Source organism: Medicago sativa, chromosome 6 (assembly GCF_051527215.1).
Source record: "Medicago sativa cultivar Bolivia chromosome 6, Bolivia_mono, whole genome shotgun sequence".
Classification (NCBI taxonomy): domain Eukaryota; kingdom Viridiplantae; phylum Streptophyta; class Magnoliopsida; order Fabales; family Fabaceae; genus Medicago; species Medicago sativa.
In genome coordinates this window covers 12,015,518-12,087,606 of record NC_140754.1, presented here as the reverse complement: position 1 = coordinate 12,087,606, position 72,089 = coordinate 12,015,518, and the positions used below count along the sequence as shown (strand labels likewise).

At 34.7% G+C, this 72,089-nt stretch overlaps 5 protein-coding genes, 3 long non-coding RNA genes and 2 pseudogenes across 8 annotated transcripts; 2 read left to right on the top strand and 8 right to left on the bottom strand.

Moving 5' to 3' along the window:
• Positions 1–10,523: 10,523 nt before the first annotated feature.
• Positions 10,524–11,210, bottom strand: LOC146912859 (uncharacterized). The gene has a single exon (XM_085720788.1). The coding sequence runs from the start codon at positions 11,208–11,210 to the stop codon at positions 10,524–10,526; it is 687 nt and encodes a 228-aa protein (XP_085576914.1).
• Positions 11,211–17,447: 6,237 nt separating this feature from the next.
• On the top strand, positions 17,448–19,074 carry LOC146912858 (uncharacterized). The gene is made up of 2 exons (XR_015013174.1): positions 17,448–18,402; positions 18,639–19,074. It is a non-coding gene; the product is annotated as an uncharacterized LOC146912858 (long non-coding RNA).
• A 336-nt stretch (positions 19,075–19,410) lies between these two features.
• On the bottom strand, positions 19,411–21,186 carry LOC146912857 (protein FAR-RED IMPAIRED RESPONSE 1-like). Its single transcript, XM_085718150.1, has 4 exons — positions 20,255–21,186; positions 20,025–20,174; positions 19,881–19,937; positions 19,411–19,796 (listed from the first exon to the last, which is right to left on the bottom strand). Exons 1-4 carry the CDS (start codon positions 21,161–21,163, stop codon positions 19,761–19,763), a joined length of 1,152 nt encoding a protein of 383 aa, XP_085574276.1. The 5' UTR covers positions 21,164–21,186; the 3' UTR covers positions 19,411–19,760.
• Positions 21,187–21,199: 13 nt separating this feature from the next.
• Positions 21,200–22,779, bottom strand: LOC146912856 (protein FAR1-RELATED SEQUENCE 5-like). Its single transcript, XM_085720787.1, has 2 exons — positions 22,533–22,779; positions 21,200–22,422 (listed from the first exon to the last, which is right to left on the bottom strand). The coding sequence occupies exons 1-2, from the start codon at positions 22,777–22,779 to the stop codon at positions 21,200–21,202; spliced, it is 1,470 nt and encodes a 489-aa protein (XP_085576913.1).
• A 126-nt stretch (positions 22,780–22,905) lies between these two features.
• On the top strand, positions 22,906–24,502 carry LOC146912855 (uncharacterized). Its single transcript, XR_015013173.1, has 2 exons — positions 22,906–23,830; positions 24,067–24,502. It is a non-coding gene; the product is annotated as an uncharacterized LOC146912855 (long non-coding RNA).
• A 336-nt stretch (positions 24,503–24,838) lies between these two features.
• LOC146912854 (protein FAR-RED IMPAIRED RESPONSE 1-like) lies at positions 24,839–26,626 on the bottom strand. The gene is made up of 4 exons (XM_085718149.1): positions 25,683–26,626; positions 25,453–25,602; positions 25,309–25,365; positions 24,839–25,224 (listed from the first exon to the last, which is right to left on the bottom strand). The coding sequence occupies exons 1-4, from the start codon at positions 26,589–26,591 to the stop codon at positions 25,189–25,191; spliced, it is 1,152 nt and encodes a 383-aa protein (XP_085574275.1). The 5' UTR covers positions 26,592–26,626; the 3' UTR covers positions 24,839–25,188.
• A 1-nt stretch (position 26,627) lies between these two features.
• LOC146912853 (protein FAR1-RELATED SEQUENCE 5-like) lies at positions 26,628–28,207 on the bottom strand. The gene is made up of 2 exons (XM_085720786.1): positions 27,961–28,207; positions 26,628–27,850 (listed from the first exon to the last, which is right to left on the bottom strand). Exons 1-2 carry the CDS (start codon positions 28,205–28,207, stop codon positions 26,628–26,630), a joined length of 1,470 nt encoding a protein of 489 aa, XP_085576912.1.
• A 4,507-nt stretch (positions 28,208–32,714) lies between these two features.
• LOC146912852 (uncharacterized) lies at positions 32,715–34,733 on the bottom strand. Its single transcript, XR_015013181.1, has 2 exons — positions 34,625–34,733; positions 32,715–32,949 (listed from the first exon to the last, which is right to left on the bottom strand). It is a non-coding gene; the product is annotated as an uncharacterized LOC146912852 (long non-coding RNA).
• A 5,866-nt stretch (positions 34,734–40,599) lies between these two features.
• LOC146912851 (PKS-NRPS hybrid synthetase cheA-like) lies at positions 40,600–43,775 on the bottom strand (annotated as a pseudogene).
• A 5,172-nt stretch (positions 43,776–48,947) lies between these two features.
• LOC146912850 (protein GLUTAMINE DUMPER 5 pseudogene) lies at positions 48,948–49,826 on the bottom strand (annotated as a pseudogene).
• Positions 49,827–72,089: the final 22,263 nt, after the last annotated feature.

Here is a 72,089-nt window from a genome sequence, read left to right as displayed (position 1 = left end):
AGAAACAATACGGTGCTCAGAAAACGGGATCGGAGGTGCGCACGAGACTTGTTGCGATCCGAACAATAATGAAAAACAGAAATGTAATGACTTCTTTTATTTTTTTTCTTTCCTTCTTTTCTACAAATTTAATCTTAAGCTTATTTGGTTTGTTTTATTCTATCAGCTTAATATACCTGCTGTTGACTGGGCATCTTTGAAAGAGGCAAAAAAAAGTTGTTTGAAACAAAATTCGCTATCCCGAAATTAGTTCATGCTCTTCCAAGGACCAGCATGGCTACTAGCACCAATTTTGCTTCTATTTAACACTTTGCACACGTTCCACACTTTCCAGCTGTTGATCCGCCCATGATGGGCCAAGGGTGGATGATATGGCCCTTTTAAGTGAAGTTGACAAGATTTACAAAGATTTGAATCTTGGAAAGGAAGAAGAACATATCATTTACACCCGAGCTGGAAAACGGGATTTAATGGTAGTAACTACACAAGACAAGCGTGTGGTTGTTGCTAAATTGTTGCTTAACTTGAAAAAGAGAGGTATTTTTTTTGGAATAATTTCTATTAAAATATACCTTATGATATAAGAACAAAACTGTATTGATTTATTTTCTCTTTTATTGTTCGTATTAGAAAAATATTTATATACCTTTATTATTTAAGAAACCAAAAACTATGTTGATTTCTTTTTTTAGAAGTGTGTTGATTAATTTTGATTTTGAAAGGTATTTTTTTTCTTTCTAATTTGTTCTGATACTTGCTTTTGGTTGTTGTTTTCAAGGATATCTTAGTGCTGGTGTTGCTGAGAGGAAGAGAGGAAGAGATTGGGGGCAGCAATGCAGATGAAACTCCAAGGGACCATGTTGATGACTAGTATTTCGACATTAGATATAGATTACCTGTGTTTGTGGAACATACTGAAGATTAGTGTATGTGGTTATTTAGTGTAGGAACATGAGTATGATCTCGAACTTTTTGAGTTTTCTTGTGCTTGTTCATTGTCTCCATTATTTGTATCTCTCTGCAGTTGTTGATTTCTTTGAATGTGTGTACAAAGCTATCTGCTTGTGTGGTTTGTAGTTTGTACGCTATCGTTTGCAATACAATTGTGTAGTAGTACTCAATATTTTTGTCTATGCATGAACTATATCATTTTGACAGACCAAAATCTTTGGTAGATGCAAGAATGCTCATGGTTAATTATTCTCTCTCTTTAGTTCATTTTTTTTCTTTGGTGTTTTAGACTTTAGGTGAGCATGTCAACAAAGTATGGTTTTTATAATATCACAATGTTGGAATATCAACTCAAAAATGTGTGTGATCAGTTGCTTAATAAGGACTTGTTTTTTCTTTCTCTAATGGAGGGTCCTTAATAGGGAGTGGTCCTTGTTAAGTAAGAACTCCCCATTGGAGATGCTCTTATAAAACGATTGCGTCTTTAGCATCGGTTAACCAATCGAAACAAATATTTTTTTAGGAAAAATGTTATAATTATTATTTAATTAAAAGTCAACTTATATTTTTAAGATAATTTTTCTATGTATGCCTTAACCATTATCCTAAAAGAACTTGTTAGCAAGACTTTATTTATAAGCAGAAATTAATTTTTAAGTTCATTCATTATTTAATTTAATTTATTTAATCTATATTATAAATGTGATTGAGAGAGTACTTTTTCAACACCACGTCATGTGAGGTAAAATGTATTTTGACCAAAAGTGTGTATATTGAATTAAAGTGATTTACTATTTTTTTAACTAATATGATATATATTTAAAACAAAATTAGTTAAAAAAAAAACTCAAAATTTACTATTTTTTAACATATCCCTAAAAACAACAACAAAAGGCAAGGTATCAGAACAAATTAGAACGAAAAAAAAATATCCTTCAAAATTAAAATTAATCAACACGCTTCTAAAAACAATCAACATAGATTTTTGTTTCTTAAATCATAAAGGTATATAAATATTTTTCTAATGCGATCAATAAAAGAGAAAATAAATCAACATAATATTTTGTTCTTGAATCATAATGATATATTTTAATAGAAATTATTCAAGAAAATATATATATATATATATATATATATATATATATATATATATATATATATCTCTTTTTCAACTCAACCAACAATTCATCCACAGCCTCACGTTTATCAACTTGTTCATCTGATACCAAATGCATTAAATCACGTTTCTCAGCTAAGTTGCAAATTATACGTTTTGTGTCCTTTTCAAATTTCAAATCGCTGCAAACCTTTAAAAAATAAATAAATTAAACCCCAGACGAGGATTATAGGTAAATCATGTTGGCCTCTGCAAATAGTATAGTAAATTTTAAGTATAAGCTAAAGAAGGTATGATATGATTAAAAAATGAACAAGAGATCTATTGTATTGTTGTGTTGTGTTACCTACCTCTGTTCCAGCGTGAGTTGATTCAGATAAATATATAGTAAATTTTTAGTATAAGTAAAGGAAGGTTATGATTAAAAAATCAATAAAAATACAAGAGAGTTTGCAACTTGATATTTGGTTGGTGAGACAAGTAAACAAAGTAAGAGCATCTCCAATGGGGGGTCCTTGCTTAACAAGGACCACTCCCCGTTAAGGACCCTCCATTGGAGGAAGAAAAATTGGGTCCCCGTTAAGGAACGGGCAACTATATAAGGACCCTCTCTCTCCTGAGTAACTAACGGGTCCCACGTTTAAAAAAGTAATAAAATGTGTACTACTTGGTCCCACTTGCATAAAGAAGTAATAAAATGTGTACTACTTGATCCCACTTGCATAAAGAAGTAATAAAATGTGTACTACTTGGTCCCACTTGTAAAAATGAGTAATAGATAAATTATTTTTGTTTAATATGTAAAGATAGTGGGACATATTTAAGTACTTTTCATTGGAGTCCTTATTAGTGTATTGTCATTGGAGTCATTGAGTCCTTAATAGGTACCTTTATTAAAAGATTATAAATAAGTGATGTGTCACGTGGGATCCATTTAAAGAGTCCTTGTTAGGGAACTACCATTGTGGATGCTCTAAAAGCAATTTGGAATCTATCTATTTACCCATCACACATAGAGGGAAAGAGTAAATCGGTTACACTAAATAAAATCATCTATTTCAATTTCATTGATTATTACTTTTGACAATCATAGAGGGAGAAATTTAGGAAATAAGTTCATAAATAAATCAATACATGTATCACTCACCTTGCAATTTGATATGTGTATCTCCACCACCGAAAGCTACCCCATTTATTAGTGATTATTATCACTTTTTCCTTCTTCTTTTAAAGACAATTAGAGAAGATATAACCTGAATAATAATAATAATTAACAAATTACAGTCCCTCACAAAACCTTATAACCTGAAGATATAACCTGAATAATAAAATAACACACCCTTAACAAAACTATCCCTGAACCAAGACAGCAGTTCAGAACCAACACTTCACAAATGTATGTGTGTGAGAAAGAGAGAGAGGTGTATATACCTGCAAGAGTAAGGAATACATACAACTGTGATGGAAGCAAGGAGAGATTGGTAGAAGTAGGGTAGCACTTTGGTGCCATTAATGGCACCGTGCCATTAAATCTGGGCCACACAAACACATTGTCATTACATCTGGGGCCATACAACACATCTATCTTGGTGCCATTAATGGCCCAGATTTAATGGCACGGTGCCATTAATGGCACCAAAGTGCTAACCGTAGAAGTAGAAGTGGAAGTGAAACTGTGTTACTTCACAAATAATTAAAAAAATTGCAAAAGTTATTCCTTAAAAAAAAAGTGTTATTCCTTAAAAAATAACAAATATCCATAAAATCTTATCAATTTATTTCAAAATAATTTATGAATACATATTCAATAACGTTTCTTTTTTTTTGTTCCCTCAAAAAAAAAAAGCAAATTTATTAAAAATAAGTCAAAGCCAAGACTTATATGATGCATAGCCACAACTTTAAAATACCAACAAGCAAGCCAATCTACTAATAGTATAGGCAAAAGGGAGATGCTGAGCAGACCATGAGTGATATGCAGAAAAAAATACACCACTGCCACACCAAAATGGAATTAGATAGTAATAGTATCCCTTCTGATGAAGAAGGGGCTCTAAAAGAGGCTGGAATCAATCTTAAACACAAAATGATACCAACCTCTTCGAGACACACTGACAAACTAAAATGTGCCCACAGATGCAAGTAAAACAGACTAGAACTAGTTTCCAATCAGCCCCTAGTATATAATGGTTTATACTTATATTAGTCATAAATATAAAAATATGGAGGTTTTCCAACAACAAACCTGACAGTACTCTATCTCCCAATTATTTGCAGTGTTACCCAATTCTTTTTTCAAGTCTTCATATTGCTGCATAGAATCAAATGATAATTCCTCCATGTGATGGAAGCAAGGAGAGATTTGTACGTAGAAGGAGAAGTGGAAGTGAAACTGTTGTGAGTTATTGTATGTATTATTTATAGGAAGTGTTGAAATTGTTTGTTGGTTGGGGGAAAGATATGTGAAGCAAAGAAAGTTTTTACATATTTGTGCTTTGATTTGAAAAGAAACAGTATAGATCAAATTGATATTTTTTTTTTTTTGAAGGAGATCAAATTGATATTTATTACATAATATATAATTTTTATCGATACATATCTATTTATAATTTTTTTTTTTGGTATAAAATAGACTAATACAGGATAATTTATTTATTATAACTAACCTACCTACATTAAGGAAAAAATGACCACACAAATCAATAGAACCGTAAAAAATAGGCCGGGTTTATTTTTGGGCCGGACTGGGGTTAAAAAACCAGCCCATTATTACCATTTTATTTTATTTTTGTTAAATAAAAGTATATTTTTGAAAAAAAAAAATTATCAACTATTTTAAAATTTATTGATAAAAAACATTTAAATAAATAAACTTAATAAAAATGAATGAATTCAGTTTAGAATTTTAAAGTTTATAAATTATTAATTTGATTTAATTGAATGAATATTCTAGAGTTTCATTAATATTCAATGTTAAAGTAAAAATTATTTACACTTTTATGTCCATCCAATTCCAATCATATTTTATCAAAAAAAATAGTTGTGAGTGATTAATATATAAAAAATTCATAAAAAAGAATGAATAAATTTTAAAAGTAAAAAATAAACGGGCCCAGCTGGGCTGACCCATGGTCCACAAAGATCGGGTGAGGCTTTAAAATTTGCTGCCCAATTAAAATTGGGTTGGGCTGAGCTGACCCATTTATGTAGCCGGGCCAACCCATTTGACACCCTCTACAAATCAACTACTCCTACTATTGTTTTTAATTCTGAGCAAAGTAAATATAAAGTGTGATAAGACAAATTAAACAAAATCGAATCAAATCATAAATAAGGGTACACGCATTAAAATTCAAAAGAAGAATGAGCCTCTCAATAACAGTCCATACATCAATGTAAACACTGTGTTAAAGTTAAGATTCCTGAAACAATGTCTGTGTCAATGTTTTAATTCAATATGGTTTTTTCTTTCCCATATTATTTTTTTCAACTATTTGCTCAAATTAATATTAATTTGTACTTTCTTCCGATCACATTTATATGCAACTAGGGTGTTATTTTCATACTTTATCCGATCACATTTATAAACAACAAACAACTTTTTAGATTCATTAAATAATTAATATATCTGATCACATTTATATGTTAGATATATTTGTTATTCAAAATATTTAAACATTTTTTTTTCTTCTTATAAATGTGACCGGAGTAATATCTTATCTAATAAAAATAACCAATTTAAAGTTGATTATAAATGTCACCTAGGGTTTATAATACAAGCTACTATTGAGTATTGAGTGCCTGTTTGGTTTGGGTTCTGAGAAGCAATTCTAGCCCAAAATCAATTCTCTACAGTGCCAAAAGCAATTCTAGCCAAAAACAACGTGTTTGGTTCAGCTTTTCAGAATTGCTTATATCCTTCAAAAGCAATTCTCCATGAAGCTACAAATCCTAGCTTCTAGCTTTTCTAGAATCAATTCTCCTTGAACAACGTGTATAGATTTGTATATTTTATTATTACAACATGTTATTTTACTTTATTGCCCTTTATCAATTCTCATTCTTTATCAATTCTCCTTTAGCTATGTCTATTTTAGTAATTATACATTCAAAAGCAATTCTACATAATTGCATCCAAACATAAATCATTTTGTTTAATCAATTCTACATAATTGTATCCAAACATAAATCAATTCTCTCAAAATCAATTCTGTCAGAATCAATTCTATCAGAATCAATTCTCTCAGAATCAATTATATTCAAAGCTGAACCAATCGGACACTGAATAACAACCGCATAGTATAATGCTTATTACTGCTCATTCCCATGCGCGAGCCTGCCAACATATCCTTTCTTTGAATTGCTCTCAATGCATGATCAGCTTTAATTTTGTCTTTTTTCATTGCACACTGCCATTTGTTGAAAATTCCAGTCCATGCAAGTCTATGCACAAATCATTTCAACACTATAGTTAATTATTCAACCAAATCATAATATACCATTCAGTCATTAATATAAGCAAAAGTTTGATTTTTAGATTCATTCATTAAATGAAGTATGTAGCCTATAATAAAGACTACATACGTCATTTAATGAATGAATCTAAAAATCAAACTTTTGCTTATATTAGTGACCGGAGGGTGTATATTTGTATACTTTCAATTCAACCAATTAATCTAATTTCATTTATTGCTTTATCCTTGCAGAAGTATAATACTCTTTCCGTCCTTTTCTTAAAAAAAAAAGTCTTTGTTACTCAGTACCCAGAGGCATCGGTTAAGGAATCTAAAAGTAGAAAAATTATTTTGGAAATATAAACTGTTATTTTTCACTAATTAATTAGTACACTACTTTTTAATAAAATCTTACATCTTTTAGCTACTTAACCAATGCCTCAAGACATTGGTTAACATTCTCCAAAAAAAAAAACACTCTTTCCATCCTATCATAACTGAGTCATTTATAAAAAAATGTGTCTCAAAATAACTAAGTCATTTCACTTTTCGATATAATATTAATTACTTTTTTCCTTTTATAACTCTAATTAATACTACTTTTATCACTCTTTTTTTTGGTCGAAACTTTTATCACTCTTAAATCAATATATTTTACTTTGTATTTATGATACTCCCTCCGTCCCAAAATATAAGCAAAAATTGATCAATAAAAGTTAATGTATTTAGTTCAAAATTTGTACCAAGTACAATAACTTATGTTGACTCATTTTTGCTTATATTTTGGGACAGAGGGAGTAGTACAGATTGCAGCAATACTTAACAAGATCACTTAAAACCATATTATTAACTTACCATATTTATTAATTTTGTTAAGTCTGCAGCAACTTAACCTAATTTTTTTCCCTCCACTAATCGCTTATTAGGTTTGCAACAACTCTATCCTAAAATTTTGGCTCTAAATTTGCATCATATATGTTTTTCATTTCTCTCTCTAATAACCGTGAATATTTTTCAAAGCAAAAATTTAATAGATATCTTAATCCTTATCCATATTATTTATTAATTTTATTAGGTCTGCAACAACTTAACCTATTGTTTATGTAGATTTTTTTTAATCTAATAGATATCTTAATCCTTATCCTTATTATTTATTAATTTTATTAGGTCTGCACTTAACCTATTGTTTATGTAGATTTTTTTTGACAAGTTGTTGTACAATTATTTAATACGTTTACAAATAGAATACCCTAATTTTCTTGCAAACTCGGCTACCTTAAATAATTTGTTAGGAACCATGAACTGCATTAATTTTGATGTTTAACTATAAAAGTAATAAATAAAATTGACACGTGCAACAATATAATTTTGTATTCTTTTTATCTTTTTTCTTTATAATTTTTTTATTATCATTTGACTGTAATATTGTATCTCTAATAATCTAATTTGTGATTATTGATCGACCCATGATCTTACGGGTCAAAAGTCTAGTTCATATTTAAATCCAGCTAAGCATAACTCTTTAATGAACAATTCGGACAAAAATTATTTCTACATATCTTATATTTGAAATTAATACTCCCTCCGTTTCAAAATACATGTCCAATTTTTGCAATGTGCACTATTCACTTGACTTACTTTGACCATACTTTTTAACTAATGTATAAATACAAATATTAGCATGTAAGATGTTGTTTGATTTGTCTCGACAAATATTTTCAAAATATTAAATTTTTATAATTTTTTACTTTAGATAATTAAAGATATTAACGGTCAAAATTGTGCATTGACATATGTGAAGTGGTTGACTTAGATATGTATTTTGAAACGGAGGGAGTACATGATTATCTCAAATTCCCATGCAATAGTTAAATATTAATATCTTACTGTTACAAGTTTTGACTAAAAGTGTATGTATTGAATTAAAGTGATTTACAATTTTTTTTAACAAATGTGATATATATTTAAAACAAAATTAATATTTTTAGTCTCTTAACTTAACTTCGAGTAATAGTTTGGTTATTTTTTTTTTCATTTCAATTTTGTCCTTCTGTGTCATTTGAATATGAATTTTCAAGTTTCAAATTCATGTTTTTATTTTCTTATGATCTTTCAATTTTTCTCAGATCTATGGTCTTTCATCCATGTTTACATATGAATATTAGATTTGAAGTTTGAAAATTCATATGTAAATTGATTTAAAAGACAAAATTGAAATGAAAAAAAGATAAAAGAATAAACTGTTACTCCAAATTAAGTCAAGGGATTCAAAGTGTAATTTTACCTATATTTAATTACGTAAAACCAAAATGAGTTAAACGATAAATTTGAAGGTAAAAGTTGATTCTAAAATTAAAAGCTTCAAATTATAGGATCAAATTATAATTAATTTTTGAGACAAAATACATTTATAAGTAAAATCTTAGCTTGCCTTTTCATCTCTTTCTCTATTTTAGTCCCCAAAACTTAAAAACAATATACGGTTTTTAAACAGTTTTACAAAATTGGATGAAGTGAAGTTGAAGATGAAAATAAAATAGTTAAATGGTGTAAAAGATTGAAGAGCATATTGGTGATAACTTTCCAACAGTTCCCTTTTATCAATTCTTCTTTATTTTTGCTATCTCTCATCAATTCTGAATTGACCAATGTCCCTTCATCAACCACTTTCCTTTCTAATTTTTGCCTTGTATTTATTTAATTATGTGAACCAAATTTGATTAGAAAATTGATCATCATTCCTCACCTCATCGATAACAATAATAACTTAATTATGTTTTGGGAAATGTTAACTTGTGCCTTTAAAACACTAGTTTAGAAGCTAAATGTAAAAATAATGTATTGAAATGTGTGCATTAAACTTAATCTTTAATGCTTTAATGAATTAAATGCATAAAATTTAAGAGAATATTATTTTTTTATTTCTTAACATGTGCTCTAATGGCACAAGTTAACACTACCTTATGTTTTTGATCCTTATCAAAACATAAGTTATTGTTGCAAAAATTTATAATTTTGTAGGGATTAAAAACATATTTAACCTTAAAAATTAAAGTGCAATTGAGTGAGTACTAAAATATCATTACAAAACTAATTTAAAGTGTAATATAGTATTAAAATATTGTTGCAATACTAATAGGTGCAATACTTTTTTTTTTGACAAAATTTAAGGTGCAGTACTAGTTATTTTGCCTCTAATAAATATAATTGACCAAAAATAAATGATATATGTGGTTTATACATCATTAATTGAATGAATGGTGTATGTTAAATCAATATTGGAGTAGTTAATTTTTATTCTTTGGCACAATAATGGCACGCCCTGCAAGTAAGATACCCAACTACATGTTAATTGCAATCTTATTTAAGGCCGGAGGAATATACCCCTACACATGTTAACTCACGCCAGTGCAAATGACTACGTAAGTTAACATACGTTGCGTAAGTTAACATGCGCTAGTGTTATTTGTAGAGAATTTAGCGTATGTTAATGCGCTAGTGTAATGTGTAACGTGAATTAACTCACGTTGCCATTTGAACTAGCGTGAGTTAACTCACGTTCATAGCAGAGAACATAAACTGCATTAATGTAGTGCAGTAACAGAATAGACTTTTGAAAAGTCTAGAAAGACCCGTAATCACGCCACATTCATAACTTAACCGAATTACACCAGTTTAAGAAGATTATTGGATAATACGACATAATCGATCAAAATTACTTAAAAACATTGTTTTTCTCACAATCACGTAATCACACATAAACGATCCAAACAGTCCAAATTTCACAAATTCGCCGGTAATGACCCGTAATAATTTAAACACACTTAATGACACGTAAACGATCCAAAATAATTCATTTCATATATTTATATAATATTAGTTACATATTGGCCATAAATATCAAAACTACACAACCGGCCACCAAAAAATATGTCGGGGTGTAATACCACCAAAAAATAGGACGAACACCGACCGACCCAAAAGTGTCATAACCTATCTAACTAGACTAGTGATAGTGCATAATCTTCGTCTTCATCCATGACTTCGATCTCTTGCTTTGGCTTTTCCGGAGTGTCCAAAGTAATAGGATTGTGCTCATTTGTTGGTTTCTTTGGCGGCTTCGGCTCCTTAGACATGAGCTCATCGAAGGCGGCGTTTCTATCCAAAAACTCAAAAAGCCATTGCCCCGTCTCACCAATCTTGTGAGTCATCCACTCCTTAGGAGGAGGTGGTAGTGGACAATTTTCTTTCAACTTCACATGAAGAAAGTGGTCGGGAATCAAGCAAAGGCACATTATGTTGGAATGTGGCTTTAGTGGTGGAGCACTCCGGATTGGAAAATATGTCTCACATGAACCACCCATTTCGGGCAAAGTCAATAGAACAACCGCTCTATTGTAGCAACTAGCAATAATGTGACCCATATCCGGAGTGGTCAACCACTTCTCTGGAGGCGCAATACCAATTTTACTTGTTGGAAGGTGTAAACCATCCAAGATAAGTTTGTAACGGCTTTCGGTAGCATATATCGGCAAGTAGTCACTCTTGTGAGTTTTCAACTCATTAATAAGTGCATGACGAACCAAAACACGATCTTCCTCATTCAATCCCATGTGCCTAGCTACGACCCGGAAACCACAATTACCATCCCCTCTAACATTCACAATGTCTTCAACGTAAGGTCTCATGAGATTTGGAATTTGTGAAATGTATGGTATTTGCAAATAAGGTTGTTTTTTTGAAGTAGGAATCGAAGTTTGTGAACGGGAGCAAGTGCCAAGACGTGAACCTTTAGTCTTTTGAGCATTACTCTTGGCATGTGAGCATTGACTATCGGGATTTTGAGCATCAATAGTCTCCCACCTAGAGGGGATTCGACCGGTGGACCTCGTTTTTGGTCAATTCGTCGCCTCTAGGATTCCTCCAATCGAGGTAACCTTCCTAAACCATGAATTCACCTTTCTCTCGTCGTCAGAGCATGTTTTTCAAGCGAGACAAAGCCTTTGTATTTATTTGGCCTCTACAAGTCAATAGTTTTATTGTTTATTGACTTGTCTACTAGCTCCCAAGTCTTATTATTCACCATCTTCTACAATAGCTTGATCAGGGAATATACATCATAGTAATTCAATCTCACTTATTGAATCCTTTCTCTATCGGTCCTTCTTACTTCTAACACAACTTTTGCCTTGTTGCACTCTTGCCTTCATTGTTAGGTTATACACTGTATATGTCTTGCTGCTTACTCCACGATGTGCTCTCATCAAATATCACGTCTCAATTTAACCCCTTAGATTTTGTTCTAAGTTTTTATTTTTTACTTCAAACAAAGGAAGCACGAGGCAGTACTAGTCTTTTTTTTTTTTTTATCAATGGTTGATTTATTATTTAACAAATAAAAGTGAACATGATAGTAAAAAATTGTTGCCTAACAAAAAAGATATTCAAGTTTTTTTTTATCTAATTTTTAATCATAATTGTCTTTTTTTTTAAAAGAAATCATAATTGTCTAACTAGTTTAAAAATAAATTATTCAAAGGAAATAAAGAGAAAATTAAATTGAATCGTGTTAAGTGATCATTTTACACACATTAGCGCAATCGTGTTAAGTGATCATTTTACATACATTAGCGCAATAAAAAGAACGTATCCGTTTTCCGCTAGTATTAGATAAGAGGAATAAAAATGCTAGAACCACCACCACCACCACACCTGGAGATAAACAACTATACACTGCATTGGTTATATTTGTCTTCAATATCTCCTATCTACAACCCGATAAAAATAATCCTTAGAAAAAACCAAATCTTTAATTTTCTCATATTCATCTTTTTGTTCGATAATTAGGGAAGCTCGAGGAATTAATTTTTTTTTTAAGAGGCCAAAAATATTATCAATGCAAAAAGTCCTTCCAACACATGCCGTATTAGAGAGGATTTAAAGAAGTCACAAAATTACATAACAAAGAAAAACCGAAGATAAAAAAACATATAGAACAAAGATATAGCAATAAAACAAGGAATAAAGTTAAGCCTCATAATCAAAATCTAACGTTACATATTTGGATTGCAAACACTCCACCACCAGCTATTCCTCCAAGCAAACAACCTCCTACACCACTGCCAAGCTGTGTTGCACGGGTGCGGGTACGGTACCCGGTACGGGTACGGGATACGGCATTTCTCAAAAAACAAAGGTACGGGTACGTTAGGATAATTTTTTTTTAATTTAAAATAACTTAGCATGAGGAAATTATATTGCTTTTTCATTAGCAATTCTGTCAAGTTCTTTCATCTCAGCAAGATATTCATTTGTTACTTTTTGGACAAATAGCTATCCCTTTTTCTTTTCTCGGAGCAAATGACATCTTATGCTAAAATAAGAACCGTTGTATGATATATTGCAATAGTTGCAGTTCTAGGTTGCATTATTTCCTTTTCCTTCATGCCTTTCTTGCACAATTGTCACATAAGCCTTGAGAGGAAAATCATTGTTTGTACTGCCAGTTCCACTTGTATATTTATTTGTTAAAGGTGTAGCACTATCGTGTGTGCAACATCCTACTCCCCTAGTATTAGTACTTTGTGAAAAACATACGAGTACCCTGAGAGTACCACCGCAGTACCGTAACCGTACCAAGGTTTAAAAACAAAAACAAAAAAAATTGGTACTCATGGGTGCGTACAGTACGAGTGCCATACGAGTACCAGTACCCGCGGAGTACCCGGTACGGGTACGTTTTGCAAATTGGAGTACCCGTGCTTCAGAGCTGCCAAGCCTATCCATTCGCCACCACTCTATAGAATTCATATATGATACAGTCGCTTTTTTCAGGTAATTCATAAAGCCTACTGAACCTAACACTAAAAGGTACACACACATTCAACCAAGGATCCCGTCTAGAGTAGAGGACGCCCAATGTTATCAAGCAACCAACTACCCTCTCTCATGCCAGCACCATCTCTAATATCCTATTAAAATTCTGCCACCGCACATATATATCCTCCTCCTCCTTCATAGCGCAACCTCCCTCGTCCTCACCATAACAAGCACTTAAAACTTAATTCTAAAAAATCTCGCTTTCCACCAACTCCCTTGAACACCATTTACCAATCAAAATTAAATTAAACTCCTTTAATCTCCTCACCTCCAAACCACCATTTTCTTTTCAATGGTCTTGTGACCATTATAATGGGTGTAATGGATTTTTAATGGCTTTTAATTTTTGATGGTAGAATCAAGCCTATAAGTAGCAATTTACGAGAGCCTTTGGTTCCCAAGTTTGCTCTCATAACATTAAACAGAAATACATAATTGTTGGAACACTAGTTAATTCTAGTGAAGAAAATTGGAAAGAAAAACACTATGAAAGAACTAGTGTGTGGGTGTGACTTAAAAATGTCCCACATTGGAGGGTCACCCCAACTAGTAAGTGTTTATATATGGGCAAAGTGACCTCCAAGGGTGTGCCCTTGGGGTACCCAATTTTGTGAACGGGTGAACGCTTAAAAAAATTAATATATATTTTTTTTGTCACTTGAAAATGTTAAATTAATTAATTAATTAATTTAATCATTATCCGTAAGCGCTACGCGTAACAAATAAATTTGTTACGATCCGACCCGATCCATAACGCGTATCCAGAAACTTCCGGATATATCCAATTAAGAAACAAAACGCGTTTGCTTAAGGATTAAGCAGACTTAATCCCCAAGTCACTCGTTTTTTGTTACAAACTCTCCCTATAAAAGGAGAGCTCGCCCCATTTGATTCTACACACCGAAAATTCACAGTCGATGCTTCCTGTGTTTTTTCCTCTCTTCTCCCTCCGACTTGTTTTTAACAAGTTTCTTCTGCTTCTACTCCTTTCTGTCCCTTCGGTATTAAGAGTGTTCTTAAGACCATAGTCCCTTGGTCTTAAGTTCATAGTCCCTTCGATAATATATGATTCTTCGGAATATAGAGTACTATTAAGATCATATTAAAGAATGATCTTAACAGTATATATATATTATTTTAAAGAGAAATGGTGGTATCACCATATTTGAGTGGTCGTAGTGCCATATTCATGTTTTGGAGAAGTTAGAATGGTGGTAACACCATATTTGAGTGGTCTCAGCACCATAATAGAATGGTAATAATACCATATTAATTTGAACGGTTTCGAATAGAGCGGTTACGTACCGTATCGAGTGGCTTCGATCAAACGATTGAGCCATATTTTGAGGGTGTAATTCTCGAACGATTTTTCTACAGTGCAGTAGTTAATCGAACAGTTGTAGCTGGGCTTGTTTTATCCTGGAGGTGGCGTGGTTGATAGTCTACCTTGCACAATTTTGGGTAGTGCCACGAAACGTCTTAAAAGAGCGACCTGGTCGTGACTCAACCTAGTAACAACTTCGGTAGATGATAGAATTTGAAAATTCAAATTTAACAGTTTGGAAATCCAAAAACAACAATAATCTATATTGAGAGAGTAAGAGCTTAGAAGAATCAAGGCAGTGCACTCACGACGCTGTAGCAATTTCTATATTCCGCGTTTAGTTTATTGATTTTATTGGTTTTTTGTTATAGGAACATAGGATCAATGGAAACTTAATCTAACAATATATCTCTAGAAGGCATAGCATAGCTATGTTGAAAAAAGTTTTAGACACAAAACCGACTCTTACTTTATCGGCGGGTCTACTATTCATTTTATTTCTTCCATTGTTTTTATTAATAAAGAGAAATGATATTTTGACAACCACTTTTTGACAATTTTTAGACAACTTTCTCTCTCATACTCACATGATATTGTTATCCTCTCTCTTCCTTTTTCTCTCTCCATTGTTTTTGACCAATAAGAAGTGAGAAAAACAAGGTTGTCAACAAAGTTGTCATCAAATAGATGTCAAAATATCATTACTCATTAATAAAATTCCTTTTGTTGCTTGACCAAAAAAATAAAAAATCCTTTTGTTGTTTAGAAGAATAATAATGTGACCATTTACACACTAACATATCAAATGATTCAATTCTAACCTACAGTGATAATTTTCAAGTTTAAATCTCAATATTAAAAAAAAAGTCTCGGTCCTAGTTACTTATATGCTTGTAACTTGAAGATTGTCTAATTCATAATTAGCCAGATGTACCGTAAATAGAGTTCCATGTGAGCGATATAGAATTCACAATCCTCTTTGACTCCTCTACAACCTCATTCTTTTTAGTATTTTTCAACATCTTCATCTTCTACATTCTTGTCGTTGTAACCACCACAGACTGTACAAATGGTGGTGGCCATATGAGCTAAAGTGGGTGCCGGCAAGCAAGGAGATTGATTGACATCATCTGATGAAGGTTGACCGTCAAACATACTAAGAAAGAGGCAATTCTTCGTTGAGAGAGATTGAACTAGGGTTACAAAGTGAAAAACAAAGAATTACATAGAGAAGACCACGTTTGTGAAAGGAAACTAGTCTCTCAAAAACATCGTCTTCTCCATTTAATAATTTCTTATTTTTCACTTTGTACCTTAGTCAATTCTCCTCTAAGAAGTTCTACCTTTTTCATAGAATATTTGAGTAGAATGCCTTTATCTTCGACGATGATGACGACCAACCTCCATACCCCTATAACCCACGCTACCTCCCATCCCAAAATCAAACCCTGGATGTAAAAAGAAAACTAAACCTCATATGTTACCGGTAGCGGTAGTTTCGAAGATGAGAATGATGTTGATAACGATTTTTTAGACTAAGTTAATTTATTTCATATTATTATGCTCCATATTTTTTTACTATTCATGTTTTCTTCCAGCTTGCCTCACATAGATTTGGCCATGATAGACACGCTAATTAAGGATGAGACTTCAGTAGAGGGAATACCAAAAGTTCTTCTCCCTCTATTGTTGGATCTCACACAATTGTGATCAAATCTATGACATCTAATCTAACTCTACAAGGGTTGGTGTTATTAGTGGTTGTGTCAAATTTGAAGTGAAGGTGAAGTTAAAGATTATGTTTTTTCTATTGAGAAAGCGAGTCAGAAGAGGAACTCACATGAAAAATGGGTTTGAAGGTGGTGGTGAAAGTGAAGGTTGGATATGTCATATGGAATGATGGTGGGTTTGTAGTTTTGTTAGAAAATAGGTGAGAGAGCTCTAAAATTATTGTTTGAATGAAAATTACCCCTTTTATTGACAACTATCTGTCTTGGATCCTTTGTGTTGTTGTATGAAAATGAAAATGGGAAACCAAAGGCACGTGGTAGTTTTTTTCTACAAAAGATTAATTATTCAACATCGCTGAAAATATAAAAGTTAAATCTAGAAACAAGCTCACAACATCTAATCTAATGTCATACAACGATAAAATACTTACAAATAATATATAAAATCATGAAGAAAAAAAAAAACCTAAATCTATACCAAATCATTTTGTTCGTGTATGTTAGACAAAACCCAAAAACAATATAGAGATATAAAAGACAAGAATGCATTAGTGATATTACTTTGCAAAGTAAGTCTTATTTATTTTTAAGTACGGTTTCAAATAAAATTTATTTAGACAAATATACACAAATGAAAAAAAGGATACAATTTAATCACATCTACTAATCATTCTCTTTTAATTATTTTTATTTAAGAGTGTACACTCATAACTTTTATTTGAAACTATGATCAAGTAAGATTTATCATAGTATCGTACCATAATCTATAGTGTTCAATTAATGTAGTATTTTTATTAGGTCTTTTTCTTCCCTTCCTTGTTTTCTACCTCCAACAAGTAAACAAGGACACAAAACAACCTAACCTTGTCCCTCACCGTTTGATGGATAACAACCTTTGCAAATCGATCTCAATCGTCCACAAAAAGCAGAACAATGGTTGTTATAATCTATTACTCATTTTATTTGATATACGCCAATGCTCATCATTTTCTTTAGGAAAATGCTCAATTGTGCGACAAAAACCATCGTGTGTATCCCGCGAATGCGCTGGCAACTGAGGTCCCCACTCTTTTTCATACAAAATACCGAAATTAACCTTAGAGTTGTTTTGTCCAACTACTGCAGCTTCTGGTCTGAACATAGATGCAGAAATTCAACGAGAATGAACCTATAATCACCGGAAACCAATCAACCTCCGATCCCCAATCATTCTGATCACCGGAAACCAATCAGAACGCGGATCCCCAATCTCCGATCCCCAATCTCGAATTCTCTCTCGGTGACATCTCTACCTCAACGACTTCAATTTCATTAAAGATTAGATTTTGTCTAATTCTCAATCAAGTTGAGATGTTCCCAAGCCTTATGCCTCATCTCTTCCATTTGTTAGCTTTTCAATTCTCAATTCCATTTTTATTTTATTTAATTTTATTGCAGTAACTCTGTTTTTAGCTAGTAATGACATTTTCCAAGTCTCACTTGAATACCTTTGGATGCCTTGATTGGGAATGTTCAAGCTTGGGTTGTAATATAGTGTAGTCCCTACGGGACACTGAGATCAGAAATATGAAATTGATAGATTGTTATTACATAAACTTACACTCAGAAGTATGAAATTGATAGATTATTATTACATAAACCTTTTATTACAATTAGGTTGTAACTTCTAAGTTGTCAAATTTGAGTGGATATTGGTCTAACCTTTTTTATTATTTTTTTTCCCGCCAGTGGTGTGGAATCCTTGGGATAAGAAAGCGAAGGCTATGGCTGATTTTGGGGATGATGAGTATAAGCATATGCTTTGTGTAGAGGCTGCTAATATTGAAAAGGCTATCACTTTGAAACCTGGAGAAGAATGGAAAGGAAGGACGTGCCCGTGTCGACGTGTCCATGTTGGATTGTTATCCCTTGGTTACATTTTAAGCATGTTTTGCAGCTGCTGTAGAGGTAGAGAGACAACTTAGATTTTGTTAGAATAACATAGAGAAAGAGCTTGTTGCACATATTGTGTACATTGAAAGTTTTTGAATAAATTGTCATTATATTGTGCATCTGCTTGGTATTTTTGTTTCTCTATTTTATGATACTCCACACACTATATTGTCTTGATAATTATAGAACTATTAAAACCTATGCTTTGCTAAAAATTCAATCGATACTATCTTTATTTCTTCTATTTGCAGAAGCTGAATAGCACAAGAGAATCAATTACGCCAAAGCTGTTTGCAGGAGCTGAATAGCACAAGAGAAACAATGATGCTAAAGAGAAATGATAAAATAGATAGTGTTGCTGGCCTAATATGGAATGGTATCTTGTACTTGTGGTGCGTTTGCAGCTGCTGTTTTGTTTGAGGTTTTCCGACGGCTTGCTTGGTTTATTAAGTTTGTGCTCAGCATGGCTTTTCTTGTTGAGCAGCTGTTGTGTAGGCATTGTGCTGATCGTGTTTTTCTCAGCTTCTGCATCTTTATTTGAGATTGATCGATGTATTATTCCTATTGAGCAGAAACATTAGTCTGTCTTTGTGATTTTCAGGGTGATCCACCTATATATGGCGCCCTTTAGAATAACTTTGTTGTAATATTTGAATATTTAATATTGAAGAATGATACTTTCCAAAATCAATATTCAACATGATTATTCTTTTTAGAAACAGCAATTTATTCACGTTGAGTGTGTGCAAGAAACACAACAAAAACTCGCAGCCACAAATAAAAAAAATACAAAGGGCTCTGATATAGCAGGAAAATGAGGCTACCATATGCCTGCTAACAGAAACTCAATTTTTCTCCATATGCCTGCTAACAGAAACTCCATATGCCTGCTAACAGAAACTCAATTTTTCTCCAATATATGGCGCCCTTTATATTGTTAATGTAATTACGTAAATGTAATATATTTTTTTTAGAATAACATTGTTGTAATATTTGAATATTTAATATATTGAAGATTGATACTTTCGCAAATCAAGTTTCAACTTGATTGATAATCTCTGTTTCAAAATCAATTACATAAAAAGGACTGAAATTGAAATATATTAAAACATTCAACCAATCAGAAAGAGTGCAATGATGGAAAAATTACAAAAAGTTTAAAATGATAAATGAAGGCTAAGTAACGTTAAAGCCAAAATGAAACCAAACTAGACCAAACTGAGAAATGGCACTGCCCTGCAACTTACATACACCCCACAACAGAGAAACTACTGCAAATATGCAGGAAAACTACACAGTTGAAACAATAAGACTCCACCTTACAATATAAACTCAAATTTTACTCCAATAGTTTAATAACCATTTTCACCCCATCATGATGATGAATGATCATTTATATGGTGTTGTGCCTGCAAAAAGTACACACGAATGAAATAATTAGTGACTTATGTTGAAATTTGACTATATTGCGAAAACAAATCATAAATCAATACCTGTAAAAGTTCTAAATATGAAACATTGTGGTCTATGCTTTGAGAAGAATATGGAACCTAAAACCAATAGATTTTGAATGAGTTATTTTCATAATATATATTTATATGTGTAAATAAAATTGGAGTGTTGAAATCTATATTCACCTGATTAACATCAAGATATTTTTGATTTGGATTGAAGGGAGCTAACATTTGTTTTACTTGAATGCTCTCTTGTGTGTCAATCACATCAAGATCAATGGTATGAGATATAGAGAACTCTTGATTTTCTTGAACTTTAGATATACTAGGCCCCTACATAAAAATAAATAAATTAGACATACATTTTATTACGTGTGAAGGAGATAAAATAAACTTGAAAATTTCAAGATTACCTCTTCTTGACTTTGATAAGTGTTACTTTTTTTGTTGCTTTTTTGTCCTTTCTTTCCAGCAAGCTTCTTTTTCACAATTTGATCAACTTTAGAAGCCTTCCTTTTTGAAGGAGGACGCCCTTTACTTCGAGTCGCTACAGGATCAAGAATTTTAGTCATCTGATTTTGAACTAAGTTATCTCCTTCAGTGATCTCTGAAAAACTTTCTTGACATGTCATATCCAGTTTTAAGTTCTCTATTCTATCCATTACTTTTGATAAATCATTTTCAGTATGGATACATGAAGAAGCAAATCCGTAAAAGGCATCGCAGGCTTTAGCTACACGCTGCAACTCTTCATTTCCGGCTAATTGATCAAAAACATTTTTAATAAGTGTATATCTTCGCTTAATATCCTTCCTCCATCTTGGCAATATATAACAAGAGGGCACTGACTCTGTTTTAGCTGTGAGCTTAAGAACACAAAGGATATGTCTACATAAAATACCCTTAAACTCAAATAAACAGCATGTACATCGTATTTCAAAGTCTTTCTCATTGAAGAATACCTTGAACATTATGTCTTTAATTGTATCAAATACCTTTTTACTTTCTGTAACACAATATGTTAAGTTCAAAGCCTCCATTCTCTCAAAGAAAGCATGACAGTACATCATAGAAGCCACTTCTACTTGAAACTCTTTGAATTTTGCATTGGTATATGCCTTTTGAAATTGAGATTCAAATCCAAAATGACTTATACAAGCAATAATTCTATTGGATGAACTAAAATCAGCCATATTTTCCTTTTCAATTTTATCTTTCAATGCATTATCATATTGTTCAACAAATTGCTTCAATGATGTCTTTGAGTGCACATATCCATCAAAAAATGCGTTCATACTTTCACTTCGTTGTGTTGTTGACATTCCAGCCCAAAATGTGTCTCTCACATACACAGGAACCTAACGATGACGCTCATCAAACAACCCTTTCAACCATTCATTATCATGAAGTTCATAACATTCAATCATTTTTTCCCACATCTCCATGAAATCACTTATGCTCAAAGAATCATACACCGCATCATGCAAAAGTATTTTGATAGACTCATAGTTAGAGAGTCTACTCAATTTTTCTGGAACCTTTTTCATTATATGCCACAAGCACCATCGATGGCGAGCTTTCGGGAAGACGGCCTCAACTGCATTCTTCATTGCTCCATCCTGGTCAGTAATTATGGCTTGTGGAGCACGCCCACGCATACATTCTAACCAAGTAGTGAACAACCAAGAAAAAGTTTTAGTATCCTCCTTCGACAATAGGGCGCAACCTAACAGAACTGACTGACCATGATGATTTACTCCAACAAAAGGAGCAAAAGGCATGTCATATTTATTTGTTAAGTAAGTGGTGTCGAAGGTTATTACTTCACCAAAATACTCATAAGCAGCCCTACATCTCGCATCTGCCCAAAAAACATTTCGTAAACGACTTTTGTCATCCACATCCATTACATAATAAAATTCACTATTTTGTCTTTGCATTCTAACAAAATAATTTTGAATGGCTTCAGCGTCTCCTGTCCCAAGTCGAAGCCGCCTCACTTTGTCAATGTAGTTTCTAACATCTTTTTCCCCGAATGTAAGGTTATCATATCCATTTGCTTCAACAACCATAGACCGAAAATTTCTACTTACATTAATCCCAGCTTGGTCATTAACCTCCAATCTCCTTTTTATACTAGGGTCTATATTCTTGTTGCATCTAAAATATCTTGATTTGCTTGGACTTATTAAGTCATGATTATGTTCAAGAGCAACCTTAGAAATAGTAATTGTTCCATCTGAAGACACGCATACATTTATTCTAGCCTTACAGTGTGTTTTCATGCTAGGATTTGGCTTTAAAAGATTTTTGGACTTACTCACATAGCTTCTTGCACGGTTACACCCTAGAGTAAAATACTTTTTTCCATCATCTCCCTTTTTTGTACTGATTGTGCTAACTCCAAAACCTAAACATCTTGCATAATTCTTGTAATATTTGTCAACTTCCTCTGTAGAATTAAATTTCATGCCAACCTTAGGTTCATCATCTTCATTTTCTGTTAAATTATCCTCACAATTTTCATTTATGTGATCACTCTCTTCTTCATCTTCTTCAAAAGATCTAAAAGTTTTCTCCACTAATGCAACAAATTTTTTAAAAAAGAAACTTAAATTAATCAACTGAATTAAAAGTAAAGGCAACAGGATTAATTCTAAAACAATAAATAAATAGATAAATTAGACTTACTATTGTCTCTTGAACTGGATGCTAAAATAGGGAAATCAAATTTCAATTGATGGTTGAGGTTAGAGTAGCAATGCTGATAAACAGAGGCATAAGAGAATGACGACAACGAGTTTGAAAACGGCGGTGAATGTTGGTAACCGGTGAGTTTGTGTTGTTGAACAAAATCAGAACATATAAGGTTATGGAGAAGGAAGATTGTACTGTGATTGTCCAAAATCAAAACGTGTGCCGTGATTGTCTCTTCCATATATTTATTTATTTATTTTAATGTTAATATTAAAAAAATATAAAAAAAAAATTGGATGGTGGGGACAGTCATTCTTTCGTGCAATTCGTGGGGTGCTTGTCGCACCATATAGCACAACTGCAAAAACCATCGTGTGTATCCCGCGAATGCGCTGGCAACTGAGGTCCCCACTCTTTTTCATACAAAATACCGAAATTAACCTTAGAGTTGTTTTGTCCAACTACTGCAGCTTCTGGTCTGAACATAGATGCAGAAATTCAACGAGAATGAACCTATAATCACCGGAAACCAATCAACCTCCGATCCCCAATCATTCTGATCACCGGAAACCAATCAGAACGCGGATCCCCAATCTCCGATCCCCAATCTCGAATTCTCTCTCGGTGACATCTCTACCTCAACGACTTCAATTTCATTAAAGATTAGATTTTGTCTAATTCTCAATCAAGTTGAGATGTTCCCAAGCCTTATGCCTCATCTCTTCCATTTGTTAGCTTTTCAATTCTCAATTCCATTTTTATTTTATTTAATTTTATTGCAGTAACTCTGTTTTTAGCTAGTAATGACATTTTCCAAGTCTCACTTGAATACCTTTGGATGCCTTGATTGGGAATGTTCAAGCTTGGGTTGTAATATAGTGTAGTCCCTACGGGACACTGAGATCAGAAATATGAAATTGATAGATTGTTATTACATAAACTTACACTCAGAAGTATGAAATTGATAGATTATTATTACATAAACCTTTTATTACAATTAGGTTGTAACTTCTAAGTTGTCAAATTTGAGTGGATATTGGTCTAACCTTTTTTATTATTTTTTTTCCCGCCAGTGGTGTGGAATCCTTGGGATAAGAAAGCGAAGGCTATGGCTGATTTTGGGGATGATGAGTATAAGCATATGCTTTGTGTAGAGGCTGCTAATATTGAAAAGGCTATCACTTTGAAACCTGGAGAAGAATGGAAAGGAAGGACGTGCCCGTGTCGACGTGTCCATGTTGGATTGTTATCCCTTGGTTACATTTTAAGCATGTTTTGCAGCTGCTGTAGAGGTAGAGAGACAACTTAGATTTTGTTAGAATAACATAGAGAAAGAGCTTGTTGCACATATTGTGTACATTGAAAGTTTTTGAATAAATTGTCATTATATTGTGCATCTGCTTGGTATTTTTGTTTCTCTATTTTATGATACTCCACACACTATATTGTCTTGATAATTATAGAACTATTAAAACCTATGCTTTGCTAAAAATTCAATCGATACTATCTTTATTTCTTCTATTTGCAGAAGCTGAATAGCACAAGAGAATCAATTACGCCAAAGCTGTTTGCAGGAGCTGAATAGCACAAGAGAAACAATGATGCTAAAGAGAAATGATAAAATAGATAGTGTTGCTGGCCTAATATGGAATGGTATCTTGTACTTGTGGTGCGTTTGCAGCTGCTGTTTTGTTTGAGGTTTTCCGACGGCTTGCTTGGTTTATTAAGTTTGTGCTCAGCATGGCTTTTCTTGTTGAGCAGCTGTTGTGTAGGCATTGTGCTGATCGTGTTTTTCTCAGCTTCTGCATCTTTATTTGAGATTGATCGATGTATTATTCCTATTGAGCAGAAACATTAGTCTGTCTTTGTGATTTTCAGGGTGATCCACCTATATATGGCGCCCTTTAGAATAACTTTGTTGTAATATTTGAATATTTAATATTGAAGAATGATACTTTCCAAAATCAATATTCAACATGATTATTCTTTTTAGAAACAGCAATTTATTCACGTTGAGTGTGTGCAAGAAACACAACAAAAACTCGCAGCCACAAATAAAAAAAATACAAAGGGCTCTGATATAGCAGGAAAATGAGGCTACCATATGCCTGCTAACAGAAACTCAATTTTTCTCCATATGCCTGCTAACAGAAACTCCATATGCCTGCTAACAGAAACTCAATTTTTCTCCAATATATGGCGCCCTTTATATTGTTAATGTAATTACGTAAATGTAATATATTTTTTTTAGAATAACATTGTTGTAATATTTGAATATTTAATATATTGAAGATTGATACTTTCGCAAATCAAGTTTCAACTTGATTGATAATCTCTGTTTCAAAATCAATTACATAAAAAGGACTGAAATTGAAATATATTAAAACATTCAACCAATCAGAAAGAGTGCAATGATGGAAAAATTACAAAAAGTTTAAAATGATAAATGAAGGCTAAGTAACGTTAAAGCCAAAATGAAACCAAACTAGACCAAACTGAGAAATGGCACTGCCCTGCAACTTACATACACCCCACAACAGAGAAACTACTGCAAATATGCAGGAAAACTACACAGTTGAAACAATAAGACTCCACCTTACAATATAAACTCAAATTTTACTCCAATAGTTTAATAACCATTTTCACCCCATCATGATGATGAATGATCATTTATATGGTGTTGTGCCTGCAAAAAGTACACACGAATGAAATAATTAGTGACTTATGTTGAAATTTGACTATATTGCGAAAACAAATCATAAATCAATACCTGTAAAAGTTCTAAATATGAAACATTGTGGTCTATGCTTTGAGAAGAATATGGAACCTAAAACCAATAGATTTTGAATGAGTTATTTTCATAATATATATTTATATGTGTAAATAAAATTGGAGTGTTGAAATCTATATTCACCTGATTAACATCAAGATATTTTTGATTTGGATTGAAGGGAGCTAACATTTGTTTTACTTGAATGCTCTCTTGTGTGTCAATCACATCAAGATCAATGGTATGAGATATAGAGAACTCTTGATTTTCTTGAACTTTAGATATACTAGGCCCCTACATAAAAATAAATAAATTAGACATACATTTTATTACGTGTGAAGGAGATAAAATAAACTTGAAAATTTCAAGATTACCTCTTCTTGACTTTGATAAGTGTTACTTTTTTTGTTGCTTTTTTGTCCTTTCTTTCCAGCAAGCTTCTTTTTCACAATTTGATCAACTTTAGAAGCCTTCCTTTTTGAAGGAGGACGCCCTTTACTTCGAGTCGCTACAGGATCAAGAATTTTAGTCATCTGATTTTGAACTAAGTTATCTCCTTCAGTGATCTCTGAAAAACTTTCTTGACATGTCATATCCAGTTTTAAGTTCTCTATTCTATCCATTACTTTTGATAAATCATTTTCAGTATGGATACATGAAGAAGCAAATCCGTAAAAGGCATCGCAGGCTTTAGCTACACGCTGCAACTCTTCATTTCCGGCTAATTGATCAAAAACATTTTTAATAAGTGTATATCTTCGCTTAATATCCTTCCTCCATCTTGGCAATATATAACAAGAGGGCACTGACTCTGTTTTAGCTGTGAGCTTAAGAACACAAAGGATATGTCTACATAAAATACCCTTAAACTCAAATAAACAGCATGTACATCGTATTTCAAAGTCTTTCTCATTGAAGAATACCTTGAACATTATGTCTTTAATTGTATCAAATACCTTTTTACTTTCTGTAACACAATATGTTAAGTTCAAAGCCTCCATTCTCTCAAAGAAAGCATGACAGTACATCATAGAAGCCACTTCTACTTGAAACTCTTTGAATTTTGCATTGGTATATGCCTTTTGAAATTGAGATTCAAATCCAAAATGACTTATACAAGCAATAATTCTATTGGATGAACTAAAATCAGCCATATTTTCCTTTTCAATTTTATCTTTCAATGCATTATCATATTGTTCAACAAATTGCTTCAATGATGTCTTTGAGTGCACATATCCATCAAAAAATGCGTTCATACTTTCACTTCGTTGTGTTGTTGACATTCCAGCCCAAAATGTGTCTCTCACATACACAGGAACCTAACGATGACGCTCATCAAACAACCCTTTCAACCATTCATTATCATGAAGTTCATAACATTCAATCATTTTTTCCCACATCTCCATGAAATCACTTATGCTCAAAGAATCATACACCGCATCATGCAAAAGTATTTTGATAGACTCATAGTTAGAGAGTCTACTCAATTTTTCTGGAACCTTTTTCATTATATGCCACAAGCACCATCGATGGCGAGCTTTCGGGAAGACGGCCTCAACTGCATTCTTCATTGCTCCATCCTGGTCAGTAATTATGGCTTGTGGAGCACGCCCACGCATACATTCTAACCAAGTAGTGAACAACCAAGAAAAAGTTTTAGTATCCTCCTTCGACAATAGGGCGCAACCTAACAGAACTGACTGACCATGATGATTTACTCCAACAAAAGGAGCAAAAGGCATGTCATATTTATTTGTTAAGTAAGTGGTGTCGAAGGTTATTACTTCACCAAAATACTCATAAGCAGCCCTACATCTCGCATCTGCCCAAAAAACATTTCGTAAACGACTTTTGTCATCCACATCCATTACATAATAAAATTCACTATTTTGTCTTTGCATTCTAACAAAATAATTTTGAATGGCTTCAGCGTCTCCTGTCCCAAGTCGAAGCCGCCTCACTTTGTCAATGTAGTTTCTAACATCTTTTTCCCCGAATGTAAGGTTATCATATCCATTTGCTTCAACAACCATAGACCGAAAATTTCTACTTACATTAATCCCAGCTTGGTCATTAACCTCCAATCTCCTTTTTATACTAGGGTCTATATTCTTGTTGCATCTAAAATATCTTGATTTGCTTGGACTTATTAAGTCATGATTATGTTCAAGAGCAACCTTAGAAATAGTAATTGTTCCATCTGAAGACACGCATACATTTATTCTAGCCTTACAGTGTGTTTTCATGCTAGGATTTGGCTTTAAAAGATTTTTGGACTTACTCACATAGCTTCTTGCACGGTTACACCCTAGAGTAAAATACTTTTTTCCATCATCTCCCTTTTTTGTACTGATTGTGCTAACTCCAAAACCTAAACATCTTGCATAATTCTTGTAATATTTGTCAACTTCCTCTGTAGAATTAAATTTCATGCCAACCTTAGGTTCATCATCTTCATTTTCTGTTAAATTATCCTCACAATTTTCATTTATGTGATCACTCTCTTCTTCATCTTCTTCAAAAGATCTAAAAGTTTTCTCCACTAATGCAACAAATTTTTTAAAAAAGAAACTTAAATTAATCAACTGAATTAAAAGTAAAGGCAACAGGATTAATTCTAAAACAATAAATAAATAGATAAATTAGACTTACTATTGTCTCTTGAACTGGATGCTAAAATAGGGAAATCAAATTTCAATTGATGGTTGAGGTTAGAGTAGCAATGCTGATAAACAGAGGCATAAGAGAATGACGACAACGAGTTTGAAAACGGCGGTGAATGTTGGTAACCGGTGAGTTTGTGTTGTTGAACAAAATCAGAACATATAAGGTTATGGAGAAGGAAGATTGTACTGTGATTGTCCAAAATCAAAACGTGTGCCGTGATTGTCTCTTCCATATATTTATTTATTTATTTTAATGTTAATATTAAAAAAATATAAAAAAAAAATTGGATGGTGGGGACAGTCATTCTTTCGTGCAATTCGTGGGGTGCTTGTCGCACCATATAGCACAACTGCTTTCTTTATATATAAGTTCCAAGAATTGGTTGTTATAGCAACTTGAAAAAAATAGATGTTGATTCCATTTGCATGAGTGAAGGCTCTTCTTCCTCTTCCAACTCTTTTTCTCAAAAGATCAAGCAATCTCAATCCCTACCTTCACCTCATAATCCATCAAGTTTGACTTAAGTATCCACCACTAACATTATCAACCTTTTATAGAGAATTAGAGAGGAAAAATTAATATCAAAATGAGTGAAACTTTGGATGGGTTTCGATTGCTTTATTTGAGCTTATCAATTGTTATAAGTTTTGTGAGAATTTTTATAAATAGCTTATGACAATTTTTATAATAAAAATTCTAACATATTTTCATTAGTTCTCCAATATATTTTATAAAAACAACTCATAGCATATACAAAAATAATTCAACATTATTTTACCTTTTGCATAAAAATAGCTTATACAAACTTATGCATAAGCGCTAGCCTATTGTGTAAAGTACTTATGTTATAAACTATAAATAAGTTGTTTATCCAATCAAGCCCTAATTGGCATATACATCCATCCCATAACCTTTTGTTTGCTGTCTAACTTCTCTTCATTTGGTTCGAAAGCCTCCTTCAGCTGAGATCTTGTCTTTAACAAATATGTCAGACCACCATGCCCGTCGTGCGCCTCCCTCCCTCATTTGTGAGTTTATTGCTTTTTCCAGAAACTTCTTCTACATGTTCTTATTTTATTTGTTTTTTAATTAATTAAATGATTCATTTAAATATCCCCATGATTTCGTTTTTAATCCCCACAACAAAAATTGCACTTAGTCAAAATTTTGCATTAACATTTTTTTGTCTTTGTATAATTTTCCGCCAGCGTTTTTGGTCCTTAAAAATGCTAAAGGAAAATGTTAAAAGGATTAAAAGTGCAATTTTTTTATATAGACTAAAAACGACATTCTGCATATTTATAGGGATCATTCATTTACTTAATCAAACCTAATTTTATTGGAAAAATATTAAAGACTGCTCTTAACCTAAAATAATTGTTTAATAGGAAATAATATTTGTACAACTATTTTAGAACATCATTTAGACAACTCTTTTTCATACGCTTATTGTGTTCTTACTATCTCTTTTACTTTTTTCTCTATAGTTTTTGACCAATAAGAAGAGAGAAGAAGAATGTTGTACCAGAAGTTGACATAAAACAGTTACAAATATCATTACTTGTGTTTAATAGATTAAAACACTCTTTAAATATTCCAAATTAAAAAATGATTCATTAAAAACGTCAAACACTTCAACTTTGAAACATCGGATACATATTATTCTTAAAATGCCAAGCGACACTAGTTAACCTTTCCTAATTATAAAATAGTGAGAGTTTAAATCCATTTGGGTTGGTCTGGTGGCATTGGCTTAGGATCTGGGAGTGTGCTCCTCCTCGAGGTCTTAGGTTCGATTCTCTCCAATGTCAATCCAATGCCAATTTAGGTGGGATAATTTATCTTCTTAAAAAAAAATGTGAGAGTTTATAGAAAACTAGACTCTTGACCCGTGCGGCACGGGTCATGCCACGTAGAAATTAATCGAATCAGTCGCAAAAATGTAAAAAATATATAGTTAATAGAAGTTTTATAACAATTTAAAAATATGTTCCCTTCTAAGACAACAATAGTAACAAAATGAAATGGGACATACAATAATTAGGTAATTAAGTTGGTCAAATCACTCTTAATTGATAGTAGCAAGGTGACGCCATAGATGAGAAAATGAGAAAGATTAGTAATTTATTTGGTTGTAGATAGGCAAGTAACACTTATGAGAGGAATCATAGGGATTTTGTAAAAAATTGTGTATTATTAAACATTAGAATGTTGTAATAAAAACCTTGTAATAGTTTCATAAATAGGAGTAGTTTTCTATTTGGAATCTTCAAATAATAATCTTGTAATAAATAAATTAAAAAAATACTCTTAGGGTAATCATTAGAATGTTTTCATATGGGCTATCAATCATAACTTTTTTTCTTAATCAAGTACACGTCTCAAAGAAGAAGGGAAAAAAAACATATACATGCTGTCTTCAAATACACATAGTTTCACACTTTCAACAAAATAAATGTTTTTAAGTGACTCTAATATAGATTGACTCGCAAAAGTGCTACATTTTTTTTTGTTGGTATTTAGTGCTACATTTTTTAGTGGAACCAAACTTAATTTTCAGCTGATTCTTTATATTTTTTTATTTTATAAAATATGCTTATTCCAATTTCTAAAATAAAGAAAATCTCCTCCATTGTGCGATATAATTTTATTTTATTTTTAAAAATTGTAACCAACATGTTATTGTTATATAGTTAGTATGTAGTGGGTTTTCGGATAATCTTGTAATTTTGTGGTAAAACTCAAGTGAAACATGAAAATAAAGGGAAAGGATGAGAGGAGTGAAATCTTAGACTAGAGAAAGAGAAGGGAAAATTCAAAAGTGATTATTGGATTGTAAAATGTTTATTCAACCAGAGTGATTATGTTACATTCTCAATACAACATGTGTCTTTTATTAACACAAATGCAAAACATCACAAACTTTTGTGATGAAGTGCAACTAACTAACTATGGTTACTTGACTAACAAGTAAATCTTATGATAAGTTAGTTTGTAACTAACTCCATCTTATATCCACTAACTACCTACTAATCAATATTATATACATCATAACAACTGAATAATAGACTAATGATCCAATGCATCTTCTCTAATGATCCTTTAGGGGTGATCCTTTGGAGCCCTATGATGATCCACAGGACCCCTAATCATCTAGACGCAGAATCGTCTGGACAACTATTATAAATTATTTCAATTCCAAAGATTTTGTTAAGTATAGTGTTGTTAAACACAAACATCCGTTTGGTGCACATGATAAGAAGATAGGATATAATAAAATTATCAAATCCCACCTAAATCCCTTGTTTGGTGCACCAATAGGAAATGATAAAATTATCTCATTGCTTATCCTATCCTATTCATCCTTCATTATTTTAATCCTTTGTTTTAGTTGGGTTAGGAATAGGATAGCAAAATCATTAGCGCGTAACCATCTTCGACTCCTTGTGACTCCCACTTTTTATTTTTTAATGTCCATTACTCTCATTCTTTGTGATCTACTCCTGCTTCTCTCCCACTTTCTCTATGACTGCCACCCGTCTCTGGTCCATTTTTCCCTTCGCCAGAGCCAACTCCAATCTCTTTTCTTTTTCCGGCGACCCTTATCTTTACGGAGCCAGAACCTATGAAGAATGAAAATAGCTGAAAATAAAGATATTTCAATGGATTCAATTTGCGATTGCTATTGCTTTTCAATATCAATTGATTCCTCTTCTCTGTAGCTTTGGTGTTGTGTTTTTGCTTGTTTTCCCTTCTTTTTAGCTCGAGACGAGTTGCGGTGGTACCTTCTGTGCCTTTTATTAATATATTTGCATTTGCTTCTTAAATTTTTTGCTTATTACAATACTTTTTGCCATGGATTATGTAAATGTCAATGAATTTTGCTTGGTAATTATATTAAATTTTCCCGTAAAAAAATTAATAATGCAACTTAAAAAAAAATGAATTTCTTTTACAACGAAAATTTTGCTATTAGATGTATATTTTATCATGTCAATATCAATATGAAGTGTGTATCAAATCATGAAAGGATAAAATAATATCATCATTCTTATCATGTGTGCAACAAACGTGTGATAGGATAAATGTTATCATGTCACTATCATATCATATTCTTATCCATTTTTTTATTTTATCATGTGTCTATCATATCATGTGCACCAAACGATCTGTTAGGGCCTGTTTGAAATAGTTTTTGTTTTCAGTTTTTGAAATATACAAGTCCTCTTCTCACAATAGTTATCATTTTACACGTTTTAGTTTTTAGTCCCCAAAACTAAAAAATTCAAAACAGTTTCCAAAACTGTAATTTTAAAAATAGTTTAGCAAACAAGTTTTTAATTTTTCAAGTTTTTAAAAACTAAAAAAGAGTTTTTAGGAAATGTTTCAAACAGGCTCTTAGTTTAACTTACTTTTGGATACTATATCTGATTTCGATAATATAAGTATGGGTTTTGCTAGAAGACACCTTTTATGAAGGTGTATTTTAGCTAGTTATTCTATGAACATTTGTTAAAAGACACCAACTAATTTTGATGAAGGTGTCTTTTAGCAAAGTTATAACTAAAAAGTGAAAATGATACCTTGAGGTGTGGGTTGCTAAAAGACACCTTCATGGGTGGCTTCTAGCAAAACCCTATATGTATATATCTCTCACTTGTAAACATTCAGTTCCTCTAGCATCTTATTAAGGGTAGTGCTTTCTTGGCCTACATTGTCTGTAACACCCATACTAGACGTATCTAGAAAGTCTAGCAAGTGCGTTAATTTAGTACTGGATACATTAAAAATTTACAACAATAAAACTTCGAATGAATATAAAAGACAACAAGGGCGTTCGTACAATGATAATACAACTTAACTTTCTAAGCATAATAGAAGCATCCTATAAAATCCACACCATCCAGCTGCAAGTACGAACGAACACTTGTCGCATCATCCATTCGGCTACTAGCTTGCTAATCCACCTGATATCTGAAACAAATAAGGATTGGGATGAGACATAATGTCTCAGTGAGTTCCACCTAATCCTAGGCTACAGGCAACCTCAAGGGAACCTACGGTCACCACGTGTCTACTTTACAACCTCACGGTTGATTATACGTGTGTGGGGGCTTGCATGCTTAGACGGTTGTGAATACTAGGACCGTCTTAACTTCATCTTACTTGTTATAAGCTTTCTATAATCTTATGTGTCATGGCGGTCAAGGGAACCTAAGACCACTATGCCAAGATACGGTAAACACATCGAGGTCTTCATGTAATCATGTTCATGACACAATCCTAAGCCGGACGATTAGGGAAACCTAAGATCATCTTCGGCATCACATTCTTTACTTGACCTAGTCATGTCTTGTACTTAGCATATCATACATGGTTTCATTCGTAGTCATAATCATATCATATCATAATCGCATCTAAGTTCATTAACCATTATGTTAGCGTTGAACAAACATCATTATCTTGATTCATTTTACGGAAAGTCCCGGGTGGAGTAACCCCGAGTACAATCCCATACATGACCGAAGTACGTACATCGGACTCCCTCGGTGTCGTGCGGGTCCCTTGCGGCTTAAACCGTTCCCCTTAGGTCGAGAACCTCCCGTATCCCCCTGACGTGGATAACAAGAGACACGAGCACCGCCATGCGGTTATTACATAGTCTTGCGGTTTCGGTGACATGCGGGTCCCTTACGGCTTGAATCGTTCTCATATTGAGAACCCCTTGTATCCCCCTGATGTGGATAACAAGAGACATGCCACCTACTTATACATATCATGATATTGTCGTCAATTTAGGTTAAACCTATTCATACATACATATTTACCTTGGATCCTAGATCGATCTGATTAACGGTAAATGTTCTTACTTGTCATTCATATCATGGTGGAGAAATATCTATCCTATCCACGAATTAATGCTTGCTATATCGATCATAATCATGTGCGAAGATAACATACTTCGCTCCTAATCACCCTAGTGATTCTTGCTATTATTCTAGTTCTCGACTACTATGTCGAGGCTCTAGCTTCCTTTACTTAAGAAGTATCATGCTACCCGATTCTTATCGTATCATCTCTCGTGTACCATGCTTGAATACACTTGTCAAACACTTGCTTCATTTATAAGGGAGTTTTCTTTCAAAGATTAACATTTAGGATCTTGATTTGAGGGGTTCACTTTTGTAAGAAGATACTACGGAGAAAACCGCCTCGCGAAACGCCAAGCCTGCCAAAAGCAAGCAAAACAGTGAGTTTCCTCACTGTCTTACTCGCCATGGCGAGTAGATTTGCTGGGGAGGAGAGTAGCAGCTCGCAGCTGCGAGTTGGGGGCGAGCAGGACCCCCTGGTTGGCCCTCTAACTCGCCGTGGCGAGTAATAGCTCGCCGTGGCGAGTTGTGACAGTCCAGCAACCTCAAAATTGATATTTTTGACTTAAAAACCTCAATCCAAGCATCTCCAAATGTTATATGACCCTTAAAACCATTAGGAACCTTTAAAACATAAATTAAGCAAGTGTTTCACAAGTCAAGTAAGCATGTCACACAATTGGGGTAATAATTTCTATGTATAAACAATAATTAACTACATGTTTTCTTGCAAGCATAATCACATAATTCCAAGGGTGGAAACTATCTAAGGAACTCACCTTGCAAGTTCTTAAAGCAATTCCAAGCCTCAAGCTCAAGCAAGCATCATCTTCCCCTTTACAACCAATCCCTAGTTTGCTTCCTTGATCCCAAAGTTCCAAGAATCACAATCCTCACTTAGTTCTTCAACCCAACCTTTAATCATCCTCTTTGATCATGGAGGAACCACTTCTTGCACCACTTCATGCTTCAACTCCCTTATAACCAAAACCTTAACTTAATGGAGGGAAGGAAAAGTTGAGAATCAAACAAAACTAAGCTTCCTTAAGCTTATGAAACCATAAAGAACATAGTCTAGAAACTTACCAAGAAAAGATGAAGATTTAGGAAGGATTGGTGAAGAAGAAGAGAAAGACAACTCAAATCAAGCTTCATATGATTATGGTGTCTTGAAAGATCATAAGGTAAGCCTTGCCATGTATGGAAGAAGTTGGAAAGAATAGAGGAAGAGAAAGAGAGAAAGAAGGCGTGGGAGTAGAGAGAGGAGGGAGAGCTTCTTACCAACTCAAACCCTAGAGAGAGAAAGGGAAAAGATTGTGAAGATATTTAGCCCCAAAATCAATTAAATACTCCCTTAACATGAAATTACCAAAATACCCTTTACCTTAAGCGTGTTAAATACGACTCTGAGACTTAGCTTGTATTTGACTGTCATCACTTAATAATATTCTCCATAAATTTACTTTCCTTTATATTAATCTTATGGCCCGATCGACGGTAATATTCCGACACTGACAGGCGGGATATTACATTGTCCTTGTCACTGGTGCCACTGACTTTTTCAACACCCAAATGTTAATCATTTTGAAGAGTTGTGGTGACAACACCATGGACATTTTAACTGTCATTGTTTCTCGATACAAAGAAGAGAATAAACAAAAATAGAAGGAGGTGAAAATAGGGAAAAGGAACAAAGGATTACAAAAGAATTTGAAAAGAAAATTGTTAGACCTATGGCCATAATAATTGCTTGATTCAAATCAGAGAACAATCAATTTTTTATTTTTGTTTAGGAGAGAGGTAAATTAATAAACATTGAGGAAAATAAAAAATAAAAATAAAAAAGATAGAGTGTATATATGGTGCAAAGTATTATTGTGAGGGTTAGATCAATTCAGAGGTAACAGTTTTTGGTCTAGTATGGGCCAGTTTTTTGCAAGCTCATTTTATACGGAACCCATCTGACTATATATAACGGGTTGCGTATAGAATGAACTCGTGAAAAATATTGATCCATAATGGACCCAAATTATTTACCTTTATATTAACCAAATCTACCAATATTATTATGCACCTTTTATACACTATATCCCTCCAAATTTATTTTTTTGATGGATCTTCCCATAATTAAACATCTACGTTCTTTTTGTTTAGTTTAATTGCAGTTTTGGCCCCCCTATTTTCACCATTTTGCAGAATTGGTACCCTTATTTTAAAATTCGTCAGTTTTGGTCACTCCATCATATTTTTAAACTATAGAAATGTGATGTGATAAATTTTAAATGCCGCGGAATATGATCTGAAGATGAAAAAAGATCAACATTGATGAAATTACAACGAAATTCACTTGAAAACTTCATTTAAAATATAGCATATCATAATATTTCAGAAAAAATATTTGATAGGGGGACCAATTTCGTAAAATGATGAAAATAGGGGGAGCAAAACTGCAATTAAACCTTTTGTTTATTTATTACAAATTATAAAAAGAAAATAAATGCAATCGCAAAATCAAACTTTACATCCGAAACCACTTTGATAAATCAATGTATTTTCAGTTCTAGTGAGCTTAATTCAGTCGGTAGGGAGAATGCATAATATAAGCAGGGGTCAGAGTTCGAACTCCATACATCTCACTTCTCCACATTTAAAATGTGTGAGCTTTAACCAACAAGTTACTTGACAAAAAAAAAAAAACAATGTATTCCCAATGATGGTGCACATAGTTTTAAAAACCGGACCGGTGATCGACTCGGCAAGGGCATTGGGTCACCGAGTCATTGGTCGGACCATTGGGTCGCTGGTCGAACCGCATGACTAAACCGGTTTGAATCGGATGGCTCGGTCGTTTGACTCGGTCTCTATAATTTTTTGTATAAGTATTAAATTAGATTGAATTAGATGTTGCAGTCTTAAAAAATTAATGACACACATAAAGTTTCACAAAAATGTCTACAAGATAAATAAATTACATACCTAAATGTATATATCAAACTATATTTATTTTTTAAAATCATAAAATATAAATAAAATACAAATTATTTTTATTTTTGGTCAAAAGAAAAACAAATTATCTTATAAAAATAAATTGAAGGAAAATTATCTTATAAAAAATTAAAACGTTTTGTAATTGTTTTCTTTGGATAGGGATATGCTATGTAATTGTAAAAAAAAGTAACATTGCTTTTTCTTATAATTATAACTTTTGTTGGCACGGGCTAATTGCAGGTTCATGAAAGATTAATATTGGGCTTATTTCACAAGCCCATTATTCAACCCTGAAAACCCTAAACATCAACTAATATAATAGCTGTAAAGTAACAGCATCACCATGAAGTTATAAACAACAGCCGCCATAAGCAGATCTGCGTTTTTGCCGGTGAATGTTATGACCCTAAATTACATACCATGAAGGTTTGCTCAATTCTTCGTTTTCTCAATCTGCTACTTTTTCCTGTGGAGCTTCAACCAAAAAGCAGATCTGCGTGTTAAGATGCATCATCTGCTCCTTCTCTAGACATTTCTCTTCTTTTTTTTTTCTTTTTTTTAAGCGAAGCATTGAACCGGACGGTTTTGTAAACCGGCCGAGTCACCGGTTTTTTCCGGTTTTGACCGAGCCATTCCGGTTTACACTGATCCAATTACACGACCGATCCGGTAGGCAGCTCGAACCGGACACACCACTGGTTCACGGTCCAACCGGTCGGACCGGCCGGTCCGGTTTTCAAAACTATGATGGTGCACTTGGATTTCTGTCACTACTCCCAATTCCTCAGACTCGAACAAGGGTAATGTCCACTTTGAAAGTCGTACATAGCTCACTTCTCAAACCTTTAAAGGGTTTATAGTTTATTTTTCGAACTGTTCTAATTAGTTTCATTTTGGAACTCCTAAATTGTTTTCAACTTGTAAGGTCTGAGATGGTCACCACATATAACTACTATTTAAACCATATTATTATCCAATTTAAGGATGTCAATGGATATTTATGGGTACAGATGGTATGATATCCGTCTCCACTTTGTTGGATAAATATGGTACACGTGCCCGTACCCATGCAGGTATCGCACAGGTATTTAGGTACCCACAGATATTCGCAGATACCCATAAATTTTTGTAAAAATGTTTTTTTAATTATCTAAAAACATTAATTTTTAAACATCCTTTTTAATTTCATAATTAAGTCTTACATAATCCATTCAAATTTTGTAAACCATACAAATTTCATAAGGGAACTACTAGCGGCAGTCTCTCACACACTCGCGATCAAACACTCGCCTGATTATTGGCACACGTCAGTCAACTTTTTTAAATTTAAACCGGTTAACCGGTGCAGTCGGTTGAAGCAATTTAAGATTTTTATTTTTTAATATAATAAAAATCCAGAAACACCCATTTTCATGTGCTCTGCATCTCCTATAAAAAAAATCCCCACCTCTCTATGTTGCATCATGCGTAAAACTTCAGAACCAAAACCATCCCTCTTTTATGTTTTTTTTTTCAGAACAAAGTCAATTATGTCTTGAATCTCGTTACATAATACAAATTTTGTGAAATTAGTACTCTTACTTTTCCTGATCTCTGTGTGTTGTTAATCTTTGGTAGAAATAATTTGTTGTGAGTGTCAGATTCAAGATCTAAGGAAGTTATTGATCTGGATAAATCCTTATTCTTGATCGATCGAAAAAGCACAACAACGTTGTGGTTGTGGTTACCTGTGTTGTGGGACAACTGGAGTTTGATTGGAGGTGTGAGATACTGATGGGTGAGTGTGAGGATGAGGGAGCAGTTTGTGTTTTAAGGGAGGTTGTTTTTTTTTTTCACGGTAGAGCGAGATTTAAATGGAAGAGAGAGTGGCGTTTGATGGATTGGACTTGGAAGAGATGAGAGCGAACTTTTCCCTTCTTGCCCATAAAAATTAAAAATAAAAAAAGAAAGAGCCGGTTGCCTAGTTTCAGATCTAAAAGTATGTTGATGTGGCAATAGCATATGGGCGAGTGTTTGACCGCGAGTGTGTGAGAGACTGCCGCTAGCAGTTCTCATTTCATAATCCATACAAATTTCATAGTCCTTACATAATCTATATAAATTCTTAAAATCCAAACAAATTTACAATTAATCAACGTCTAAAAAAAAGTATTAAAAGACTTATGTATTTCAAGCTTAAAAAAGTATAAAAAGTCAAACCTTATGTATAAAATGTATTAAAAGACTTATAGGGATTTTCAAATAATTAGAAACTATGGTTATTTTAGAAAACACATATATAAATATTAGTAATTTATCTAATTTATCAACGGGTACGGATACCCGCAAACACAAGTACCAACAAATCTATATTCACATCTGTAAAGAAACGAGTATTTAAATACCGTTTATTATACTCGTGTGGATACCCATTAAGCTACTTGCCCCGTCCCATAACGGATGTTATCCACATTACCCACGGGCACATATTTTTTTGCCATACCTAATCCAATTCTTTTATTGTTTTAAAATAAATATTATCAAATATGATTGAGATACTTCGTAGATACATCTTTGTTAGAGTCATGGTAATTAAAACCGGACCGGACCGGCCGGTTCAACCAGTTGAACCGTGAACCGGACCAGTATCCGGTCCGGATGACCCAAAAAACCGGCAAAGTTAAAAACCGGTGTATAACCGGGTAACTAGTGAAAAACCGGCCAAAACCGGGAAAACCGGCGGTCCATCGGTTTTTGCCGGTTGGACCGCGTTTTACTTTTTTTTTCCCTTAAAATCAAAATCAATCGTTTTTTTACAATGATTCTTTAGTAAACAATCAAAAAACTTTATCTTCCCTTTACAATGATTCTCATCATGATCTCAAGGGTGGTGGTGCTTTGTATTTACATGAAAGGGTATCGAAAAAGAAAAAATCTAGAAGATAGAAATGAACACAGTAGAAGCAAGAAGAAAAATGAAAGCAGATGGTTTACGGCGGCAGCTGAAGAATATGCCAAGATAACATGCTTTCAATATAAAAGAATGTTAGCTTTAGGGTTCATTTGGGCTTGGGCCTAAAATATATCATTTTGCTACAAGAATCACGCTCTTTACCCAAATCGTTTCGCTCATTCCCAAAGTAAAATACCAAACTACCCCTACGCATGTTAAGTTACGCTAGTGCAAATATTAACGCATGTTAACATGCGTTACGTAGGTTAACATGCATTAGTATTATTTGTTGAAAACACTGCGCATGTTAACATGCGTTGGTGTTATTTGTAAAAAAAAATAACGCATGTTAACATGCGTTAGTGTTATGGAGTGCGTGAGTTAACTCACGTTTCCATTTGCACTGGCGTGAGTTAACTCACGTTCATAGCAGAAGCAGAAACTGCATGCATGCAGTAACAGAACAGACTTTTGATAAGTCTAGAAAGACCTGTAATCACGCCACATTCATAACTTAACCAAATTACGTCAGTTTAAGAAGTTTATCGGATAATACGACATAATTGATCAAAATTAATTAAAAACATCGTTTTTCTCACAATCACATAATCACACATAAACGATCCAAACGGTCCAAATTTTACAAATACGCCGGTAATGACCCGTAATAATTTAAACACACTTAATGACACGTAAACGATCCAAAATAATTATTTTCATATATTTATATAATATTAGTTACATATTGGCCATAAATATCAAAATTACACAATAGGCCACCAAAAAATATGTCGGGGAGTAATACCACCAAAAAATAGTACGAACACCCACCGACCCAAAAGTGTCATAACCTATCTAACTAAACTAGTGATAGTGCATAATCTCCATCTTCATCCATGACTTCGTTCTCTTGCTTTGGCTTTTCCGGGGTGTCCAAAGTAATAGGATTGTGCTCATTTGTTGGTTTCTTTGGCGGCTTTGGCTCCTTAGACATGAGCTCATCGAAGGCGGCGTTTCTATCCAAAAACTGAAAAAGCCATTGCTCCGCATCACCAATCTTGTGAGTCATCCACTCCTTAGGAGGAGGTGGTAGCGGACAATTTTCTTTCAACTTCACATGAAGAAAGTGGTCCGGAATCAAGCAAAGGCACATTATGTTGGAATGTGCATTAAGTGGTGGAGCACTCCGGATTGGAAAATATGTCTCACATGAACCACCCAATTCGGACAAAGTCAATAGAACAACCACTCTATTGTAGCAACTAGCAACAATGTGACCCATATCCGGAGTGGTCAACCACTTCTCTAGAGGTGTAATACCACTTTTACTTGTTGGAGGGTGTAAACCATCCAAGATAAGTTTGTAACGGCTCTCGGTAACATATATTGGCAAGTAGTCACTCTTGTAAGTTTTCAACTCATTAATAAGTGCATGACGAACCAAAACATGATCATCCTCATGAAATCCCATGTGCCTAGCTACGACCCGGAAACCACAATTACCATCACCTCTAACATTCACAATGTCTTCAACGTAAGGTCTCATGAAATTTGGAATTTGTGAAATGTATGGTATTTGCAAATAAGGTTGTTTTTTTGAAGTAGGAGTTGAAGTTTGTGAGCGGAAGCAAGGGCCAAGACGAGAACCTTTAGTCTTATGAGACTTACTCTTGCCATGCGAGCATTGACTATCGGGATTTTGAGCATCAATAGTTTCCCACCTAGAGGGGATTCGACCCGTGGACCTCGTTTTCGGTGTAGCCTTCACCCTTTTAGGTGCTCCCTTAGTGGACATATTTTTCGGAGGTGGCTTTAACATTGTCTCCTCTGGAAACCCTAGTTCACGTAACTTGTATTTGATGAAGAGTTTCATCTTGTAAGGGGCCCTCTTGAGACGTTCTTGAATGGCGTTCCATTCCTCCATAATGGAAAAATTGGCATCAACCTCTTGTCCAATTACACCTAAACTTCGCCAATGAGGATGTATTTCATCCAAAAGAATAGGCAATTTTTTCTTTCTCTTCTCGGCAAGAATGCAAGGACAAGGTAACCCGAACGTTGCCATTTGCACACAACCACAATCTTCTTTGGCAAAGCCGAATCTCCTAGAGCGTTCATATTCTTCATCGATGAAACCCAAAGCGGCCTTAGAGACAAACCCCTCCAACTCGGAGAATAACTTGTTTTTTTTTTGTATTTGTGCACCATGACGGTTTTGCTCCTCCCAAAACTCCCATGTATCTCACCGAATTGGTTTTTCAACATTTTGTTGATTTCATCCCAACATGTTGCCAAATCTCCCACACTACTCCTCAAGTATCTTTTCAATTGTGCATGAGCCGATTCAACAATGTTGGTGCTGCTACACCCTAGATGCAAGTATGTATTCGTCCATGCCCTCACAAAATGCTTCTTAAGGGGCAAAACAGTTTCCTCAACATATTTAACAAACAATGGAAAAGGTCCGCATACCTCATCTTTGAATGTCAACCAAGCAATTGCAAATGAATCCTCCGTAGGAGAGTTAACCACATCTCTCCAAGCATTCACTATTTTCTTAACAACCTCACATTGCTTGTCATCATCCGCTTCCTTTGCTTCTTTGGCAACAACTTTTCCTTTTCCTTTCGAAGGATTGGCATTGACTTTACAATCCGTGATGCACCTAGATCTTACATTCTTCTCAATATGAAAATAGCAAAATACATGGTCCGTTTTAGGGAGAACTTCGGCAACGGCTTTCATCAAAGCGGGGTCCCTATCCGTGACAATCTCCTTAGGCATGTTGTGTTTTGAGGTCAAAAGACCAACCAACATCTCAAGTGTCCATATGAAGTTATTCTCTCTTTCAAAGAAAAGAAAGGCAAACGCAACCGAATAGGTCAATTTGGTAGAGGTGACACCAACAATCTCAAATAATGGCATTCGGTATGTATTGGTTTTGTAGGTGGAGTCCATGACCAAAACGGTGGGAAAAGTGTTGAGCATATCAATTGAATCCGGATGAGCAAAGAATAGATCTTCAAGAGTGGTTTCCTCACTATTTGCTCTTGTGAAATAGACATACCGATGCTTCTCCAACTTTGTAATCAAGTATTGCAACTCGGTCTTGTCCTCCCTTTGCCCCTTGCGCCATCTAGTTCGTGCATTATACACTTGATTGATGCCTGTCACACTTTCTTTGTTTCTTTCCTTCAAATCCGTGAGAATATTCCTAGGCTTTGCCAAGCTCTTTGTCATGTCGATAACTCTTTGCTTCTCCTCCCCTTTTAGTCGACCCGCAAGAAGGTGGCCGGATAAGTTTGGCGCCAATTCATGGTTGTGAACTCCACAAAGCATTACAATCCACCATTCTTGTGTTTTTTTTTTCAAAGAAGCATTTCAACCTAAACGGACAATTGCACTTCCTTGATCCCGTGCCTTCAAGCTTCGGTTTCTTCCTCGTCTTAGGCGGCTTGTATTCACCACTCCTCTCACATTGCATCGTCATGTATGACGCTATTGTACTAGATTTATCTATAGAAATAGTAAATCCCGCCCTAGCCGCTTGTCGACGAACCCAACCAAGCAATTCTTCTCGATCTTTCCATCTCTCGTTTGTTGTAAAAAATGAACCAGTGTTTTCTTCAATAACACGAACACCGGTAGGTACCGGTTTAGGCTTCTCTTCAAAGTTACCGGTAGGTACCGGGTTTGCTTGATTGTGAAGTATGTGAGCTTCAACTTGAAAAGGAATTTTCACTTTAAACTTCACTTCATTGGTTGGTTTGCCTATGCCGGAAGGTTCACCGGAAGCTTTGTTTTTGCCCGGTTTGGGCTCAACGCCATCCTCCGCCACAAGTTCCACCATGCCACTCAATGTCTACTCAATAAAAAAATACAAAGAAAAAATAAATAAATGACTTGTGCAGCAAGCAAAGCATGTAAAAAAAAGTGGCGCAAAATTTCAAAATCTGGGCAACAGACTGGGCAACACACTAGCGTGAGTTAACTTGCGCTAGTGTTATCTTCCTACGCAAGTTAACTTACGCACACCTTACAACTAGCGTGAGTTAACTCACGCTCAGCCCTAGCACCTACTGACAAAAATGACGTGACAGGCAGAAAAACCAGGAAAATAAGATGAGTTTTGGTGATACATTACCTGTTCTTTGATGCTTGATGAGCGTAGAAACTTGCTTCCTGACGATTTGCAATGATTTGAAGTTGAGATTATGACCCAAATTTTTGGGTTTTTGGAGGTGGAGGGAAAGAAAAAATGGTGTTTTGGGCTTGCATGCTGGGTTTTGAACTAAAAACGGCACTTAGCGTGACTTAACTCACGCTACATGACTTAAGTCACGCTACGCAAGTTAACTTGCGTAACGCATGTTAACATGCGTAGGGGTAGTTTGGTATTTTACTTTGGGAATGAGCGAAACGATTTGGGTAAAGAGCAGGATTCTTGCTACAACATACAAGTCATGTTATCCAACAATTTTTGCTTTTTTGTTCAGTAGTATTAATAAACTTATCACAAATTATGAAGGAAAAAAACATTGTTGCAACCAAATAAATTATAATCAGTAATAAAATAAAAAATTTATTGTATCATTTAAATTTTAATATAAGTATTAGGAAAAGTTTGCCAAAAAAATGAGGAATTGTTTCATTTTTTTTAGAGGAAATGAGGAATTGATGAGTGGATTTTATTTTCAGTAGAGTAAAATATGAATATTATATTATTTTTTCTTTATATAAAAATAAAAATACATATTTAAATTAAAAGCGGTTCAACCCCGGTTGAAGCCCGGTCCGACCTTAAAACTTGAACCCATAGGTACACCGGTTTAATAACCGGTCCGGTTTTGATTACCTTGGTTAGAGTAATATAGACGGGACATAATGGGTGTGCTTTATGTTCTTAAAACTTATGTTTACATAGTTTTTGTCACTTAAATGAGTTATTTAGCCCTTGGGACGACCCTGCTATTGGGTTGGGAGTAGAAATTCAAAGTCGGGACATTATAGAGTTTGGAGTCTTTTGAATTTTTTGAGTTTGTTTTTAAATTTTTTGTAGAGAAATTTACAGAAACTAAACATAAGTAATAAAAGTATCACGCATTTGAAACAATGTTTAAATTAGGGTTGGAATTGAGTCGAGTCGAACCTTTCTGAGTTCGATTCAACTCGATAAGAACTGGTTTAGCTTGAAACTCCACCCGCTTTCGACACAAACTATTTTTTCAGCTCAAGTTCAAATCGTTTAAAATTTATGAACTGTTTGGTTTGACTCGTTAAATCCAGTTTGTTTGCTTGAATCACATTAATTGAAAGTCATATTTATTTGTTTAGATCGATTTCTACCCTTAAAAATTTGTTATTTTGACCAATATTGTCATGTTTAGATCAATTTCTACAAAATCATATTATCATGTTTGGATCAATTTATTCACTCGATTCAATTTCTACAAGAACCATTGCTTATAGTTATTTCCACCAACACCATTGATTCCTACCTTTTTTTATTCAACTTTTCTATTCGGTCTTTTCTTTCACAAAGAGTGCTGGAGCCAACTACTACTATGCAATTCTGTCATATGCATTTGTTTTCTACCTCCAACAAGTAAACAAGGACACTCTCATAGTTGCACATAACAACCAAACCCCGTGTCCCCCACCGTTTGATCGACAAGATATCTCTGTAAATTGATCTCAATCGTCCACAAAAAGCAGAACAAGTTGTTATAATCTACCACTCATCTTTTTGTTACAAGTTCTTAGAATTGGTTGTTATAGCAACTAGAAAAAAAATGTTAATTCCATTTGCATGAGTGAAGGCTCTTCTTACGCTTCTTAGACTTTTTCTTAAAAGATCAAGCAAACTCAATCCTTACATTCACCTCATAATCCACCGAGTTTGACATAAGTATCCACCACTAACATTACCAACCATATATAGAGAATTAGAGAAGAAAAATTAACATCAAAGTGAGAGGAGAGGGGTAGATAGTTCAACCGATAAATAAGGAGTTAGAGATATTCAAACTCGAACAAAAGAGTAAACATTAATTTAACAACTAATTATTAATATTAACTGTTTTAAAGCATCAAAGTGAGAGAAAATAACTGGCATATACACCCACCACACAACCACCAATTAGACGTCGTCAAACCACCATGTCCGCCGTGCACCTCCCTCTCTCATTTATGAGTTCATTGCTTTTTCTAGAAACTTCTTTTCCATGTCCTTATTTTGTTTGTTTTTATTTTTTTTAGAGAAAATAATATTGACCCACTTTAAAGTCATTGTTTAAAAGCTTCAAATAGTGAAAATTTTGTAGAAAACTGTGTATTAAACATTATAATACTTTTCTTTAAATAGTTTTTTATTTGGAATCTTTCTCATCACTCTTTTTTTCTCTCCTTGAGTTCGAAGGTACACTGTGATTCTCATTCTCACCATCGCTCTCATTCTCAATATAATATTGTTTCATGAACCTGCATTTCACCTATCTCGAGACAATTCCCGCCTCTTTCTATGTGCATAATTTTTCATTTGTTGTTGGGACTGCATCAAGATTTGTTTTAGTTTGCGAAGAACCTTATCCATATCCACTATTTTTGCCGTCATGACATCTACTTTGGTTTGTAAAAACCGAAGGAGTTGGTGCGACCTTCATCCATACAAATCTTCATATAGTGTGTTTTCAAGAAAGTAGTATTGTACCATTACTCGGCCCAAGATAGCCAATACGATCGATTTTGAGGTTGTTCTAAAATAAAACAAGATAGTTAAGAGTCCAAACATTGATCAACAACTTTTGTTTAACATTTGTATTTTTTGGATGGTGCAAGAAACTTATTTTCAAAATTGTTACTTGTAAGCCATTCAAAAAATCACTTATACGGAACAGTAGTGAAGATAAGTTTGCTTACCGTCAAAAATGAATTGTCAAACTGAAGTTGTTAATCGATGTATGAAGTCTTACTTATGGTTTTGCTTCAAAACAATACCAAAATTGGTCATAACATTCGTCTTGGAATAAGTTACGGTATAATATGAGATACCCAGGTAGTTCGTGTAGGCACAATTGGTGGATAGGGAGGCTCTCAGTCAACTGAATCAAATGTGGACAAATTTACGAGATATGTGAATCAAATTTTTGAAGGCTAAGACCTCATGCAATACACCGGTGTGGTGGTGCGGCAGATCAATCAAAAGATGATCTCAACATTTTGATCCATTTCCTGCCGTGGAAAAGATTGGGACATTTTTTTACAAGCTAAAACTAACAGAGTATGCAAGTTTACGTCTTATATTTCATATTTCATAACTCCAAAAATTTATTAGAAAAAGTATAGAAGCATTACCATCTAAATTGTTAGAGGTTAAGAATGGTGAGAGGGACAAATTGGAAGAATGGTGAGATGGTCAGCTGGAATGGTAGACTATTGGAAGCACGAACAACATGGAATGACGCCTAAAGCAAGAGATGTACTAAATTATGATCTATATTAATTATTTAATTAATCAATTATGGATTGACTTTTATCAATTATTAATAATATAAATTATGCATCAATTATTAATTATATAAATTATGCATTATTGTTATTAAGTACTGATTATTATTGATGAATTATTGGATTGAGCTTTGTTTTTAAGTGGACCATAATAAGTTGAACCATTATGTTAAGCATAGTGAAAGATCTCTGCCCTCAACTGGTTAGCTGTTTAAATATTATCCCAACAAAGAGTTAAACAAACGGTGAAAATCTATATAAAAAAATCTAGACAATAATAAAGGTAGTTTTCCTCACACCTTATTACTCTCTCCCGGACTATGTTCGCAATCCTAAGGATATACCGTTCATGATCATCTCTCTTTTTTTATTTTGACAATTTCATGATCATCATACCTTTAATATGTAAATATGGTACAGTTTTATCTATGAACCTAAAATGTTTCAATCTTTCTTATCGGAACATCAAAGGACAAACAAAAGAAACACTTGTAAAAGAATAAATTCGTCTGAATTCCGTCCATAATTAAAAGAACATTTGAGATGAAATTGATTTTGTACGAAATTTCGTCTGAAAATGACAATTTTCTAGTAGTAAATTTGATTCGGAATCCAGCTGAAAATTCCCCTCTTATTATTGGTTTTTCCTTTTTTGATAAATCTTATTATTGGTTTTTAGCGAAAAAAATGTATCCAATCCAGTCCAATTGTATTACTCCTCCATATATATTATAGTTGTGCTAACCGTGTAACTTCAAGTATAATCAAAGTAAATATATTCTATGATATATGGATAAGATATTCTATAATATGGACTGAAAATTAATAAGACAGACAAAGGGAATATAACATGTAAGCCGCATCTAAACTCTGCGATGTAAATAATTTAAAATACTTTTAGAGATTCTAAAGAAAATAATGGTGGGTACAAGGGCAAGTAGTTCAAACTAGGGTTTCATGCCTCAAGATTTTGTGCTAAAACAGGGAGAAAGATACAATTAAATTATAATTATATAAATATTGTAGATTAGTCATAGATGTTCAATTAGCTCAGTTAGCCAAGTTATCAAAGCGTCGTATTCTCTTGGACCGAGGTTTGAACTTTGAACTTAAGACTTATTAAAACTTAATTTTTCTTATTTTATTTTTATTAGTCTTATACTGCTTTATTTATTTATTTTAAAAGACCTCACCGTAAAATTTACGTTAGGCCTTTAAATTTGTTGGATCGACCCCAAAGAAAATTGTGATATATTGTTTGTTTAAAATTATAATAAAAAAAAGATTTATATCTCTATCTTATTTTAAAAATGCTATTAATCAAAATAATTTGTGTAAAATACTTTTTTTTAACAAATGGGCCTACATATGACTTGGCAATTGCTTGTGTTTTCTGTAGGAATCTGATTTAAACATGTTTGCATGATGTGACTTCTCTTTTATTGTGTTTTGTGTAGGTATATTATTTGATTTTTGACAATCTCTTCTGTTAGCTGTTTGAGTTATCGTGAACAAGCATACCTTGTCAAACAAAGTGATTGTGTGATATTGGATCATATCAAGGTGAGAAGTGAGAATATTTTGCCTTTTTGACAAGCATACCTTTCTCTTTCTTTCATTTCTTATGGTCGCTCTTCTATTTAGATTGAAACATATTGTAAAAAAAACTATTTTATCATCCAAAGAACTTGTTTAAAATATATTCTGATAATATAATTTCAAATTCAAACAAATTATATACAAACTGAATTCATTTCTTTCAAAATCATTCCTACTAAATCTAAAACCATCACACCTTATATATATCATTTCTACTCTAATAAGACTCCACAAAATGAACATGAGTAAAGAATAGTACAAATAAATGTCAATGGACATAAAATATTAATTAGATGGTGTCTTTGTTATTCATCTTCTCTCCATTTTGCTGATGATTTCATTCACGACATCCTATCATGGTTTTAAATTGTGGTCCGCAACTGCAGTCGTGGTTGTATAATTGAGCGTTTTTAGCTTTCTGCAATGACATCACACCCGTAATTTCGACTTCATGAAATGTACTTTCTTGTAATATAAACATTTGCATCATGGTACCCCCACAACCATAACTTAAAACCATGAAAAAACCATGCATACTTCTAAACCATTTCTTCACTATGACATGTTGATGACACAGGTTTAGCCAAGTAAGTAGGATTAGTATCTCCAGCCATTATTACAACAATCTTAGGCTCTAAATCCACCACCATTTCCACATTCTTGGTATCTTTCTCTTCATTCCCACCAGCGTTTGTAGATAAAGAATTTTCGTGACAAGTGCATGATAGAATAATTAATGCAAAGGTTATAATTGCAAGCATAAGACCTAGGCCACCAAAGAGGTAAGGAGTGGGAGAGGTAACGTTTTTTATACCACCACCAGCTGCTGCATCCATATTTGAATCACTTATACTCACAAGAAAAAATATTAATCAATTTTCTCTATTATTATTACTCTCTCACCTTGTTTTAAGTCTAGGGTTTGGTTTTTATTGGATCATGAGGGCTTGGTATAGAAGAACTAGAGGGTATTTATAGTGCATGGTAAAGCAACACAATGAATGAAAGTGCTATGCTTTATGAAGTTGCGGGTGAATGGGCCCACATATATGTGGAATTGTGGAAGAAATTTCAATTTATTCCTTTCTTAAAATTTTGGCGATATGGTCTCAATTTGTCAAACAATTGTTGATGGTTGATTCTTCCGTGTTATAATGAAGCATATATCCAATCATGGGCATTGTTTCTTTTTCATTATATGGAAGTTTCTTCATCGGTTGATATTTGTGCTAGCTATCAATTCTTTCATTGTCAAAATTAAAGGAGGGACCAGGACATTGTCTCAAACAATTGCATACGTTCTTTTGTTTCATTGCATTTTTTCCAAAGCATACTAGGCTTGTCCTAGACAATAAAATTCGAATTTGTATAATAAGTGAAAAATGCGTTACTTTGCACATTATATTATTTAATTTATGGTTTCAACTTTGCACTTCCTCAAAAGAGAAAACTTTGCACGTTATTTTAATATATATATATATATATATATATATATATATATATATATATATATATATTAAAAAGTCCCTAATTATAAGACCCTTTTGAGAATTTTTTTTGTCCCCGTTTATAAGACTCATTTGCTATTTCCAACAACATTAATTATTTCTTTACATACGTGCCCCTATTTATTATTACATCTTTTTCTTCAATCAACAATAAATAACATGTTTAAAACATAAACTGACTATCTCTAAAGGATAAAATTGTAAAAACAATAGTAATTACAAACAATTTTAATACAAATATCCACTTTCTTAATTTCCGTGATTTTGACAAAATGGTCATATATATATGGACAGAGGTAGAATATAAACCAAACTAAATTTGTATCATTATAAAATTAAGTAAGGACTAAACATATTGTAATCAAACATATTTTTTCTAAAAAGTTCAGTTCAACAGTAGGGACACAATATATGGTTATTGTAATCCTCATATCTTTGTATAATTTGTCTAAAAGTTCAACAGTAAAATTTACACACATTAACTGTGAAAAAGGTTGTAAGATAAGTAACTTAAGTAATTGATCGAAATCATCAAAAAATAAAAAAAATTACTTTATCTAAAATAGTCGGTCATAACTTGAAACTTCAAAATGAATTTATTTTAGGAAAATATTAACGAGTGCCCCCGGGGCACTGGTTAAGGAAGCTAAAAGAAGAAAGTAAAAGTCAAAAAAGACACTTTTTAATCTTTTAATGCATTGATTACACAACTTTCAAGACAAATATTACTATATTTGTTTCCTTAACCAGTGGGGCACTGGTTAACAAGACTCTTTATTTTATAGACAATATCCTGTCTAATCCAAAAATCAATACCAAATGTAGAAAAACTAAAATGTAAACTAGACCCACAAACATAATTAAAGTTTTAAACCAAAATGTAAATAAGAATAATGTAAATGATAGTGAAACGTAAATCAACCAGAAATCCGTCGGTGTACACCATCCGACATATTCACCTTCTCTTACTGAAATTGGGTTACACAGTCACATACACAATTGATAGAGATGTTCTCAATAACTTTTACACCTATGTATTATAAGAGTTCGTGAAATTGTCGCATCCAATCATGCATACTGCATAACTATATTTCTACAAGAGCTGACGCAAATGTTGTATGATGTTCACCTCTAAAGGAAACCATGTTGATTTACATTTTACTCTAATTTATAGTAGACTTAATAACAATTTGTTTTAAGACTTCAATTTTCATGTTGATTTTCGAATGTACTTGGTTGACGGGGTTTGGTTAACGATTTAGTTGATCTACAAGTATAAATTATGGGGGGCTTTAACAAACAAAAAAAAAACTGCAACAAAAAATACTTCTAATGAGATACCAAAGACAACTTATAATGCAGTCAAGATCCTCTCCATTTATAAGTGGTAGGACTCACTACATACTTTTTTTTTTTTGTATCTATCTCTCACTACACGACATTGTCTATTTGTTTTTAGCAAGGAAAATGCTGCATCTCCCGAAATAATTTTACCCGACAGGATCACGACACACACAAATATGGATGTGGGGCCTTTTTTTAATTATTGCGGGACCCATTTTGCATCTGCCACCCCATGTTTTCAACTAAACAACATATCCAATGATGTAAATTATTCGGGACAGCCTCGTGAATTTTGCTCTCGCGTTAAATATCATCATTGTTTTAGCAAATGAAGATGATCTTAACTCCTTGTATTGGCACTTTTATATAGAGTGAATTGGTTTAAAATCTTTCCATTTGAAGGATACGAAATTACGAATGAACCAATTTATTTATTTTTGGGTTGTTATACCCTAATTTTGGACCTAAAAATACTAACTCAATTCTTCTTTTCTTGCATTACAAGCCATTTGAACTGTCTCTGATCAATTACATCTTTCTCTGCATTTTATTTCAATGTTATTTGCAAAATTCACATAGAAGGGTATTTTAGTCATTTCCTATGTCAAAATTTCTTTCAAGTCTTTTAAAAATTTGTTTGAGTCCTTTCAAGTAGTTTGAATAAGTCCCCATTTCAATTCTATGTCAAAATCCATTCCAAACATATCATTTGAGTCATTTTGAGTCAGTTTGCCCCTAGGGGCATTTTAGTCTTTTCAAGTGTCAAAACTCTGTTCAAACCTTGAAAAATGTCTCTGAGTCTTTCAAATTGGTTTAAATAAACTTTTGTCTCAATTCTCTACCAAGAATCCATTTTAAAATTTGCATCTGAGTCATTTTCAGTCGTTTTAGCCCCAGGGGCATTTTGGTCATTTCACACGAAATTTTGACAGAGAGAGGTTACTTTAAAGTACCTCATTTAAGTCATTGGTTCATTTTAGTCCGTTTTGTCAATTTTAATCGTTTCACTTTACGTTTTTCCAAGTTATCAATTTTATTCCAATTTTATTTTTATTTTTATTTTTATTTTAGTCCCTAAAACTGTTAAAAATTGCATTTCAGTCCTTTAAACCTTTTAAAATTGCACTTTAGTCCTTTTTTCCTTGTTAGGTCAAACTTTTGTTTTTGTGGTCAATTACATTTAAGTCCTTTTTTGGGTCCAGTTTTTTTTGGTCCTTTTTACTTGCAGTCCAGTCCTTTTTTCGAATTACAGAATGGTCCATGAAATTTTCAACAATTGCAGAAAGACCCCCAAGTCCCAAACTCAGCAAGGGTCAAGTCCAGACAGGTGGCAAGCTACCATTGGCCACCAAGGCCACATGGCAGCCTATATAAGGGACCAAGTCATCAATGCACAGAGGATACCATTCACAAATTGCCAACACATCAAACACACAGAAACAGAATTCCTTTTTCTCTCTCTATTCAGTTACGATCAAAAAGCCAAAAATAACAAGAACACGAAGAACATTGATGAAACCCTAGCTTCACCAGAATAAAGAATTGAAGTGAATTCAATGAAGTTCTCCGAGATTCATCACTGAATCTTCATCATCGAACTTGAAACACTGCAATTCCGGTGTAAATTTGCCACCAAAGCAGCAAATCCACACGATCACAGTGGAGAAGACGAAGAAATCGAAGATTGAGTTCGATCAGTGAAGAAGAAGAGAGTCAAGAACTGATTTATTTTCAGTTTCTTTGCAAGAACTTACCAGAAGCATCAAGAACATCCAAGCTTCAAGGTTTTCTGAAGAATTTCGTTCGAATCTCCAAATCAACTCAGGTAAGTACACAAATCCTTCTCGTTTAGTTTGTAATCGTCATCGAAGGTTCTGAATGAAAGATTAAACGGTGAATTGAAGTGGAAATTCGAAAAAATTCGAAAAAATGGAAACGAAACCCTAATTTCAAAAATCATGAAGATTCACCGTTTATTCTTCGAAATAAAGCATAAATTCATCATCAGCATGTAAAATAAGTCAAGATAGGGTTTAGTTTCGAAGAGATTAGAAGGAAATTTTGAAACCCTAAAACGTAGATGCAAGTGTAGATCTGTTCGAATCCATGCCTAATTTTGAAAAATCAGTATCAGAATCATAGAGAGGGAGCCAAGACGAACACAACGGTGTAAAGTTTTTCAGAAAAGGTGTTCAGGTACGGCGGCGCCACCGCACCTCCTCCGTTGTGTCCGTCGGAGAAGACGACGGAGAGGAAGAGAGAAGTGAGAGCTTCTCTCACTAGAACAACATAGAGAGAGAAAGAGAGTTGCAGAATGAATTGGACCGGTCTTCCAGCCTTTATAAAGGCTGCTGAACCGGACCGGTTCAATTCTGGTTCGCCCTAGGTCCTCCCTCCACCATCAGATCTAGGTTTAGTTGGATCTGGATCAATCCAACGCTTCTGGTGCGTTTGGATGATCCAGGATCCATATTCCCTTGGGCCTGGGCCTATCTCCTGCGCAGATTGCTTCCCTTTCATGTTTTCTTGCTATTTTGTACGTTGTTCTTGCTTTTCACACCTCTTTTGACTCAAAAATCTTTTCATAGAAGCATCTAAAATTCTTGTGTGTTTTCAAGGTGTTTCTTGATATTTTGTGAGTGTTTTACATATTAAAATTGATAAAAGAGATATATACTTGTCACTTGTGTTTTGTTCATTTTTCTTGTGATTTGTTTGCTATATTTTCGTATAATATTTTGTTAAATTGATATGGATGTTGGTGTGCAAATTTGTGAATATGTTAGCCTCTGAGTGGTCTTTTCTTTACTGATTAGAGAATGCAATTTGATTGATTTCTTGGGATGCAAGTTATGTGGATGCTTTAATATGTGAATAAATGGTAAAATAGGCTCATGATGATTCATAATCTTTAAGAGCTTGATATGGCTTTGTAGTTCTCATGTTGTGGCTGAAATAAACCTTTTGAAAAGCTTGTCACAACATGAGAATTATAGGACATAGCCTTGCCTTGGTATTGTGATGAATATTGGGCACATTTTACCACTTTCTTTTGATTAGGTTTTATTTCCTTGCTTGATAATATTGCATTTGTTCCTAGTACTTCTCTTGTTTACATTTTCTACCACTCTTTGCTTTATATTACTAACCATTTGTTCATTGTTTCATACATCATGAGCATTTCATCTTCCATCCCACATTTTTCATCCTTTTATTTTCCTACACTTTAAAATTCATGCAAAAATTAGAATGTAAAAACTTAGGAGCTCTTGTAATATTTTACTTTTATGCTTTTAATTTCTTGCAAGACCATAGAATGTATCTAGGCCAATGATGTAATAAGGACAATGGACTCTAATAATGTACACCGACACAAGCACCGACACATGCACACACATCACTTTAGATATATAGCTAGAATATGCATGTTTAGATGTATGTCTAGGATTGTATGTTTAGATGAATGTTTAGGCTTTATACTTAGAAAAAATCATTTTTCAAAAAACTTGAACAAACTTCACTCAAATCATTTTCAAAATAAACCTTGGGATCAAAATCCCATTGAATTTTCCTTTTCTTTTTCTTAATCAAATTTCAATGAACTCTAATCATGTTTAGACCACATTTTGCAAATAACTAATTCAACCCCACTTTTTACAATCTCATGCCCTTGAGGCCTCTTTCTATTCTTCAAAATCCCATTTTCAAACTTAAAATCAACCAACAAAAACAAAAACATTTTTGGAAGAGAACTACGGTGGATTTGATCCCTTAAACGGGTACGTAGGCAAGGAACAAAATTCCTTCAATTCAACTAAAATAAAAATCCAAAAACATTCTTCTCCCTCCAATTCTTCACTTAGCAAACTCTAGGTTTAATAACACTTTCAAAATAGCATTTAAAAACAAAGCGCGCGCGTAGAAGTTAAAGACGGTTCCTATAGGATACTATAGTCGTTATGGGTGCCTAACACCTTCCCGTAGCGAAAACAACTCCCGGACCTCGATTCTCAAGGGTTTTGCTTACTTTTTCCCTTCCCAAGAAAAAATAAGATATCACCGGTTAGAAAGGTTCAAACGTAATCGATGTTTGACACCCGAAAACCAAGATAAAACAGCTGGCGACTTCACTGGGGAGATTCGAGAGTTACGCCTAGTCTTTATTTCCACGCTTGCGCTCTTTTTACTTGTTTCTTTTACTTGCTTTCCTATGTGAATAAATGTTTAATTTCTTGCAAACGTGTGGGGTGAGAATATCAAAAGTCCTACACCCGGGCTGAGTGAACTTAGGATTTAGGAGGGATATAATCGACAATTCATTCCGGGGGTTGCCTCGTGTTTTGGATTATGCGATCAATCCCACATAGCTAAGGCATTTTGGAGGTGATGTTGTCGGCGCGTGTTGTCGCGTTTAGGCACTTTACTTCTAATTGTTCTATGACGCTATGAACCGTAGATAACCAAACCTATCCATGGCCATTTCCTAGGACGTAGTGCGGAGACTAAACCAAGTGTTGTCTCGAGTTTTAGTTGTCACGCGATACTACACTCAAGTTAGACCTTCTTACGGATAATCATGGAGCGAGTGCTGTCTCGTGACACCGTGATATACGTCAGAGAGGTTGCAACTTGGGAACTTTTTAGAACCTGGTTACTATTATCCTAAAGCCCTAGATTCACCGGACACCGTGTCCACCCATGACTCCTCGACTTTGAACTTCAACCCACCATGTTTTCTCCGAACTTGAACATAATCATGCATTCATGCATACATGCATACATGCATAAACTTTTTCCATGCATTGTTATCGAAGTGCTTAGACAAGTTGGATTTGTAAACATTGTAGGAATGAAGAGGACTAATTCCTACAAGTTCAAGGAAGTGGATTTGGCTAGTTTGAGAGATTTGGCACTCAAGATTGAGGATCCGACTGGTTTCCGACGTCGTTACGGGGCTTTACTTACTATTCTCCAGACTAATGTGGATGAGAAGCTTGTGCACACTCTAGTGCAATTCTATGATCGGGACTATCGGTGCTTCACTTTTCCGGACTTTCAGCTGGTGCCTACTCTAGAGGCTTATTCTTCCTTGATGGGTCTATCTATTGCTAAGGGGGTACCTTTCTCAGGACTTGAGCATCCTCTTACCCCATTGGTTATTGCTAAAGATCTCTATCTCAAGACCACCGATGTCTCCAAAAATCTTGTTACTAAGGCACGCATCCGAGGGTTCACTTCAGAGTATCTTTTTGGGAAAGCCAACCTCAATACCATTTGTCAGGACACTCTTGAGGCTATTCTTGCACTTCTCATCTATGGGCTTATTCTCTTTCCGAATCTTGATGACTTTGTGGACATGAATGCTATTATGATCTTCCACTCCAAGAATCCGGTTCCTACTTTGCTAGCTGACACATACCATGCTATTCATGATCGTTCCGGCAAGGGTCGTGGATACATTCTTTGTTGTGTGCCTCTCCTCTATAGGTGGTTTATTTCGCACCTTCCGGAGTCTTTCCGCACCAATCCGGAGAATTGGTCTATTTCACAGAGGATTATGGCTCTCACTCCTAATGAAGTGGTTTGGCTTACTCCAGCTTCTCGAGTTAAGGAAATTATCTTCGGTGGTGGGAAGTTTCTTAATGTACCTCTTCTTGGTACCCGGGGTGGAATCAACTATAACCCGGAGCTTGCTTTGCAACAATTTGGTTTTCCGATGAAAGATAAGCCCATCAATCTTGCTACAGCTCCTTACTTCTTTCACTACTCCAATGCTCCCACAGGCATAAGAGAGGATTTCATAGAAGCTTGGTCTAAACTTCGGAAGAAAGAGGTGAAGCATATGGGTGTAAGGTCCGGTGTCGCTCATGAGGCCTATACACAGTGGGTGATAAACCAAGCTGAGGAGATTGGTATGCCTTACCCCTCTATGAGATATGTGTCTGCGTCTATTCCTACCATGCCTTTACCACTACTCGCACCTACTCAGGAGATGTATCAAGAGCATCTAGCTATGGAGAGTCGGGAGAAGCATCAGTGGAGGGCTAGATACTATGAGGCTGAGAACTTGATCATGACTTTGGATGGAAAGGATGAGCAGAAGACTCATGAGGTCTTGACACTGAAGAAAGAGTTAGCTAAGGCTAAGAGAGAGATTGAAGAGAAAGATAGGTTGCTTATTGGAGACTCTAAGAGGGCTAGGGGTGCCCGTGACTTCTATGCACGATACTGCAGCTATGAGTCTGAGTCTGAGGATGATGCTTCCACTTCCTATGCTTGAGGATTCCTTTTTCCTGTTGTTATTTCCAGTTGTTTATGTTGTTTTACATTTCAAAGTATATCCCTTGGCTTAGCATTTCAAAGGGAATCGTCTTGTAAAACTATATGTGGGTTGTTTGTTTCCCGTTTATGTTAATTGTTGTTTAGTAATGTTTACAAATTTCTAGTTTGTCTAAAACCCTTCGATAACACATAAAAAGAATCTTTTTGCATATGCATTTACACATTTCATGCATCATATGCATTCATTTGTCACAAAAAACTTCTCTCGTGCTCATTGCCTCTTGGTTTTGTCCGCCGCAGTCTGAAAAGTGGCTCGTGTTCGCAAAGTCCACCAACCAGATAGAATTCATCAAACAAGACTTCACAAGAGAAGAATGATGGCTAACTTTGAAGAAGAGAATGCTCAGCTCCGTGCCGAATTGCCAGCTATGAAAGAAGACTTGGCTAAGGCTCATGACGCTATGTCCACTATGATGGCTGCACAGGAACAACCAGCCACTTCTATTCCAGTTTCTGCTGAGGTGATTCCCTCTATCCCATTGTCTACTGTGGCTACTGATGCTCGTTTTGTTATGCCCAACGGCCGTCCTTATGGCCTCTCAGCTTACTATTCTCCTAATACTGCTGCTGGTGTCTCTGGTGTTACTGGTCAAGGACAGATTCCTGTATCCACCGCTATGCCTCAAGTGACTACTGTTGTTACCGACCCTATTGTACACACGGTGCAACAGGTGATTGATGTTGACACTCCGCGTGGACAAGATCCCGCAATGGAAGCTATGAAGAGACAGTTAAGGGAGTTGGCTGGAGAACTCCGCGAGGTCAAGGCTAGCCGGGGAAGCAATGGTGCTCCTGCTAAAGCTCGTGATCTATGCTTGGTATCCCGATTTGAGGTTCCTAAGAAGTTCAAAGAGCCAGAATTTGACAAATACAATGGAACTTCTTGTCCACACAACCATGTTATCCGGTACGTCCGAAAGATGGCTAACTACGCAGATAATGATGCACTGATGATCCATTGCTTCCAGAGTAGCTTGGCAGATGATGCAGCAGATTGGTACACTAGTTTGAGCAAAGACAACATCCATACTTTTGAGGAACTCGCTACTGCTTTTGAGGGTCAATATGAATTCAATACTCGTCTGAAACCAAATAGGGACTCTCTTAAATCCTTGTCTCAGAAATCAGATGAAACCTTCCGTGAATATGCTCAGAGGTGGAGAGGGGCAGCTGCCCGTGTTTCCCCTCGACTTGATGAGGAAGAATTGACACAGACATTCCTGAAGACTCTGAAGAAGGAATATAAGGAAAGAATGATAATCTCTGCCCCGAACAACTTCTCTGATATGGTTACAATGGGAACTCGTCTAGAGGAGGCTGTCCGAGAGGGTATTATTGTCCTTGAAAAGGGTGAATCTGCAACAACTTGGGGTTTGGTGACGATGAACTCCCCGAAGCAGGGAAACACCATAACCTGGCTCTGCATATCTCAGTACACTGTAAGTCTGACATGATATCCAATGTGCTGGTGGACACTGGATCATCTCTGAATGTAATGCCTGAATCCACATTAAGGCAATTGAGCCATCATGGGATCTCTTTGAGGGGAAGTAGCTATCTGGTTAAGGCCTTCGATGGATCTCGCAAGGATGTTCTCGGGGAAGTAGACTTGCCAATCACCATTGGTCCTGAGACATTTCAGATCACTTTCCAGGTTATGGATATCAATGCTTCTTACAGCTGTCTCCTCGGAAGGTCGTGGATTCACGACGCTGGGGCAGTAACTTCTACTTTGCATCAAAAGCTCAAGTTCATGAGGAACGGTAAGATCGTCACTGTGCATGGTGAAGAAGCATATCTGGTTAGCCAAGTGTCATCTTTCTCTTGTGTTGAAGCAGGGTCCGCTGAAGGGACGTCATTTCAAGGCTTAACTGTTGAAGGTGCAGAGCCCCGGAGGGCTGGTACTAGCATGGCTTCGTTGAAAGACGCACAGAAGGCCGTTCAAGCAGGGCAAGCTGCTGGCTGGGGCAAAGTGATTCAGATCTTGGAAAACAAGCACAAAGAAGGCCTTGGATTCTCCCCAACCTCTGGTGTTTCAACAGGAACCTTCTACAGTGCTGGGTTCATCAATGCTATTGCTGAAGATGCTGCTGGAAGTAGTCATGTGCCCACTTTTGTTGTACCAGGAGGCACTATGAGAAATTGGGAGGCCATTGATGTTCCTTTAGTCATGCATGCTTCCATGTAATGTGTCTTGTTGCTCATGTTTTTCTTTGTTTTCAAAATAACAATCCTTTCGCTCTGCCCAAGGCGAAAGTGATATCATTGTAAGGGCGTGTTTGTTTCGGCATTGCCGTTATCAATAAAAGTTGTCGTCTTTTCTCACGACTCTTTGTTTTTTACTTTTTAGTGCCTTTTTCTTGGAAATAATGGTAATTCCAGAAAAAACCAAAACATTTGTTATTTTCTTATTAATTTCAAAAATCTGCATGAAAAACTTTTTCTAAAAATCATCCCAATCATATTATGCAGATTGAACCATAATAAACCCGTTGAACACAGTGACCCTATGGTTCCTCCAAATTTTGAATTCCCTGTATATGAAGCTGAAGATGAGGATGATGATGAAGAGATACCGTATGAGATCACTCGACTGCTTGAGCAAGAAAGAAGAGCCATTCAGCCTCACCAGGTAGAGATTGAGTTCATCAACCTGGGTACTGAAGAGAACAAACGAGAGATCAAGATTGGTGCTGCACTTGAGCCAGAAGTGAAAAGGAAGATTATTCAGCTCCTCCATGATTATCCAGATGTCTTTGCATGGTCCTATGAAGATATGCCGGGTCTAGATCCCAAGATTGTGGAACACCGAATACCGACAAGACCTGAATGTCCTCCTGTCAAACAGAAATTGAGAAGGTCTCGTCCAGACATGGCTCTTAAGATCAAGGCTGAAGTACAAAAGCAAATTGATGCGGGTTTCCTCATGACAGCTGAATATCCTGAGTGGATTGCCAACATTGTGCCAGTACCGAAGAAAGATGGGAAAGTTCGAATGTGTGTTGATTACAGAGATCTGAACAAAGCCAGTCCAAAAGATAACTTCCCATTGCCTCATATTCATGTGCTTGTTGACAGTACTGCTCAATCCAAAGTGTTCTCCTTTATGGATGGTTTCTCTGGTTATAATCAGATACGAATGTCACCTGAAGATAGAGAAAAGACGTCCTTCATCACTCCGTGGGGAACGTTCTGTTATAAAGTGATGCCGTTTGGCTTGATAAATGCTGGTGCTACCTATCAAAGAGGTATGACAACTCTATTTTATGATATGATTCACAAAGAGATTGAGGTATATGTTGATGATATGATTGTGAAGTCAAGTGATGAAGAGCAGCATGTGGTGTATCTGAAAAAGATGTTTGAAAGATTGAGAAAGTACAAGCTGCGATTGAATCCTAACAAGTGCACATTCGGTGTAAGATCTGGGAAATTGCTAGGCTTCATTGTCAGCCAGAGAGGCATTGAAGTTGATCCTGACAAAGTCCGAGCCATCAGAGAGATGCCGGCCCCTCAAACTGAAAAGCAAGTCAGAGGTTTCCTCGGACGTCTGAACTATATTTCAAGATTTATATCTCACATGACCACTACTTGTGGACCAATTTTCAAATTGCTCAGAAAGAATCAGCCTGTTGTGTGGAATGATGAATGCCAGGAAGCTTTTGATAGCATTAAAGAATACCTGTTAGAGCCACCTATCCTTGTCCCACCAGTGGAAGGAAGGCCTTTGATTATGTATCTATCAGTGTTGGATGATTCAGTGGGTTGTGTTCTCGGTCAACAAGATGAGACTGGTAGGAAAGAGCATGCCATCTACTATCTGAGCAAGAAGTTCACCGACTGTGAGACTCGGTACACAATGCTTGAAAAGACTTGTTGTGCTTTAGCTTGGGCTGCCAAACGCCTGCGTCATTATATGGTGAATCATACAACTTGGTTGATATCCCGAATGGATCCAATCAAGTACATCTTTGAGAAGCCTGCTGTTACTGGAAAGATTGCACGTTGGCAAATGTTGTTGTCTGAATATGATATTGTGTACAAAGCTCAGAAAGCAATCAAAGGAAGTGTCCTCGCTGAGCATCTTGCTTGTCAACCTCTTGACGATTACCAGCCAATTAAGTTTGATTTCCCTGATGAAGAGATTATGTATCTGAAAGCGAAAGACTGTGAAGAACCACTGATCAATGAAGGGCCGGATCCCAATAGCAAATGGGGATTGGTGTTTGATGGTGCTGTTAATGCTTATGGTAAAGGAATTGGGGCCATCATTGTAACTCCGCAGGGGCACCACATTCCTTTCACTGCTCGAATAACTTTTGAATGCACAAACAACATAGCTGAATATGAAGCATGCATCTTGGGCATTGAAGAAGCCCTTGATCTGAGAATTAAGCACCTTGACATCTATGGAGATTCTGCACTTGTTATTAATCAGATAAAGGGTGAATGGGAGACTCATCATGAGAAACTGATCCCTTACTGTGACTATGCCAGACGTCTGTTGACATACTTTACCAAGGTTGAGCTGCACCACATCCCTCGGGATGAAAACCAGATGGCTGATGCTCTTGCTACTTTGTCTTCCATGTTTCGTGTGAATCATTGGAATGACGTGCCTGTAATCAAGGTGCAGCGTCTTGATAGACCCGCTCATGTGTTTACTATCGAAAATATGCCAGATCAAGCTGATAAAGATGTGAATGATAAAAAGCCTTGGTATTACAATATCAAACAATTCTTGCAGAATCGTGAATATCCACCTGGTGCTTCCAACAGGGATAAAAAGACCTTGAGAAGATGGGCCAGTAGATTTCTTCTGGACGGAGAAATCCTATACAAGAGGAACTATGACATGGTCTTGTTGAGATGTGTTGACAAACAAGAAGCTGAGAAGTTGATGCATGATGTACATGATGGTACTTTTGGGACCCATGCTTCGGGTCACACCATGTCAAGAAAACTGTTAAGAGCCGGCTATTACTGGATAACTATGGAGCGTGACTGTCACAAACATGCTAAGAAATGCCACAAGTGTCAAATTTATGCTGACAAGATTCATGTGCCTCCACAGGCTCTCAATGTTATATCTTCCCCATGGCCTTTCTCTATGTGGGGCATTGATATGATCGGAAGAATTGAACCAAAAGCTTCCAATGGACACCGTTTCATTCTAGTGGCAATTGACTATTTCACCAAATGGGTTGAAGCTGCTTCCTATGCAAATGTGACCAAGCAAGTGGTTGTCAAGTTTATCAAGAATAATATCATCTGTCGATACGGTGTTCCCAACAAGATCATCACTGACAACGGTTCCAATCTGAACAATAGCATGATGCAAGCTTTATGTGAAGAATTCAAGATTGAACATCACAACTCGTCTCCTTATAGACCTCAGATGAATGGTGCAGTTGAGGCCGCTAACAAGAACATCAAGAAGATTGTTCAGAAGATGGTCACTACTTACAAAGACTGGCACGAGATGCTACCATTTGCCTTGCATGGTTACCGTACTACAGTGCGCAGTTCAACTGGGGCAACTCCTTTCTCTTTAGTATATGGCATGGAAGCAGTTCTCCCTCTGGAAGTGGAGATTCCATCTCTTCGAGTAATCATGGAAGCAAAATTAACTGAGGCTGAATGGTGTCAAAGTCGTTATGATCAATTGAATCTGATTGAAGAGAAACGTATGGATGCTATGGCTCATGGACAGTTGTATCAAGTGTGAATGAAGAATGCTTTTGACAAGAAAGTCCGACCTCGAGAATTCAAGGAAGGCGAACTTGTATTGAAAAGAAGAATAAGCCAGCAACCCGACCCAAGGGGCAAGTGGACACCTAACTATGAAGGTCCTTATGTTGTCAAGAAGGCTTTCTCTGGTGGTGCTCTGATTCTCACACACATGGATGGTGTTGAACTCCCAAATCCTGTTAATGCCGATATAGTCAAGAAATACTTTGTCTAGAAAGAAAAGAACAGCGTGGTAGGTCGAAAACCCGAAAGGGCGGCCTAGGCAAAAATGCGCTTCCCGGTGGATCGAAAACCCGAAAGGGCGATCCAGGCAAAAGTTTGGGACAAAAAAAATGAATATGAAAAAAGCTCGCTGAGATTGTACGCAACTCAGGCAAGAATGAGCGCCTCGATGAGCCGAAAACCCGAAAGGGCGGTTCATGCAAAAATGAGGTTGACAATAAAGACAAGTAACTATATCTGGCAAATCACCATCACCCCTTGGGGCATCTGCAACTGTCAATGATCGTCTTCATCAGAGGTTTCCGTACTTGTGGATTCAAAATTTCTATGAAATGTAGCGGTCATCGTGTTCAATGTATCACCAACCAATAAAATTACCATTTTCCAAGCTTTGTAAATCCACGAAGTCATGCCTTTGGCTGACTTTCACTCTTCTACATCAATTTGAGCCTGTGCTGTTGTTTGAAACTCTATTTTTCTTTCTACTTTCAATGCTATATACAAAATACTTTCTTTCTATTTGATCATGTCAATGTCTGAAACAAACATTTATGAAAATTGAAAAATCTTTTTGTCTATTTTGAAAGCAAACCTGAGCAACAGGGTACATTTCAATGAAACATGCATGAATAAATGAATGTCAATGTCCATTTCAATACATGTTACAGGCAGGTTACTCCCCAGGATGATCTGTGGTCAATGGCAAGAATGAAAAAACAGAATGAAAAGAAAAAATGGAAAAATGCAAATGAAAAGCTCGCTAAGTTGAAAACCCGAAAGGGCGGCTTAGGCAAAAATGAGCACCCCGCTGATTGACAACCTATGAAGGCAATTCAGGCAAAAATGGGGCAATGAAAAGAATTTATTCCCCGGTGAATCGAAAACCCGAAAGGGCGGTTCAGGCAAAAATAGGGATTGAAAAATGAAAGAATGAAATATTAAAAAGCATTGACCACAGATGCGAACATCCAATGTTTACCCAGCACTGACACGCCTAGCAACGGCGACCTGTATCCAAGAACTTTCCAAGGCTATTTCCTTTACAAGTGTTATTGCCCTCAGCCATGGTTTTGATACGTCTCTCAATGACGGTCTCTCCAAAGAGGTTTTTTTTCCCCTGTGAATATGTTGCAGCACGAGCCACTACGTGCCCAAACTTCCAATGTTTCATCTGCCTTTGTGAAACTCCTTTATCAAATTACAAACCAATCATGCATTTCAAGCATTCATACATGCATAACCATGCATTTTATGTGTTCATACATCCAATAATCTTGCTATACCATACATACATGTTGCATATCCAACTCTCAACTGTCAAATTCAATCCAAATTTCAACTGTCAAACTCAATTTCAATTTCAATTTCAATTCCAACTGTCAAATTCAAATTCAACTGTCAAATTCGATGGAATCTCCAATCTCAATTTGAATTTCAATTCAATGTCAAATTCGAAGCAATCTCAATTTCAATTCAATGTCAATTCGAAGCAATTTCCAATCTCAATCTCAATCCAATCTCAATGTCAATGTCAATGTCGATTTCAAATTTCAAATTCAATTCCAGTCCAATCTTAATGTCAATTTCAACTCTCAATCCAATGTCTATGCCTATGTCTCTGCTCAATCTCAATTCTCAATCTCTCCTTCAATGTCAAATTTTCGATTCAATGTCTGTATCAATGTCAATTTACTCTCAATTTTCTTTTGGGCCAACAAAAATGGTCATGTCTACTCTCAAATCAAGTCAATGACAATTTACCCTCAATTGGTATCTTGTTAAAACAAATTTTCAAATTGTATCTTGTTACTGGTCAAGTGCCAGGTTCGATCCAAAAAGAACCACTTGTACCTGCTTATATGCCTATACCTCCGGACAAACGACAAGTTCAATTCAAAGAACAGTTTGTACCCAGCTTATGCTTTGTTATCGGTCAAACGGCAAGTTCGATCTAAAAGAACAGTTTGCACCTTCCCACATGACGTGGTGATAATCCAACAAGCAAGTTCAATCCAAAGAACAGTTTATATCTACCCTTTTGTCTATGTCTCCAGCCAAACGGCCAGTTCGATCCCAAAGAACAGTTTGTGTCTGCCTATCTGTTTGTATCTTCAATCAAGTGTCAAGTTCGATCCAAAGAACCGCTTGTATCTGCCTATATGTCTATGTTTCCGGCCAAGTGCCAAGTTCGATCCCAAGAACAGCTTGTGTCTGTCTCTTGTTTTGTATTCCTTGGTCAAGTGACTAGTTCGACCCAAAGAACAACTTGTACCTTATTTTCTACTCCCGGGTTCGTCTACCCTGTTAATGTCCACCTGAAGCCCCAGTGACATGACATGTTCCATGGACTCCAGTTGTTTGTCTTGCATTCATAATTAAAGTACTACATGGAATTCATATCTTTGAAACTCTGAAAGCGTATTTTTATGTCCAAAAGCAGTGCAAATGTTAATATTTAAGTATCTTCGTCCCGTCAACTCTAAGACTTCGTCTCTTGACTCTCCGGACAAAGAAACTTAAATAGGGGCAGCTGTTATACCCTAATTTTGGACCTAAAAATACTAACTCAATTCTTCTTTTCTTGCATTACAAGCCATTTGAACTGTCTCTGATCAATTACATCTTTCTCTGCATTTTATTTCAATGTTATTTGCAAAATTCACATAGAAGGGTATTTTAGTCATTTCCTATGTCAAAATTTCTTTCAAGTCTTTTAAAAATTTGTTTGAGTCCTTTCAAGTAGTTTGAATAAGTCCCCATTTCAATTCTATGTCAAAATCCATTCCAAACATATCATTTGAGTCATTTTGAGTCAGTTTGCCCCTAGGGGCATTTTAGTCTTTTCAAGTGTCAAAACTCTGTTCAAACCTTGAAAAATGTCTCTGAGTCTTTCAAATTGGTTTAAATAAACTTTTGTCTCAATTCTCTACCAAGAATCCATTTTAAAATTTGCATCTGAGTCATTTTCAGTCGTTTTAGCCCTAGGGGCATTTTGGTCATTTCACACGAAATTTTGACAGAGAGAGGTTACTTTAAAGTACCTCATTTAAGTCATTGGTTCATTTTAGTCCGTTTTGTCAATTTTAATCGTTTCACTTTACGTTTTTCCAAGTTATCAATTTTATTCCAATTTTATTTTTATTTTTATTTTTATTTTTATTTTAGTCCCTAAAACTGTTAAAAATTGCATTTCAGTCCTTTAAAACTTTTAAAATTGCACTTTAGTCCTTTTTTCCTTGTTAGGTCAAACTTTTGTTTTTGTGGTCAATTACATTTAAGTCCTTTTTTGGGTCCAGTTTTTTTTGGTCCTTTTTACTTGCAGTCCAGTCCTTTTTTCGAATTACAGAATGGTCCATGAAATTTTCAACAATTGCAGAAAGACCCCCAAGTCCCAAACTCAGCAAGGGTCAAGTCCAGACAGGTGGCAAGCTACCATTGGCCACCAAGGCCACATGGCAGCCTATATAAGGGACCAAGTCATCAATGCACAGAGGATACCATTCACAAATTGCCAACACATCAAACACACAGAAACAGAATTCCTTTTTCTCTCTCTATTCAGTTACGATCAAAAAGCCAAAAATAACAAGAACACGAAGAACATTGATGAAACCCTAGCTTCACCAGAATAAAGAATTGAAGTGAATTCAATGAAGTTCTCCGAGATTCATCACTGAATCTTCATCATCGAACTTGAAACACTGCAATTCCGGTGTAAATTTGCCACCAAAGCAGCAAATCCACACGATCACAGTGGAGAAGACGAAGAAATCGAAGATTGAGTTCGATCAGTGAAGAAGAAGAGAGTCAAGAACTGATTTATTTTCAGTTTCTTTGCAAGAACTTACCAGAAGCATCAAGAACATCCAAGCTTCAAGGTTTTCTGAAGAATTTCGTTCGAATCTCCAAATCAACTCAGGTAAGTACACAAATCCTTCTCGTTTAGTTTGTAATCGTCATCGAAGGTTCTGAATGAAAGATTAAACGGTGAATTGAAGTGGAAATTCGAAAAAATTCGAAAAAATGGAAACGAAACCCTAATTTCAAAAATCATGAAGATTCACCGTTTATTCTTCGAAATAAAGCATAAATTCATCATCAGCATGTAAAATAAGTCAAGATAGGGTTTAGTTTCGAAGAGATTAGAAGGAAATTTTGAAACCCTAAAACGTAGATGCAAGTGTAGATCTATTCGAATCCATTCCTAATTTTGAAAAATCAGTATCAGAATCATAGAGAGGGAGCCAAGACGAACACAACGGTGTAAAGTTTTTCAGAAAAGGTGTTCAGGTGCGGCGGCGCCACCGCACCTCCTCCGTTGTGTCCGTCGAAGAAGACGACGGAGAGGAAGAGAGAAGTGAGAGCTTCTCTCACTAGAACAACATAGAGAGAGAAAGAGAGTTGCAGAATGAATTGGACCGGTCTTCCAGCCTTTATAAAGGCTGCTGAACCGGACCGGTTCAATTCTGGTTCGCCCTAGGTCCTCCCTCCACCATCAGATCTAGGTTTAGTTGGATCTGGATCAATCCAACGCTTCTGGTGCGTTTGGATGATCCAGGATCCATATTCCCTTGGGCCTGGGCCTATCTCCTGCGCAGATTGCTTCCCTTTCATGTTTTCTTGCTATTTTGTACGTTGTTCTTGCTTTTCACACCTCTTTTGACTCAAAAATCTTTTCATAGAAGCATCTAAAATTCTTGTGTGTTTTCAAGGTGTTTCTTGATATTTTTGTGAGTGTTTTACATATTAAAATTGATAAAAGAGATATATACTTGTCACTTGTGTTTTGTTCATTTTTCTTGTGATTTGTTTGCTATATTTTCGTATAATATTTTGTTAAATTGATATGGATGTTGGTGTGCAAATTTGTGAATATGTTAGCCTCTGAGTGGTCTTTTCTTTACTGATTAGAGAATGCAATTTGATTGATTTCTTGGGATGCAAGTTATGTGGATGCTTTAATATGTGAATAAATGGTAAAATAGGCTCATGATGATTCATAATCTTTAAGAGCTTGATATGGCTTTGTAGTTCTCATGTTGTGGCTGAAATAAACCTTTTGAAAAGCTTGTCACAACATGAGAATTATAGGACATAGCCTTGCCTTGGTATTGTGATGAATATTGGGCACATTTTACCACTTTCTTTTGATTAGGTTTTATTTCCTTGCTTGATAATATTGCATTTGTTCCTAGTACTTCTCTTGTTTACATTTTCTACCACTCTTTGCTTTATATTACTAACCATTTGTTCATTGTTTCATACATCATGAGCATTTCATCTTCCATCCCACATTTTTCATCCTTTTATTTTCCTACACTTTAAAATTCATGCAAAAATTAGAATGTAAAAACTTAGGAGCTCTTGTAATATTTTACTTTTATGCTTTTAATTTCTTGCAAGACCATAGAATGTATCTAGGCCAATGATGTAATAAGGACAATGGACTCTAATAATGTACACCGACACAAGCACCGACACATGCACACACATCACTTTAGATATATAGCTAGAATATGCATGTTTAGATGTATGTCTAGGATTGTATGTTTAGATGAATGTTTAGGCTTTATACTTAGAAAAAATCATTTTTCAAAAAACTTGAACAAACTTCACTCAAATCATTTTCAAAATAAACCTTGGGATCAAAATCCCATTGAATTTTCCTTTTCTTTTTCTTAATCAAATTTCAATGAACTCTAATCATGTTTAGACCACATTTTGCAAATAACTAATTCAACCCCACTTTTTACAATCTCATGCCCTTGAGGCCTCTTTCTATTCTTCAAAATCCCATTTTCAAACTTAAAATCAACCAACAAAAACAAAAACATTTTTGGAAGAGAACTACGGTGGATTTGATCCCTTAAACGGGTACGTAGGCAAGGAACAAAATTCCTTCAATTCAACTAAAATAAAAATCCAAAAACATTCTTCTCCCTCCAATTCTTCACTTAGCAAACTCTAGGTTTAATAACACTTTCAAAATAGCATTTAAAAACAAAGCGCGCGCGTAGAAGTTAAAGACGGTTCCTATAGGATACTATAGTCGTTATGGGTGCCTAACACCTTCCCGTAGCGAAAACAACTCCCGGACCTCGATTCTCAAGGGTTTTGCTTACTTTTTCCCTTCCCAAGAAAAAATAAGATATCACTGGTTAGAAAGGTTCAAACGTAATCAATGTTTGACACCCGAAAACCAAGATAAAACATGGGTTAATTATGTTTCTAGTCCCTATAAAATAGCGACTTTGTAAGTTTAGTCCTTACTTAATTTTAATAGCATTTTTAGTCCCTATAAAAAAAATTTACTTATAATTTTAGTCCCTGCCAAAACAAAGTTTGATTAATTATCCTTAAACTCTTAAATTTTTGAACGATTTTTTTTGAGACAAGATTAGAACACTATGAAAGGTTCGTTTACTAAAATTTAGAATTTTCAGACATGAAATGAATTAAATATGAATTTTTTAAAACGACAAAAGTTAAAGATAAAAAGTAATAAAATCTGGATGTAGAAATCAAATTTTGCCATAATTTTTTGCGGAGGAACTTTTAGTAATGTTCTAAACATGTCTGCAAAAAATTGTTCAAAAATTTAAGAGTTTAAGCATAAATTAAACAAATTTGAATTGAGTAGGGACTAATACTCAGGGCAAAAAAACAAAATTAGGGACTAAAAATGCTATTAAAATTAAGTAAGGACTAAACTTACAAGGTCGCTATTTTATAGGGACTAGAAACATAATTAACCCTTTATTTTTTTGTCAAATAGTCTACTGGTTAGAAATTCACTCCTAAATTAATAATATGAATAAATGAGATATTTGGGGTTTAAACTTCGTCTCCTGTATCCTACAATGTCCTTATGCTCATGAGGACAATTTTAAGATATTATTACTTTTGATATATTTGCATACATTTCGTAAACTATATTACTACAATTTTTAATATATGTTGAAATATTTTATTTACTATACTAAGACTTGATTTCTTAATTAATTTATTTGAAACAAACAAATTTAGAAAACAATTAAAAAATTACTTTATTTTATTTGGTTCTTTTATTTAAAGTGGGAGGATGTTGTTTAACAATCTTTTCATGAAGCTTTTGTCGAAAAAATCTTTTCATGAAGCTAATCAGCATCATGATGCGTTAACAAATTATGAGTGTTTTTTGGATGGTGAACTTAGATTCTTTGAGTCTTGATCGACTCATTTTGTTCATTTGTTGTTAGATGTAATAAGATTGTCCATACCTCTCATTTGATTTAGGTGTAATCTTTGACTTTTTCTAGCTGTTTAGCCCTCTATGTAGTAATCAAGAAAAGAAACAATGTTACTGTTTTCCAATTATTAATAAATTATTATTGTTTTCACAATTTTTAAAGGTGGGTTATAACAAAGATTTGGAAAAAGCAAATTAAATTTGCATCTACGTACTGACAATCAAACTATCTCTAAATTATCTATACAATAAACATGTACAACATAAATTGAAAAATAGAACAAATAATCAAAACTAGAGCAAAAGTATGCAAATAACACAAATGTTTTATAAAGTAATAGGACAAAATGAAAAGACGAAAAGAGAGACCACTAGAAAAGGAACTCTTTTCTTTCAAAAAAAAAAAAAAGAACTCTTTATGTTCATGTGGAAAGAATGACAGAAGAATCGGTGAGATAATGAAACCAATTCACACAAATATATGGATAAAAAAAAAATTCTTGATTCTAAGGAAACCATGGAAAAGATGAAGTTAATATGATTTTTTGTTTTGGAATTGCTCATCAGCCCGAGCATTAATCAACGAAATGTTAAAAATGAAGTGGTAAATAAGAAGCAAGAGAAGGTTCGAAGTGAGAATATGAATGAAGATGGATGACAAGATAACAACGAGGGTAGAGGTGAATATATAAAGGAGGAAGGTTTAATTAAATTATGTTTTTTTTAATGAATTTATTGATGTGTACTTGTGAAAATGACATCTTCGCCTTGTGGGAGGTTGAAAACAAATGTAGAGTAGAATGTTTAAGCACACACATAAAAGA

What these genes read in the sequence shown, in the direction of transcription:
- LOC146912856 (XM_085720787.1), bottom strand. Translation starts at nt 22,779, where the DNA reads ATGGAAGAGACAATCACGGCACACGTTTTGATTTTGGACAATCACAGT. An exon ending in ATCCAGTTCAAGAGACAATA is followed by an intron (nt 22,423 to 22,532) that starts GTAAGTCTAATT and finishes TTGTTGCATTAG; the next exon opens with TGGAGAAAACTTTTAGATCT.
- LOC146912854 (XM_085718149.1), bottom strand. Translation starts at nt 26,591, where the DNA reads ATGTCAACAACACAACGAAGTGAAAGTATGAACGCATTTTTTGATGGA. An exon ending in CTTATCAAAGTCAAGAAGAG is followed by an intron (nt 25,603 to 25,682) that starts GTAATCTTGAAA and finishes ATTTTTATGTAG; the next exon opens with GGGCCTAGTATATCTAAAGT. An exon ending in AATATCTTGATGTTAATCAG is followed by an intron (nt 25,366 to 25,452) that starts GTGAATATAGAT and finishes TATTGGTTTTAG; the next exon opens with GTTCCATATTCTTCTCAAAG.
- LOC146912857 (XM_085718150.1), bottom strand. Translation starts at nt 21,163, where the DNA reads ATGTCAACAACACAACGAAGTGAAAGTATGAACGCATTTTTTGATGGA. An exon ending in CTTATCAAAGTCAAGAAGAG is followed by an intron (nt 20,175 to 20,254) that starts GTAATCTTGAAA and finishes ATTTTTATGTAG; the next exon opens with GGGCCTAGTATATCTAAAGT. An exon ending in AATATCTTGATGTTAATCAG is followed by an intron (nt 19,938 to 20,024) that starts GTGAATATAGAT and finishes TATTGGTTTTAG; the next exon opens with GTTCCATATTCTTCTCAAAG.
- LOC146912859 (XM_085720788.1), bottom strand. Translation starts at nt 11,210, where the DNA reads ATGAGACCTTACGTTGAAGACATTGTGAATGTTAGAGGGGATGGTAAT.
- LOC146912853 (XM_085720786.1), bottom strand. Translation starts at nt 28,207, where the DNA reads ATGGAAGAGACAATCACGGCACACGTTTTGATTTTGGACAATCACAGT. An exon ending in ATCCAGTTCAAGAGACAATA is followed by an intron (nt 27,851 to 27,960) that starts GTAAGTCTAATT and finishes TTGTTGCATTAG; the next exon opens with TGGAGAAAACTTTTAGATCT.